At 35.2% G+C, this 72089-nt stretch overlaps 4 protein-coding genes across 4 annotated transcripts in view; 3 read left to right on the plus strand and 1 right to left on the minus strand.

The window, feature by feature from the left end:
- The first annotated feature begins 4433 nt into the window (after positions 1-4433).
- Positions 4434-7366, plus strand: LOC129003507 (uncharacterized protein K02A2.6-like). Its single transcript, XM_054431805.1, has 3 exons — positions 4434-5112; positions 5190-5431; positions 5936-7366. Exons 1-3 carry the CDS (start codon positions 4434-4436, stop codon positions 7364-7366), a joined length of 2352 nt encoding a protein of 783 aa, XP_054287780.1.
- A 25204-nt stretch (positions 7367-32570) lies between these two features.
- LOC128992526 (probable RNA-binding protein 19) lies at positions 32571-50350 on the plus strand. Its single transcript, XM_054416150.1, has 18 exons — positions 32571-32725; positions 34007-34211; positions 35430-35608; positions 36202-36387; positions 36677-36962; positions 37699-37786; positions 39083-39207; positions 39886-40065; positions 41354-41502; positions 42179-42292; positions 42781-42916; positions 43395-43520; positions 44957-45123; positions 46905-47107; positions 47835-47951; positions 48047-48152; positions 48924-49047; positions 49428-50350. The coding sequence occupies exons 1-18, from the start codon at positions 32690-32692 to the stop codon at positions 49493-49495; spliced, it is 2595 nt and encodes an 864-aa protein (XP_054272125.1). The 5' UTR covers positions 32571-32689; the 3' UTR covers positions 49496-50350.
- A 4186-nt stretch (positions 50351-54536) lies between these two features.
- Positions 54537-67161, plus strand: LOC128992536 (uncharacterized). Its single transcript, XM_054416161.1, has 7 exons — positions 54537-54715; positions 55435-56132; positions 58223-58383; positions 58619-58769; positions 59838-60073; positions 63834-63893; positions 64077-67161. Exons 2-7 carry the CDS (start codon positions 55440-55442, stop codon positions 64270-64272), a joined length of 1497 nt encoding a protein of 498 aa, XP_054272136.1. The 5' UTR covers positions 54537-54715; positions 55435-55439; the 3' UTR covers positions 64273-67161.
- A 1783-nt stretch (positions 67162-68944) lies between these two features.
- LOC128983375 (DNA repair protein RAD51 homolog 4) overlaps positions 68945-72089 on the minus strand; it is a 5412-nt gene continuing 2267 nt past the window's right edge. The window contains exons 3-5 of the mRNA XM_054402636.1: positions 71743-71953; positions 70326-70509; positions 68945-69737 (exon numbers count right to left, since the gene is read on the minus strand). Coding sequence (XP_054258611.1) covers positions 69409-69737; positions 70326-70509; positions 71743-71953 — 724 coding nt within the window. The 3' untranslated portion in view covers positions 68945-69408. The remainder of the gene's footprint in view (positions 69738-70325; positions 70510-71742; positions 71954-72089) is intronic.

Raw genomic sequence — 72089 nt, forward strand, 5'->3', positions numbered from 1 at the left:
AGGAGGCTGAAGAAGTGGAGACAAATCAGTTTAGATTCATTATGTTGATTAGTTTAATATTTATTTGGAATATCAGTATACTTTTATTTAATTCTTTTTCTCATTTAGATTATTAAACTAAGATCATTTTATTGTTTTTATGAAAATGTTTTCTTAAATTTTTAATATTTGTTTGTACTTCTGCCTGGTAAAAAAATACTGTTTTTTTAGTATGTTTGTTAAAATGATTACTTTCACTAACTGACCTTGTCTTGGGTGAAAAGAGATATCTTGATATTTAACTAGCAGGGTGCCTGTTCTATAGGCGGGGATCGTATAAGTCAGTTGAAACCTTCTTATATTTTGATAAGTTGTAAATTAATCATTTTCAACTTTATATAGTGTAGATCGCTTCTCCTGTATTGATGTACTGAAATGAATAAAATTATATGAAATGAAATGTTGTTAGCGAATTTCCCATTTACTGTAGTACTAATAGTAAGACCTGGACCCGGGACCGATTTAATTTTTCGTTTTGAGGGCCCTAGAGGTCAAAAACACCATCCGTTAAAATTCATATATATATATATTTATGAAAAAACAGTTCATATTTATTTATTTTGTTCATTTTTACATTTTTCATTAATTTCTCTTTGCTTGAAAACATTTGTATTAAAAGAAAATTTGCAATGTTGCATGTTTCATTTATCATAAACTCTATCAAGATCTCCTCAAGAATAATATATATTTGTATATATGTGTCTGTTAGGGTGATAACTCGAGCAAAAATGGTCCGATTTTGATGAAACTTGGTAGAAACGTGTAAACCTACATTTATTCAAACGAGTTCGCGAACAAGCATAATCGGACAATGGGAACAGGGGTTTATGGGGTAAAAATTGGTTTCACCTATTTTTTATTCTCAAAACAAAAAGTTTGCAATTTATTTTTTAACCGTTTTGTAGAGCTATGCCTAACGGTCACGGAAAAAATTCAAAAATATTTTAATTTAAAATTCCCTTGTTATTCTAATGGAGAAAATTAAAACTGTTGTAGTTTACTTGTTTTGTTTGTAGATATATGTTGATAAAATTTGGCTAATTTATTTATTTCATCTTATACTATTGACGCATGGTCAAAAAACACTTTTTACCTTCCCCGTAGCAGCAAATCTAGTAGGGTGAAAACCTAAAGGGTAGGTAAGGTGTAGGTGTTTACATATTTCCAGCATGAAGAGCCATTTTGAACAATATTTTTGAAGATTTTCAATGTTTTTTTTGTGTGTCTGATTAACATGGATATGGATATGTCACTGAAAGAGCCACCCTGGAAAATATACCACACAAACTGACCTTGTGAAAATAGGGTCAGGAAAATAAAAACCTGTCATTGTTAGTGTCAGCCCGGTTTTCTGGCTAGTCAAACTAGCCTATAACTGAATAAGTTACACTCACTTACCATGGTTGGAATATACAGGCAAATCTCAATCATTCTTAATACTTATTTTAATAGACATCTCTTGTGTTTGCATTGAACAGTGTGGCAGAACAAAAACAAATGCAAACATCTATAATGAGAATCATAATAATAATATTACTAGTGTACCTGTTGCTCGAATTCGAGCAATTGCGGAGCATTGCAGGCGACTCAAAGATTATGGAAATACTTACGATCTACACAACAGTTAGATATCAAAATCTTTTGTAAATATCTTGTCTTTTTTCAAAAAGCTGATCTTGTTTTTTTTAATGTTTTTAGTGTAAAAAAATATTTCTATTTCTTTTACCTGTATGTGTTCTATGACTTTTTCTATGTTTCCATTGTTTGCAAATCGGTTACCTATATCAATGATTGCTCAAGAAATGTAGCACAGTGTTAATTCAGTTTTATTTTTAGCCTATATCAAATTGTCCAGGATTTCTCGCTCTTTTCCGTTGTAATAATTACACCAATCCAAGTTTCGTCTACAGATGCAATAGCCAAAGAATATCACCTAGGTACGTACAATCTCCAAGAAGTGGTAAAAAAAACAGAAACCAACCCATACAATAGATATAAGTTAACTCCATAAGATTAGGATTTTCCACTGATTTGGTAATAGAACATTATATTGCAAAACATGACACGATGCAGAAGAAAATCAATTTTAAAATCAGAAAAATCCATTACAAATGCTGTACTTTATTTTGACAAATTCAATAAATCACAATTTAAATATTAACAGCTGTTGCATTAAAAATGCATATGGTCGTAATGTAAACAAATCTGAAGAGGGAACTTTAAAGGCCTCTGGGGCAGAGCCCCAAGGGAATTTACCTTGTTTCTCTTTTGATGGCTCATCTACAGACCAAGACCTTTCTTTAGAGACCCCTACCAAGTTTCTACGCCCAGCCGTTCTCTCAAATTAGCTGCGACAAAAACCCCGTTTTTCCTCCATAAGAATAACATGGGATGGGAAATTTAAGGCCACTGGGGCAGAGCCCCAAGGGAATTCACCACGTTTCTCTTTTGATGGCTCATCTACAGACCAAGACCTTTCTTTAGACACCCCTACCGATTTTCTACGCCCAGCCGTTCTCTCAAAATAGCTGTCACAAAGAAAAACAGTTTCAAATTAATATATAGATTACTAGCTGTTGTACCCGTGCTTTGCAACGGGAAGAGAACACGAAATAGAAACATTTTGATCTTTACATCGCTGTTGATAAAATAGTTACATATAAGCCTTTTAAAAACAAAATTTTACCTTTATGGCCTTAATAGGATAGCTGTTGTAATAAATGTAAAAAAATAATAGTACTGTACCCTGTTGGTAAACCTTGTAACTTTTTAATGCTATTCAATATCATAGAACCAACTTGTGAGTTGAAACAGCTGACAAAATTCTTTTATTCCTTTTAAATACGATTACTCATAAGGTTAACATGGGAAACTCCAGAGCCACTGGGGCGGAGCCCGAAAGGACTTTTAAGATGCGTCTGTATGTTAATCGGGAATGTGAGCTATCATCATACCAAATGTCAGCCCAATCCGACCAGTATTTTTCGCGTTTACTTGTCACAAACATACATCCATCCATCCATCCATACATCCAAACTTTCTCATTTATAATATTAGTAGGATTAATTCAGTAATAGAGTGTTGTATTAAGTCTGTTCTTTTTATCATGTGTTTAAATATGTTTGTTGTCAGATGTTTTTGTAAACATTAGTTTAGTTTGAAAATAGAGTTTGTTCAAGCAAGATGTGTGAATAATATTTCTTGTATAAGAAATAGAACATGGTGGCAGCTTAGTGGATTTTTATCGAACAAAGTCTAAAACCACGCATGATGTCAAGTAAGGGCAGAAAAAAACGAAATACTCGTAGGCAAAGGTATGAGGAGGATGCCCAAAGTGAATTCAACTACATGTCAGAAAGGGATTCTAGAAAGACTGAAGGTGAGTCACTAGGTTTTGCATTGGGACAGACAAACCGAGAAAATAATGCAGTAATGTGTACTCCTACTCCTATGATAAATCTGACGTTACCAACTCCAGATACCTTCTCTTTTACTCCGAATGAGTGGCATTCCTGGAGGAATCGCTTTCAAAGGTACAGACGGGGGTGCGGTCTAGATAGCACTTCCGACGCTCGGCAAATCGATGTACTTTTGTTTACAATGGGTAGTAGGAGTGAAGATATTTTCGATTCGTTTTCACCAAAACCGAATACTTATGACGAGGCTCTTCGGGCCTTTGATGCATACTTTGTGCCAAGACGAAATATCATTTTAAGAGAAAAAAATTTCTGAGACACAAGCAAGGGAGTGATCCATCTGAAAAATTCATAACAGATTTGCATGGTCTTGCAAAAACGTGTGCATGGGGTGAACTGAACGATGAGATGGTGCTTCTGGTCCTCATTATTGGTATGAAAGATGAGGCTCTAAGTGATAGACTCCAGCTGGACTCTCAATTGACTCTGGAGAAGGTGATTAATACCTTGCGCCAACACGAGGAGCTAGAACGCCAAAAACGTGAGCTCGCCAATACTAATGTTTTTATGGTGAATCAAACGTCAATACAAGTCGGTAAAACAAATCTGTCTGAAAGAGCTGGTGAACAGAAATTCACCGAGGATGCTATGAGAAAAAAGTGCAGGAAATGTGGTTATAATTGGCACGGATCACTGGCCGAATGCCCTGCTAGGAAAGCCAAATGTGACAAATGTTCCGAGATTGGACATTTTTTTCGATGTTGTCCCTCCCGCGAAAAGTGGATGAGAAAAAACAAAAACGTTGTTAAGGAAATCGAACAGCAAGATTCAGACAGTGGTTATCAACAGGTTCCTGAGATTTTCATAGGGAATATAGACAGCAGTGACAAAGCCTGGGTCTAGGAGGTAAAAGCAAGCTGTGGAAACCAAGATTTAGGTCTTATAAAATTTAAACTTGACACAGCAGCTGATGTAACCATGATTCCAGTAGGAGTTCTTGGTGATTTTATTAAGACTCTGCCTCTAGGAAAGTGCAAATCCCCTGTGTTTAGCGCAAAGAAGAAAGAACGAATCAATATTTTGGGAACTTTAAGGCTAAAGCTTGAACATAAGGGTGTATCAGTTTATGATCTTGCGTATATTTCTGAGGAGATCACTGTTCCACTTCTTAGCAGACGTTCCTGTGAAGAGCTGAACCTGGTGAGGAGAATTTTTTCTGTAGATTCACATGATATTGACTGGGCTACTAAGTATCCTAATTTATTTCAAGGGCTGGGAAATATGAAAGGAGAGTACAAGATTGAAATGAAGGAGAATGCAGTTCCTTACGCTATATCCACCCCCAGGGTTGTACCAATACCTTTAAAAACCAAGGTGAAAGAGCAGTTAGACGATATGCTTGAGAAAGGAGTGATTGTTCCAGTTGAACACGCGACTGATTGGTGCGCACCAATGGTAGTTTGCGCAAAAAAGGGAGGTGGGGTTAGGATCTGCGTAGACCTATCCAAACTCAACAACAGTGTGAAACGTCGGTTTTATCCTATCCCAAAGATCGAACTTTCATTGGCCGAGATCGCGGGAGCCAAGTACTTCAGCAAGATCGATGCGAATTCCGGGTTCTGGCAACTGAACCTTGCAGAGGAGTCACAAGATTACGGTACACAACATTTATCACCCCTTTTGGGAGGTATAAATTCCGTAAGTTACCTTTTGGAATTACGTCCGCTCCTGAAGAGTTTCAGCGCCGCATGTCAAAAGCTTTAGAAGGGGCAAAGAACTGTTTAGTGCTCATTGACGACTGTCTGATATGGGGAAGAACGAAAGAAGAACACGACGAGTGTCTTAGGGCCGTTCTAGAGAGAGTGCAAGCTAATGGAATCACCTTGAATAAGCAGAAGTCGGAGTTCTGCAAGAAGACTGTGACATTTCTGGGGTTTGTGCTGTCTAAGGACGGAATCAAGCCTGATCCAAGCAAGGTACAAGCGATTGTGGACTTACCAGCTCCAAGAAACGCTAATGAAGTACAAAGATTCATGGGCATGATCACTTTTCTGGCAAAATTTATTCCGAACCGCAGTGAGATTTTGGAGCCAATTACGAGCTTGTTAAAGACTAAAAACGATTTCTTTTGGGGACCAGCTCAAGAAAACGCTTTTGTCACAGTAAAACAGATTTTATCATCAGAGCCATGTTTGACTGTTTACGATCCGCAAAAACCCTCGATTCTTTCTTGCGATGCTTCAAAAAAAGGTCTTGGAGCGGTTTTACTTCAAGTTGAAGGAGAAAACAAGAAACCTGTGGCATATATATCTCGGACTCTAACGCCTGCTGAAGAAAACTACAGTAACATTGAGAGAGAAGCGCTTGCGTGCACATGGGCAAGTGACCGTTTGAAATGTTTCCTGATGGGTAAAATGTACACAATTGAGACCGACCACAAACCGCTTGTCTCAATTTTCAAAACACAAAATTTGGACGAGCTCTCACCGAGGCTACAGCGGTTCCGAATGCGTATGATGAGATACGATTATCGCATGACCTGGACCCCAGGAAAAGACCTTGCCATAGCAGATCTACTATCAAGAAGTCCTATTCCGGCTGACGAAGATGGCGAATTGACCGAAGAAGTGGAAGCCTTCGTCCACGAAATCAGTCTGATTAGTATAAACACTACAGATGAAAATGTGACAAAGGTACTTCACTCACAAATGAGAGATCCAATCTGTGCACAACTTAAGTTACAAATTTTAGACGAATGGCCTGTAAAATCAAGTTTACCTAATGAGATTCAAGAGTACTTTAATGTGAAATACGAGTTAAGTTGTATTGATGGGCTATTGCTTCGAGGAACTCGGATGATAATACCTCAAGAACTACGAGCGGAAATGCTCGAGAGGCTTCACAGTGGACACTTGGGAATCACAAAAACAAGGAAACGTGCTTTGGGAACCATGTGGTGGCCTGGAATTTCTCAAGAAATAGAAAGGAAAATCAAATCGTGTCCAGTGTGTATTCAGAACTCAACTAATCACAGTGAACCATTGATTCCGAGAACTGTCCCGGATTACCCGTGGCAAAATGTGTCTGTTGACTTGTTCAAACACGAAGACAAGTGGTATATGGTTATCGTGGATCACTACTCAAGATACTTTGAAGTCGAGGAAATGCATCGAATGAGGGCTTCAGATGTGATTCGGGTTTGCAAAACCACATTTTCACGTTTTGGAATTCCTCAACGTGTTTATTCAGATAGTGGGACACAATTTCACCATATTGACTCAAGTGAATTTAAATTGTTTGCAAAGGAGTGGGGGTTCTCCACATTCAGAAGTAGTCCCCACCACCATCAGGGAAATGGGGCAGCTGAAGCAGCTGTGAAAGTAGCAAAAGGGCTAATGAAGAAAAACAAGGATAAATTTGAACTTGCCCTACTTTCTTACCGGACCTCACCTCTTGAAACCGGCTTTTCCCCATCTGAACTTATGTTTGGAAGGAAATTAAGAGACAATCTTCCATCTACTTTGGTTGGAAATCCTGTGGAAAATAAGAATTTTCTTGAGAGGGAGAATAAGTACCAGAATAAGTACAAGATACAATTTGATAAACGACATGGAGCGAGTGGTTTAAGTGAATTAGAAGTTGGAAGCATGGTATGGATCACAGATCTACGTCGACACGGTAAGGTAGTCAGGAAATTGAACGAACCACGTTCCTACCTTGTGGAAACTGACAAGAGAACTATTCGCCGAAACAGGAAGTTCTTAGTTCATGCACCGTACTACGGAGGAGATGGAAATCTTTCAAACTGTTCATCCATGGTCCTTAATCGTCCATGCAACTCACGTGATCGTCCAGGAGCTGGCACAGTAACCCGTTACGGAAGGTCCATTAAGAAACCGAGGCGGTACTGAGGTTCATAAAGATGTGGACATCTTGAAGCGGGATGTTGTATTAAGTCTGTTCTTTTTATCATGTGTTTAAATATGTTTGTTGTCAGATGTTTTTGTAAACATTAGTTTAGTTTGAAAATAGAGTTTGTTCAAGCAAGATGTGTGAATAATATTTCTTGTATAAGAAATAGAACATAGAGTAAACAAACAAACAATAAATCTTCATAAATACAATTAGAGTTTTGTACATTGCTCAGAATTATATATTAAAACGTTTTTATTAGCTCGCTTTCTAGTCCTGTACAAATTTTGCAATCAATTTTATACTAAGTTCCCGAAGAGCTAGAGACTTGAAACTTGAAACATAGCTCACAAATGGATGACAATGCAATATTATATAATTTAATTTAATTTTCATATTTCCCTTGGGCTACGCCCTGCCAGATTCTTCAGTTAATACAGATTCCGAATTTATAACTTTAATTGCAGTCAACCTATTGTATGCACGGCCAGGAGGTTATTAACAACCGCGTGCACGGCTTGAGGAACTGACATATCTGCGTCGAGTCCCCCTTTGTGGTGGGGGAAGGTTGCTGAAACGGCGCGCTTTTTATCCCAAATCTCCTATCTACCCGGTGTTCCAGTTGTGTTATATAGTTCGACTAGCTGTACCCGCAGGCTTAGCCCCGTTTAACTTCTTAATTTTCAAGATGAGCTCGTTCGCATGGCTCAATCACGTCCTGGTTGAAGTTCGTTTGCTACGCTCACTCACTTTAAGGTTGGAGCTCGTTCACTGCGCTCACTTGCCTTCAGGTTAGCTCGTTCGCTACGGTAACTCGCCTCCAGGTTGAAGTTCGTTCGCTACGCTCACTCACCTTTTGGTTGCAAATTAGCTGTTGTCATTAATGTAAAAGAGATAATATAGTGCTGCACCCTGTTGGTAATCCTTGTAACTTTAATGCTATTGAACATCATAGAACAGAACCAACTTGTTTAATTGAAACAGCTGTTAAGATTCGTTAATTCCATTTAAATATGAGTACTCATAAGGTTAACATGGGAAACTCCAGAGCCACTGGGGCGGAGCCCGAGAGTCAGATCAGAATAAAAACAGCTTAGTTTTCCTATTTAATGCCTAAAGAATCAGTGTACCAAATTTCAGCCTCCTAGGTAAACGGGAAGTAAGAGAATTAGTGATGAGTGAGTGAGTGAGTCAGTCAGTCAGTGAGGGCTTTGCCTTTTATAAATATAGATGTATTTGACACATAAACAAAAACATATGATCAGCTGTTGACTTTTGAATGCAGTAGATAAAGAAATAGCTGATAGCAAATCCACAGATATTAGAACAGAAACGGTATGAATGGTAAATATAATCAAATGACGACACTAGCTTGAGGTCCGTGACGTAGGAAGTGGTGAAGGAAGTAGTAATGGTGAGCAGTCTGGAGTCTGGAAACTGTTTATGACGATTAGATTTAGGTATCTGCATTCCTAAAATTCTATGGGAAGGGAGGAAAACAGGTCCGCGATGTATAGGAAGTGGTGAAGGAAGTAGTCAAGGCGAGCTGTCCGGAGTGTGGGAACTGTTTATGACGATTATATTAAGGTATCTGCAATCCTAAAAATGCTATTGGAAGGGAAGGAAACTGGTCCGCGACGTATGAAGTGGTGAAGGAAGTAGTAAAAGCGAGCTGTTCGGGGTATGGGATCTGTTTATGACCTTTAGATTAAGGTATTTGCAATCCTAAAATGCTATGGGAAGGGAAGGAAACAGGTCCGTGACGTAGGAAGTGGTGAAGGAAGTAGTAAAGGCGAGCTGTTCGGGGTATGGGAACTGTTTATAACGATTAATTAGATTAAGGTATCTACAATCTTAAAATTCTATGGGAAGATAGGGAAACAAGTCCACAACGTAAGAAGAGGTGAAGGATTGAAGGAAGTAGTAAGGTGTGGAGTGTGGGAACTGGAAACCATTTGTAGCAGTTATATTAATGTATCTGCAATGCTGAAATGTTATGAGAAGGGATGGAAGCATGCCCACGACATAGAAAATGGCGAAAGAAGTAGTAAAGGCTAGCAGTGCAGAGTGTGGGCAATGTTTGTGGCAATTAGATTAACGTATCTAAAATCCTAAAATGCTATGGGATTGGGAAGAGAGGGAAACAGGTCCACGACGTAGGGGGTGGTGAAGGAAGTAGTAAAGAGGCGAGCAGTGTTGAATGTGGGAATGGATCAATGTATCTGCAATGCTAAAATGCTATGGGAAAGAGACTGTAGACTGTAGGTCAAAATGGTTATAAAGCACGAATCGATACATATTTCGATACATGCAATCGTTTGTAATAGAAATTTACAACTGAGTTGACAACAGCTGATTTTTACTCCATTTAGGCTAAAAACGATTTTTACTCCCTAAAGAGTAAAAATGCTACTTTAGACCAGCAAGGCATGCATTAAAAACAACTGTTTTTACTGCAGTATGACAAAAACAATATAATATGAGCCCTTGATGACTCTGCTCAATTTTGTGGATGCCTCTGCTAACGCCACCTAGTTATTATAACTAACAGTATAATTGAAGGATTGTTTGGAGAGATTTAGATTATTCCAGACAATTCACGACCGTACCGCTTGTCCCTGACCATTACGTTTATGATTTCTATAATATAAATTTCTAAAATTAAAATATCATCATATTTATTTCAATATTTTATACACAAAAGAAGCACACCTCTATAGAAACATAACGATTTTTCGGATCTCAGGTAAGTTTTTTCTAAGTTATACAAACTTAAAAAAATGTTATTGGCTTTTTTTTTATTTCTTTATTTTTTTTTAGAAAGACCAAATAAACCAAAACCTTAGTGAGCTGTTTATTGTATAATGGCCCTAAAAGTAAATGAATTTATAGCAAAAAATAGTTATAACAATAATATTGACCATTTTTAATATTCAGTTTTATGTCCAAGATGGTCATGATAAAATTTTGTGTTTTTCCATCAAAGATGCTCTATTAATGAAAAGTTACCAAAGATATTGCGCTGCCATGGCCATTTGAGTAAACTTCAAATTTTAATGAAATAAAAAAAATACCCCCGCTGCAGCAAACCTGCCGACTAAGCAAATTTCCATTTGCCTGGATTGATTTTCAATTAATCTATTAAATTAACAATCATGTTTAACGAGTACCTAGGTTAGCTGCTACAGGGAAACTAATAAAGTATGTTTTTTATATCAATAGCTTAGTTTGAAATAAATAAATTCACCAAGTTTGATCAAAATATATCCATAAACAAGCCAACTACAACATTTTACAATATTCTCCATAAAAATAACATGGGAATTTTAAATTAACAATTTTTTGAATTTTCTCCGTAACCAATCACTGTACAAAAAACACTTTGGTATACTAAATTATTTGTTTTTTTAAGCTCTTTATAAAGGTCTGGAGACAAATTGATAAATTTTGTGTTTAAAGAGTAACTTATTTTTACCCCATAAAACCCCGTTCCCATGGTCCGATCATGCTGGTACGCGAACTCATTCAAGTTTATCCGGCCTTACACCTTAAAACCGAATTTTATCAAAATCGGACAAAAATTACTCAAGTTAGTTTCCGGACGGACGCACATATATACAGGGTGTTCATTTGAAAACTTTCCATATCTGTTGTGTGCAAAGGTAAGGCTTTAAACACTTGTTTGTTCTCATTTCCCCCTAATTTGGACATCCCAAATCCAATAAAATTATTTTCAATTTCGAAAAATGCCCCAAAAGGGCCCAATTTAGGGGGTAGGGGTGCTTTTTGAGAAATTTTCAAATGTAAACATGGGTTGTGTGATACATCAATTTAAAGGTCTAATCACCCCGACTATTTCGGTGCAATAAAAATGTGATTATCTTTAACCGTATTTACAGGGTGGGTCAAAACGTTTTAAAAAAATACTTTGAGCTTAAGTACCGTATTACCCGAACTACTAATCTCAATTGCTGACTATCTCTCCAGCAGTATACAATGCCCGAGCGGAAATGCCGGAAATGCCATTGATATCAAAGGCTTGACGTGTGCCTCCCAACGGCTACAGTTGCGGTCATACCAGCAGACTGTACTTTTATGATTCAAATTGTCTAGGTCTAGGTCAATGCGGAACTTTCGCACGTTATTAAAATAATACTTGTACTGTAATAATAATTTCAAATACAAATAACAAATCAAAAATTATTTTACTTCACTTCAAACAGAGACATTGAGACATATATTAATAACGTAATTAATTATTGGTTTCCACTACAATATAAAATATTTAAAAGTCCAACTCCAACTGACAAGAAGAGTGCTATAATGTTGAAACCTGTTAATAATTGTGCATTTAAAATACAGAAATACCCCACAACATATAATTAAAGCTCCATATACAAAATTGTGTCAGAAAAAAGTTCAGGTTGGTTTTATTCGCCAAATCAATAAAACATGCAGTAACGTAATCTGTAAGCTACTACTTTCATTTAACAATTCAGGAAGTGTACTATTCCTCCTGTAGTTGCCCGATTGTACCTGGTCAGGAATTAGGTCCACCCTACGATTGCACCGACAGCCCTTTTTGGGGGTACCCGTGAATAATGTTTGTATACTTTTAATCTTTCAGTACCTATAGTATTAAAATGATCTAAAGCTGTAAAACTGATTTGTTTAATAAATAACAAACATTATCAGGTTGATTATACATTGCACGAAAAAATACATAAAACCTAAATTGCTTTTCGCCGAATACACACCAAGTCCATACCATAGATAAAACAAAAACATACTCCTAAAGGAGTATGTTGATGAGTATGTTTTATCTATGTCCATACACAAGTCTGGAAAATCTGCGTTAGTGAACTATAGGTAGCCATAGATGAAGTAATATTCAAATTAGTATATTATTCGTTCATACTATGGCTAGGTACCCGAGAATTTTCCTCATCACGATCACTAGTACGTTTGGTTGAATAAGGCCTTCAGGGAATTTTGGGTACACAGTCGTGTGAGAAATTCGTTTCCCAGATTGTAAAAACGGAATACTTGAGTATACCTTTGTGCCATTATTTGTTTTCGTCGAAATATTTCTTTATGGAAATGGATCCAGGCCAGGTTAAAATTACTTATATTCAAATATTTCATAAAATTGTGGCATAAGTATTAAGCTAACGAGATAAATAAAGTCACAGACTCCACATAGAGGCGTGTGTAAACAGTAACACAGAGAGCTTCTTTCTAATTTTTCTTCTGGTCCAAGAACTGTAAGTTGAATGGCCTTTGTGAAAAACGCGTAATACATGAATACTAGAGCACCTGTTGCTCGAATTCGAGCAATTGTAAAGTATTACAGGCGTTATTTCAAAACGAATAACAGTCATAATTTCCGATTATGACTCAAAAGAGTCAACTCAAAGATAATGTAATCAATCACTCCACTCTAGTTATCGAAACTGCAAACGAACTAAATCTGAAAACGATTGTGTGTATAATGTGTTTACTAATGAACAGCTGTAATTAATACGAAATAGTTATTTGTGTAACTAGTGGTGAAAGTGGCACTTTGCTGCACACGAGAGCAATGTTTACGCACGAGCCGCAGGCGAGTGCGGAATGATCTCGAGTGCAGCAAAGGCCTTTTTCACTCGTGTTACACATTATATTTTTCCTACAGTCACTATAGAGCATATGAATAATTAGTCTTTCAAACACTATACAACACGTTTTTAGGTTCAGCTGGCAACACAAATGGTGCCCTAGAGAAAGTAGTACCCGCGGTCCGTATCACTCCGCTATTTTTCCTCGGCAAGAAATGTGCTCCACGTTTTGAGAATATAGTTCCGTATGTTTTTGTAATTTGAAGTGGTTTCCGCACCTAAAAAAATGCTTTAAAGGTATTTTCTTGTTTATTAAGATCGTAGGAACGTTTTAAAAACGTTTAAAAGAAAAGTCCAGAAAGTTCAGAAATACCGAAACTATAAACACGAAATGACAGGTTAAATCGAAGTTATAATAGTCAATCAGCTGCTCATAGTATTATTATCTTTAAGTGTTGCCAACCTATTTCCAAGCTTACACGGATTACGTGCATAATAGAACCACGCTGTTTTGTGTTGTTTCGTTGGAATCCTGATGTGCGGCAAAGTATAAACCGTACGGCAAAGTATAAATATGCAGCAATTAGCAGCTTTCTGTACTATAAACAGTACAAGGAAGCCAACTTTGTCGGGTGACTGTAGGAAAAAAATATTATTTGTCTGTTTTTTTTTTATCATAAGAAATACATTGGGATTTTGATGGCCTGTGGGGCAAAGCCCGAGGACTTTTATTACAGGAATTTGTGAAAGGGAGCATCTACACAAAAAATACTTAATTTTGACACATCGTTTGTCAAACCGATATAATTGACGCTCAATTATATGGTAGATAGTTGTAAAGTTGAATTAACGTAACACTTCCGACTAGTTATACTCAAATTATCCTTATTGGGCGAAGCTCACTTTCCTTCACTTTGTAACTTCTTTGTAAGAGCATCAGAATGTAACGGCTTGAAGAATTGATATAAAATTTGGCCAAAAGCTAAAGAATACTGAGCACAATGTTTTGGTAAAAAATATTTGCAAATTTCCTTCTGGATTTTGTTTTACGGGTCACGCAATTTCGCTTGTCATTTTAATGTAAGTTGAAAGAAAAATTATATTGGGTTTATCTCGTTTCATTTAAATAAGATAAACATATGTTAATTGTTTGTAACTGTTTTGTTTACATTTCAATGTTTACTTTCATCCTAGGTTAAAGTTGGAATGTAACAGTTTATCAATGGAAGTAACGCGTTTTGCTATACAGTATTTGTTTTGAGCATGCCTCAATTAGGCCACGTCGTAATATTGGTCGTCGCACCAACACGATTACTAGAAAAATAGTATTTTTCTAGTAATCGTGCTCACCAATAATGCAAATATTGTAAGGTAGCGGCGTCGTGAACAAGAAGAACTAGACGAAGCAGTGGCGTAAGAAGCTGATAATGATAGGCAGTTAGCTTATCAATTCCAACATGAATTAGATGCACTAAAATTTTACACTTGCACTAACTGTCATCGCCAACAACTAACAGCTTCAAACCAATCACCGATTTGTCCGGGTTGTCGTTCAAATGCAACAAAATTCACGGCGTTAAATAATATGGATGTGTCAAGTGTCCCGAACGAATTAACTGACCTAACGATTGTAGAACAAATGTTGATTGCACGAGTACATCCCGCTATGAGCATTTACACAGTACAAGCAAATGGGTCAGGATGGCCAGTTTCACTACAAAGGTAACATCATTTATGTTGAGCAAGATATTAATGAAATTAAATAACTTCTTGATCAGCATTGTACGTGTTATTAAATTTACGAAAAGTAAATAAAAGAAACGTCTTATAACACTTAAAACATATATTTACGCTTATACTGTTACTCACAAGACGGTAAATATACAAAAACGATGGTAAGTGGTGATCGATTTCGATTGGACACTCCAATCATCATCAGACCCAATATAATCTAAAGGTACAGAGTTCTCTATTTCCACCCCGCACTGTAAATAATACATGTGATTGGAATTTCTTCCATTTGTTTTGATTTTCTGCTGTTTATATTTCGTTGTTATTTCGTCACCAGCATGACAACCCATATATGGCCCATATGCAAATTTGTTTAAATTTTTAATCCATTTTGTGATTATTTTGAGCCTATTTTAATTTTTAAATACCCTCACCGCAGCAAACCTGTAGACTAAGCGAATTTCAACTTGTCTGATTACATTATTACTAAAATATTTCCATGAATAAGACATATTTATTCCCAATTTAATTATCATTAGATTCAACGAGTGCTTAGGTTTGCTGCTACGGGGAAGGTAAAAAGTGTTTTCGACCATACGTCAGTAGTATAGGATGAAAGCAAAATTTTATCAACATACATCCATAAACAAGTAAACTACAACAGTTTTCATTTTCTCCATAAGAATAACATGGGTATAAATTACACTATTTTTGAACTTTCTCCGTGACCGTTAGGCATACAACAGCGCTTCAATATACTAAATTATTCCTTTTTTAAAGCTCTACAAAACGGTTTAAAAATAAATTGCAAATTTTTATTGTTTTGGGGGGGAAATGGAAAAATCCTATTTTTACCCAATAAACCCCGTTCCCATGGTCGGATTATGCTGGTTCGTGAATTCGTTCGAATAAACGTAGGTTAACACGTTTGTACCCTACCAAATTTCATCAAAATCGGATCATTTTTGCTCGAGTTATCGAGTTAAGGACACACATATTTAATACCTATATATCAATTTGAACGGATGGTGTTTTTACCTCTAGGGGCCTCAAAACGAAAAATTATATCGGTCCCGGGTCCAGGTCTTACCATGAGTAACGGTAATAGCTTATTCCCTATATGGGAAATTCGCTAAAAGATTCTACATATCTACATGAAAATATCTTTTCAGCAGTATGCGTAAAATTTCCCTGCAATGCACACGAGATGAAAAAAGTTGTAAACAAACATGCTTGCCTATGAATATTTAGATTGGGCTAAAGGAGACCGAAATGGATATTTTTATTCAAACCACAAACTCGACAGCTTTGGCAAACAATACCATAGATTCAAATAGTGCATCAATAACAAATAGGCCTACATCAATACTTACTCCATATACTGTGTATAGGGGAGACAGTAAAAAAGGCGGAATGGAGATACTGTAATATAACATTTATTTTTGTTCTAAATGTAAGTATTTGAAATATTTTTCCAGCGTGGCAGTTAATACAAAATTTGAAGTGGTGCCTTAATTTTCGAAATTGATGAATATTATTAAGGAAGTATGGCGCATCGACCAAAAAGCCTCTGAAAAAAAATGTACTTGATGTCTATCCCTCGCAAACATAGTTTTCATCAGTGGCGTAACAGAAGGGCCCAAAGGGCCCGCAATGCGGGGGGGGGGGCCCGGGAGCTGAGGGGGCCCGCGAACCGGTGAGCGGGAAACGGTGAGCAGAGAGGCGCGTGAGACGAGTGGGGCCGAAAAATTTGAGTTCATTCATAAGTATTTAAATGTAATATATCAATCATTTAATAATTGTATTGAACAAGTAATAACATTGATGTTATTAATAATATGTTGTTATCAGTTGTCGTTTAATTTCGTTAGACCTCTTCAGTGATAACGAACTAGGGTAACAAATTTAACGTGTTATAACGTGGGTCCTTGATTATTATGGCCTATGCAATCTTACTTTCGTCACAGAGAAATATTTTACTTCTCGGTGATTTCGTACACTGCTTATGTCGTCTGCAAACATTTTGTTACCTACATTGGAGCCTTGAGTCATGAACGTTGGCTGGGGCTTTTAATATTGTATTATTTTACATTTTAGTTTTGTCCTAATATTGATTGTATATTGTTATATACAATATAGGTACTGCTACTCTAATGACTTTGTTTGTTAGCCCATATCTTATTTTACCTCACAATTAACCAATACTAAGGACATTTGTTGTAAGATAAAAACGCATACAAAGACATACAAAGATAAAATAAAAAATGCAATAGGCTATTTTAGCCTGTGATAAAAAGTATGTCAATCTATTAAAATAACCAGCTTTATTTTAAGTTTAACCAGTATAACCAAAGATTAAACTAACCAAATAAATTAATACTTTCTCAACCTTCACTCATATTTGGGTTAAAATACACACATAGTGGCGTCCCCATCTTAAATAATTGATCGATTGACTTTAATACTTTACTTTGAACTTGCGACCATACCAATGTAGGTATTTTTAAGCCAAGAATTAATGGAGATGAGTGTAGGATGAGTGGCCCAACCTTTTAGTTTTGAAAGGGACCAAGGCCGACTTATTCCTTAGACACAGAGATAGCCACAAATTAGCCAATGCAGACATAGCCAAACAGCAAAAGCAACTGGGGCCTATGGGGGTTAATAGAGGAATTCGAACCACATTTTTGCCTTGTAATTAACGAATTAGTATAATTATCAGGCTAATAAATATGGATAACATCTGTGATAAATTAAATGCAAAATTTTTAACCTCCTTGATATAAACATTCTGATAGACCGATGGAAAATAAAGTTTTTTTTTTAATTTGATTTCAAAACTATTTACAAACACTAATATTGATATAATAATGTAGTGATGTAACACTTTCATCAAACCACGACTGAAATACTTAAAACACCCTTTTATGGAACATAACCCATAATTGAATAATTTATTTTTTTATTTAATATTTTTTCATAATTTATTTACCGCTCTTTTTATGATTAATCTGTTTGATCATTGTATCGGTGGTCCAAAAATAAGTCTGGGGGGAGGGGGGGGGGCGTTTGATTATGTTGTATCGGTGGTCTATAAAATAACTCATGAGAGGGGGGCCCAAAAAATAAGTTTGCAGGGGGCCCGTAAAAATTTGTTACGCCACTGGTTTTCATTATGATGACACATGCAAAACTCATATAGACGTTGTTACATTTTGTAATGACGTCCTATGGAAAAAGTACATTAAATTTAATGTTTTATCTATAAAGTGTTATATTTTTTACGGAGAATGCAGTTAAGTGACTGGAAGACTGACTGCTACAGAAATACAAGATCATGAAAAACCATTTTTTTTTTTAGGGAGAGGAGGGAAAATGCTTTTACGCACACAGGTAGCCAGCCTGTAGTGTGAGACTCCTGAAAATTATCAGACTACTCACTAAAAAACCCCCTCTACTCTGTTGGACACAGACCTGGAATTGTTTGTCACATTACTTCAAGTCAGGCCACATGTGACCTAAGCCCACAGGGCTCGCACCGTTTCTGGCATTTAGATTCTTAATGACCTACACCGCATCCCGGTCAAGGTCGATCTTCTTGGCGCGGAGAATACCCTGGATATAATGTGACACACAGGTCCAATTGTCCTCACCCTCCGTCATAATCGGTATGACCGTGTCCACCGACAGCAGTCCTACTAACTGTGAAAAATCATGAAAAACCATTAGCCAGTTAGCATATTACAGTATATTTTTAACTATCCAAATCTTTAGAAATGAATTAAGAATATGATTATGAATTTCTTTTACGATTTAATTTCCACTCAAATAACAACTTTTAAACAATTACGAACCTTTCGTTTTAATAAAATGGTACCAACGAACGTTAAATTTAACTTAAGTTAAATTTCTTTAGACAAATGATTATTTAACTAATACAATTTTTCATTTTAACACATACTACCTTAGAGATAAAATTTAAGAGGTTCAGTAAAAGTAGTAGAACAACAAATGTCACGTATAGTTTGGTGTTGGTCGTAGAGGGTCGGTAATAGATTGGCTAAGGCTAAAAATAATGATTTTTAATTCAATTCAGCTGGACTACGCCCCTGATTTCAACTTTCCTTCCGCAGCATGGCTACACTGCTAGGTAAATGCAGTGATGTATAGTCAGTATGTTGTAACGAAATTTCCCGTTCGAGCCCGTTTAAGTTTTAAACTGTTTGAGTTTTCTCCGTAACCATTAGGCGCATAACAATGCTTCAATATACTAAATAATTTGTTTTAAAGCTCTCCAAAATAGTTTGGAAAGAAATTGCAAAATGTTATGTTGTCACTGCTTTTTATGGATTGCCATATTGGTAATGGAAAGGTTAACAAAAGAATCAAAGCATCTGCAGTTTGTTTAGGAAAATTAACGCAGTTTTTCATTTCCTCATTTCCGATGTAAGTTCTGGAGAACGTAAAATTGTTATTTGGGTTGATCTGTTTTAACACTAAGCTAGCAAGTTAAATGAAAAAGCTATTTACTATATCGTTATATATTTCTATTTCATATAAATTTATGATTGAAAAAACTTTGGATGGATATCATAATCATCCTCAAGCAAAATTTGGCCTAGGTAGCAAGTCTTAACTACCTTCTTCCACGAAAAAAAAACAGTATAATAATACAAGTTTGACAAAATGTCAGATTATTTTAAAGCCTTCAAACAACAGAACACAATTTATATACACATGATAGTTGGGATAGCATTGCCAAATTTGAAGGAGACTGCAAGCGCGGTGAATAGAAGTCGTTCGGAGTTAAGAAAAAGAACGACTCTCCATTACATATGCATCCGGACTCAACCGAGCTGTTCAGCAAGAGCTGTTCACCTTCAATTTGAATCTCCCGCTCTTTGTCGATCTGTTTTGCTTGTCGACATTTTGCGTGTCGATAAAGTGGGAAAATTTACACAACCGTCCCACATAACAGACATCCCACATAACCGACATCCCACTTTACAGACATCCCATATTACCGACACTGTCGACATTTTGAGTTGTCGACAAAGTGGGACTATTTCAGTGTCGATCTTTTGGGATGTCGATAAACTGGGACCCCACGGATTTTCCCATCCTTGTTAGTCAGTCGTGACGTCATCGACCATCGTCGATGCGATGCAATTACCGTACTGGTATCGCATAGCTCCACAAGTCAAAATAGTCGATAATCGAATACCCCTAATTTACTTACTAGAGAAACGCATCCTTCTAAAATATATCTTTCTCGAATCTTGATTCTCGTTCTTTGGTTCTTTCTCTTTCTTTGTTTGGTTGGATTGAATGTATGTCGACAAGCGTAACGAAAGAAAATTTGTTAATCTTGTTTTCAGATATAACTTACCAGTTTGTTTAATTTTCACTTAACTTACGAGATGTTGTTTTCTGGATAGTTTAACTTAAATTATACATTTTTATATTTACATATGACTTAAGTCATATATGTTTTTGAGACTTTATCATAAAATTATATGTTTTTGGACTTGGATTAACTTAACTTAGGCCTAGGCCTATTACAGGAATGGAGGTGACAGAAGATAATAATGATGGTGATCACGTGGAATCGAAATTACACTTTGTTAATAATTAATTTTGTGACCTTGGTGAATTCTGAATTTCCATAGGCTGGCCATATTGGGAATAGGATATAGAATCTAACAAGTCTATGTTAATAGATTCGGAAGCTTTAGGCTAGCTGGGCTTCAGAAGTTGTTAACACTGCTTTAAGTTTATAGGCCAGGCCTAAACTGTGTAAATTATTTGCTAGGTTGGATCTTCATTGCTATTTTGATGCCATGCCTTTGAATTATAAAGGGGTTTATTACCACAATAATAGGACCTAGGACTTGCAAAGTAGGCTACATAGCCTATGACATCCTCTTGATGTTCAATTAGGCTATGCCTGTTATGTTATTTTAGCCTACGTCTAAAATTAAGCATTTGAAATGCCCAAAACTTAATAGTTACCGGTAATAGTTTTATAAGCACAACTTAAGTTTCATAAATCTTAAGCTACGACTAAACACAAAATACCCATATTAAATTAATATACTAGGGGTAACAAATGAGAACAAAATACATTTTAATAACTTAAATAGGCCTACATTGTTGAATGAAAATCAGTAAAACAAAGTCCAATCTTGTCATAAGATAAGATCCCGAAATTAAGCTCCATAGAAATAACCAAGGTAGCTAGTGGGCACGTGCGGATTTTGGCCAGGTTATGTATAGCTTTAAGTCTTTCTTGTTTATTATATCTTTTACTTTTGGTCACAAGCCACGTCCAACTTGGTTTAAGCTCCTTATTTCCGATCCGATACAATTAGATTTGCATATGAGCGGTAAATTTAAATTACAGACCGTCCTATAAGCTTAAAAGGCTTTTCTACTGTGACTATCAGATTCATATTCATAAAAATGTAGAGAAACAACCTGCTTAACAAACAACCATGATGATAACGAATTCGACGCGAACAACGATCAAATATCGATAGACGATATGTCGAAGTGACTATGTTGCAAAACAACATCGACTTCTCGAATCGAACGAATCAACGATGACGTCACGACTGACTAACAAGGATGTGAAAATCTGCCCACCCCAGTCTGTGTCTTCTTCTGTCTGCTCGAAAATTGAGATTATAATAGACAGGGAAGGGGAAATGGCAGTAATTTTTGCGCTTTACAGGTTCTACATAGAACAATAACGTAATCGTGACGTATGAGATTATGCATGTGACGACGACAGCTTAGCTACTAAGCCAAAGCTGCAATTAGCCTTAACACACTACGAATTTGTTTAAAATGTTACCGTATCATATGGTGGCAGGAAAAGAAAGTATCATATATAACACCAAAGACGTATTAAAAAATCAATGGTTAAATTTGTTTTCTTTTAAATGTATCTTTTAATAGACCATCTCTAAAGCAGGTTGTAGGTAAGCATTACGTTACGGTATTTTATTTTATTTCAACGGACATTCCATTTTGTTTGATGTGGTACTAAAGATAACATTGTACAGTTCAAGATGACTAATATTAAATAACAACTTTACAACTGTAAACTAGGAATCGCTAGGGGCTCAAAAGCGCATTCTAAAAATCCGCGACGATGACATCATAGTTTAGTTCAAAATCAAAATTCCTCCGTTTACAGCGTTGTAGTAGAGCTGTCAGATCTCCTCTTGAGGGAACACCATTACCGCAACGATACGAAATTCAGACATCGGCCTCGGTGGTGTAATGGATAGCGTACCGAGTTGATAAACCGAAGATACTGGGTTCAAATCCCGCTGGCAGCACAAACTTTTTGTCAACAATTTTTTTCACATCAGCAAGTTTGGTTGGTTTGGTTAGGTTATGACAGTTTAATTTTATAATTAAAAAATTATAAAATTGAATTTTAGGCATTTAAAATTTTATTTTATAAACAAAACTATTTTTTAGATTAGTAAACCTTCATTAGATTTTTTCATTATCAGCACTTTTGGTTAGTTTGGTTAGGTTATGACAGTTTAATTTAATCATTGAAACATTTTAAAATTAATTTTATAATTAACTAGGCCTAATAGTGAACAGTGAAGTAAAAATTACGCGCTGTGCTCTCTACTACAACGCTGTTCACGGAGGAATTTTGAACTAAGCCATGATGTCATCGTCGCGGATTTTTAGAATGCGCTTTTGAGCCCGTAGCGATTCCTCTGTAAACTTTTGACACTTAGACATATGCAACAAAAACAAATAACAATAATATAGTAATTAACAACAATAATATAGTAATCAACAACAATAACTTAAAGCAAAAACAATAACAAAGACGATCGTATTACATAACTAGCAGAGTACCCGTTCTTCGTACGGGGTTTGCATATAAGTTTAAAATGCGTAGTGCAGTTATACTCGAAGCTTTGCATTTGCAATGGGGGAGGACACAGTTTGATAAAATTTGCTTCTTTAAATTGACGGTATACTATACCGTATTACACATCTACCAACCATAATGTTCTACCACTTCATACTTAAACAATAAAGAAAAACGAATTATTAAAAATTCACAAAAAAATACAAATTATTCATTACATAAAAAAATAACTGTAAACAATCCTTCTTTGACGGTTCTCATTGCGTATCACAGTTTTTGTTGCTAGCTGTTTACATAAATGCAAATATAATTATAGTGCTGCACCCTGTTGGTAAATCTTATGTATGTCATAGAACCAACTTTTTTAAACTTTTTTAAAACAGCTGACTAAATGCTTTAATTCCCTTTAAATATAAATACTCATAAGGTTAACATGGGGAACTGGAAAGCCACTGGGGCGGAGCCCGAAAGTATTTTTGAGATAATAATATACCTATATGTTAATCGGGAATGTAAGCTATCATTATGCCAAATTTCAGCCCAATCCGTCCAGTGGTTTATGCGTGATTGAACTTCAAACAAACAAACAAACACACACACAAACTTTGACATTTATAATATTAGTAAGATAACCATAAATAACAAGGAAAACAGGCATGTTCAAGAGAATAAATATTAGCTTAAATAAGTATAACAGATTATGACTAGAATATACTCAATCTTTGTCGGCTACGGAAGCTACGGATTACTCGTTATGGAAAGTAACAAAAAGGCTGAAGCAACCCCAAATTTCAATCCCGCCAATTCGTAAACCGGATGGAAGCTGGGCTAAGAGTGACATAGAAAAATCTGAAGCTGAAGCTTTCGGGGATTACTTTTCCAATGTATTCAAGCCAAATGTAGTTGTGGTCAATAATGAAGAAGAAATAATAGAATTTTTGGACTCTCCACTTCAACTTGACTTTCCTCTGGAAAAATTCAGACCTACAGAAATTAAGGCAACCATTGACAAATTGCTAAATCCGAAAAAATCTCCTGGTTACGATTCTATCACTGGGAAAATGTTAAAAGAACTGCCAAGGAAAGGAATGATTTTTATTGCATTTCTCTTTAATTCTATATTGAGACTAGACCACATACCAACTCAATTTAAGAAAGCCCAATTAATTGTTATACCAAAACCAGGAAAACCTCCTCATGAAATCACTTCCTACAGACCTATAAGTCTCTTGCCTATAGTGTCCAAATTGTTTGAGAAATTGTTCCTCAAAAGACTACAAGCTCTTTTTGAAGAAGACGACGTCATTCCAGGACACCAATTCGGGTTTAGACGGAGACATGGCACCGTGGAGCAGGTCCATAGGGTTGTTCATACAATTCGAAACTGTTTGGAAAACAAACAATTTTGTTCTGCTGCTTTCCTTGATGTCAGTCAGGCATTTGACAAAGTATGGCACTCTGGTTTACTATTCAAAATTAAGAAGTTACTACCCCATTCAGTTTTTCCTATTTTAAAATCATATCTTACCAACAGAACTTTCCAAATTAAACATCAAAAATTACTTAACTGACCTTTACCCTATAGAATCAGGAATCCCCCAAGGAAGCGTGCTTGGACCATACTTGTATATTCTCTATACATCGGACCTACCAGAAAGTGTAAACACTATGGTTGCTACATTTGCGGATGACACGGCGATTTTATCTGTCCACGACAATCCAGCTCAAGCTACAGCAAATTTACAGCTAAACTTGGATGAAATTTCTCACTGGTTTAAAACATGGAGGTTCAAAATTAATGAAAATAAATCAGCACATATTACTTTTACCTTAAATCAGGCTACATGTCCTCCAGTATCCATGAACAATATTCACCTCCCTCAAGTAACGGAAATAAAATACTTGGGCATGCACTTAGATGCAAAGCTTAATTGGAAGGCACATATCTGGACTAAAAGGCAACATCTAAATTTAAAAACAACTAAACTTAATTGGCTTCTTGGATCTAAATCAAAACTCAGTACACAAAATAAATTGTTACTGTACAAAACAGTTTTAAAACCAATTTGGACTTATGGTATTCAGCTTTGGGGATCAGCAAGTACCTCAAACATTGAAATTATTCAACGTTACCAATCAAAATTATTACGTAAAATTGTCAACGCTCCTTGGTTTGTTACCAACAGAACACTTCACAATGATCTTCAAATTCGAACAGTAAAAGAAGAAATTACAAAATATAGTGAAAAATACATTATAAAATTGGAAAATCATTCAAATCATCTTGCACTTAATTTATTGGACAATCACAACACCATCTACAGACTGAAGCGACATACGATATTGGACCTACCAATCAGATTCGGCTAAGTGTTATCAAAATTCTCTTTGTTTGCTAGTGTTGACGGTGGTCAATCACTAGCTCATGTTCTTCAAGTTATTTTTGTATTACTATTTATATCATTTGCTTATTGTTCAACTTGAACAGATTGTAAATTAAATAAAGTTAAAACAAAAAAAAAAAAAAAAAGATTATGACTAGAGCAATTATGAAAGACTTTGTTTAATATTTACAAGGAACATGCAGTGTAATGAATGTGATTTTGAAAAGAAACGAGGAAAAAACAAGTGTAAATAATGATTTTTACCAACAAGGATATTGAAGAAACAAAAATAAATAAATAAGCAAAACACTCACGCACTATCTGCCTGTTCAGGCGTGTGGCCCTTTAAAGGCGCCACCTAACACAAACACACCATTCACCCACAAATTCCGAATGCGATCCTTTAAAGGCATCGCCAAACACAACCGCACAAACTCACTTTGCCAACACGTATCATCTGGGCTGTCGTTATTGGATGAGGCGTTGCTTTACCGTTCTTCTAAAACTCGCCAGGTTGCTGTTGAAGAAGTCAACACTGGAGGAAACGGTGTTGCCGTGGCGCTGTATTCTGGGCAAGGGACTGTTCTTCTCGTAATTGGTGGACTGGTGGGCTCTACCAAAGAGTTCAGTTGACCTTGTGCCTCTAGGAACGCGAAAATGAATTCCCTCCAGTATCTCAGGACAGTCTATTATTCCGTTGACAAGTTTAAAAGAGAAAGATGATATCCTGGAGTTTCCTTCGGGTTTCCAGTGTATCCAACTTCAGCAGACAAGATACCTCATCCATTGGTACAGATCTGTAAGTGAACCCAAGTCTCAGTCCGACCAGGCATAATAGTCTGTTCTATACTGACTGCAATGTGGACACTGCCATTACCTGGTGTGGGGACCATACAACAGATGCATATTCAAGTATGGGTCGCACATAAGCACAGTAAAGCAGCTTTAGCGTGGATGGGTTTGTAAGGTAGTGTGAGGATCTACATATTAGACCTAAAGTTCCTGCTTGCTCTGGATGAGATGTGTTATTTATGTGATTGGTAAAACTTAAAGAAGAGTGCATCAAAATTCCAAGGTCCTTGGCTTCATCCTTTCTCTGAAGACTACAACCACTGAGAGTATAACACTTGTGTTAAGTCTAGAACGTGTTCTATGGTAGGACATGTAAAAACATTTTTCTTTGTTAAGCAACATGCAATTTTTGTTACACCACTCTTCAACGGCATCTAGGCATAGGGCGTCCTTAAGGGAGCTCTCATTGGCTTTGTTCCCAACCTTTGTAAATATTTTCATATCATCAGCAAACAATAGCTGGTTGACTCCTAGGCCCCTGACGATGGCATTAATGAAGGCAATAAAAAGTATTGGACCCAAGTGTGGTCCCTGCGAGACCCCCGAAGTAGCATCGATCACTGAAGATTGTGAGGAGGTAAATCTTACAATAAGCTTTCTATTCCGCAGATAGAAGGTCAAGTGATATTATTATGTATTTTTGTTGTATTTTATCAGATTAAAAACCATTGAATGTAAGTAAAGAGTGAAATATTTATCTACGTTATATTAGACAGCAGGTACAGCAAGGGGCCACCCCATATTACGTAACACTTACCTTGGATCGTTGGAAGCAAAATAAAAATAAAATACCCCCGCCGCAGCAAACCTGCAGACTAAGCGAATTTCCATTTGCCTGATTTGATTTTCAATTAAATCTATTCAAATAACATTAGTTTTAACAAGTACCTAGGTTTGCTGCCTACAGGGTAATAAAGTGTGTTTTTTTATAAAATAATAATAGCTTGGTATAAAATAAATACATTGGCCAAGTTTGATCCAAATATATGCATAAACAAGCAAACTACAACAGTTTACTTATTCTCCATAAGAATAACATGGGAATTTTTAATTGACAATTTTCTCCATAACCAATAACCATACAAAAACACTACACTATACTGAATTATTTGTTTTTTCAAGCTCTTCAAAATGGTCTAGAGGAAATTTGGTAAATTTTATGTTTTGAGGGTCAAAAATGAGAAAAACCAATTTTTACCCCATAAATCCCCCCATAAAACCGGGACTAAGTCTAACCATGAGACATACGGTAATAGCTTATTCCCTATAGGGAAATTCGCTAAAAATAAACCGAAATTGCTGTTACACTTTGTTTGGACGTTTGTTATTTCTGGCACTACCATGACAATAAAAGGCATTTAATGTTTTGTCAAACATTCTAATTTTTTATGTTTTGTCAAACAAAGCTCTCTAGGGGAGCGAGCTGGTCTAGTGGTTAGAGCGCGGAACTGCGGTTCTGGGGTCCCGGATTCAAATCCCGCCAAATCACCAATGGATTTTATCTAAGTGATAATTCCGCAACCCCTAGATCTAGCCTAAAGTAATGTGAAAAACAATTCCGGGCTCGTGCCTAGCGTCCAAAAGGACTAAAAAATGACAATAGGCATACCCTTTCCTTTCAACGTTGCCACACACCAACGCCACGGACTTGTAAAGGTTCAGTTTAGCATTACAAGGAAGGGGGAGGGAGGTTTCAAGTTCGTTACGAAAGCCCATTAAAAATAAGTACCAAAATGATAAAAACATGAAGAAATAGTCTTTTTGGTAAATAATACGCTTTTTTAATTGCATTTTTAAATTGTTATCGCTTATATTTGATCTCGATCTGATATTCTATTTGAAAAACTTCCACACCAACTCCCAGTCCTAGCTCTGATCTTCTAGTCATGGAAGACATGAAAGAATGGATTCGGTCACCCTCTGGGTTGAATCACGGCCACCTTCAACTTATAAACGGAGTTGAATATGGCCGTGGTTGAATACGATGGCACAAAAGATAACTCTGAATTGTGTACAGTTAAAGTACCAAAATAAAAGTTTTGTTTAGAAGTGCTACGGTAAAAATACACTTTTAACACGTGATAAAAGGTGTTTGGATAAATCGTGTTAAAATAAACTTTAAATTTTGTTATTCAAAATGTTTGTTTTATTAATTAACATTACTTCCACACCAATATTAAACCCATTTTTTTCAATTAAAATTCCACCTATATAATATGTTTTACTCAACAAATTTTTTAATGGAAATAAAATATGACAACGCTACGTTACGTTGGGGTGGGGGTTTAGACTTGCACAATCGCGTTATGCAGCGTCAAAGGGGGCTTTCAAAATGACAAAAAACGTGTACGCAATATGTGAACGGTCCCTAATAATTAATAAGATTCTATATTGTTGGTATTATTGTTAATACTTTTATTTTTACAAGGTCTTCACTATTCTTAGCCGTGTGTTATTTTACTTCCCTATGCAGCCTGTTTAACATTTTGTGAGCGAATGAGTGGAAAGTAGATACTAGGGTCTAAGCACGGCCGCCTTTGGTCTAAGTGTCTATAGGGTCTAGGAGGACTAGAGTAGAGGGAGCTGGGAGACGAGACCTTGCCGTCAGACCGTCACCGCCCACCTTCGTCTGTCTAGAAACGGGACAGCGGAATTGAAATCCGAACTGAACATCTGATCGCGGGTTTCTGTCATCACCGAGCCTGTTTTAAATTACGCGGGAACAAAGTACAGTAGCCGTTTAATGTTAAATATAAGTCTAAATACAGGGTGATTTGTACTCAGTGTGACAAAATCTTTTTGATGTAAGTACAAAGTAAATGAAGTGTGATGATGCATATGAAATGTTCCAAGTCTCAAAATTAGCGTCCAAAAAAATTATTTTATGTTTTTCAAAAATAACCATGCTTTGAAACTTAATACAGCAATTTCTCAATTACCTGTATATGGATTTGAGTAGATAATGTAATTTTCGTGTTCTACATTAAATTTTGAACAAGAATAATGGAAAATGACGGAGGATCCGTTGTAAAAACTCCATTGTAAATAGAGATTCAAAGATAAAAATTAAGATATTTGATAAACATTTTAAAAACAATGGTCTATTACTTTTTTCACACCCTGTATACAAGAAAGTGTCGGGATATGTTAAAAACTGCGCCATTTTATAAGCTTTCCAACCATATGCTACACTATTGAGGTTTAGATATTTTTTTGTTTGTTTTAGTGGTTTGAATACCAGAAAACAGGGAACTTTTTTTTACCGTTTTTACTGTTCAAGTTGAAACAAAAATACAACTTTGGCTTAATACCTGCCGACTTTCTGTGTTTTAAATGTTAAAGACACCATGCTTTGTAGTATTCAAACCATTAAAGCGTACATAAGCAGACATAAACCTCAATAGTGTAGCATATCGTTGGAAAGCTTATAAAATGGCGCAGTTTTTAACATATTCCGACACTTTCTTGTATACAGGGTGTGAAAAATGCAATAGACCATTGTTTTTAAAAGTTTTTTCAAACATCTTAATTTTTATCTTTGAATCTATTTTCAATGGAGTTTTTACAAACTGATCCTCCGTCATTTTCTATTATTCTTGTTCAAAATTTAATGTAGAACACGAAAATTACATTATCTACTCAAATCCATATACAGTTAATTGAGAAATCGCTGTATTAAGTTTAAAAACATGGTTATTTTTGAAAAACATAAAATAATTTTTTGGGAAGCTAATTTTTAGACTTGGAGCATTTGATATGCATCATCACACTTCATTTACTTTGTACTTACACCAAAAAAATTTTGTCACACTGAGTACAAATCACCCTGTATGTTAATTGAGAATTATTTCTAGAATAATTATAAAAAATTACAAAAAACTATATAAGTCCAAATAAAGATGAATTACATAAAAATCCTAACTATTATTAATTGTTGTTTACACTGTTTAAATAACAAAAGTATTGAAAGAAAAAGTTTAATTCCATGTCGTTCTAAATTATAGCTAACAGGTAGGCCTATTTTCAGCTGTGAACATTTTAAAACTAGTAACATACCTCGTGTTAAAATTCCTGGTCTTCAAAATAAATTTTTCTTAAAATGTAACAATTTAACACATATATTGTGATACACACTCACACACACAAATAATATTTACATTTATTTACAACATATTTTCTTCATCTTGGAAACTGTAACAACAAAATGAACACAAAAATTTGACTATTTTAAATGAGAAATATCTTATTGTGAATTTTCTATAGGCCTACTTGTTTATTTTGTTTGTTTGTCAGTGTCACAAGTTACTCAGCATGGGTCTACGTTTATGTTTGTAGGTACCAGTATCTCTGTGAAAATATCTGGGAAGTCAGTGTGTGTGTTCAAGTTCAAAAACTTTTATTTCAGTAAAAGATTTCACTAGCATACACTGGGCCGAGTGAATACAAGTACAGCAAGTATTTACTTGTGAGTAAATACTTGCGAGTATTCGTCGTTCAAGTAATCTCTTGTGAATAAAAGCGACTCTTTACTTGCAAAGTAAATACTTCCTAAATGAGATGGTATACTCACTGATCTATCGGAGATGAGGGTATACTTGCAAGTATGTACTCCATTTTAAAGTAAACATTATACAGTACAAGTATATATATATATATATTAAATAAATAAATATAGATAAATATATATATTGTTGAAGGTCTAAGGCCTTCATTTAAACATGTAAAATGTGAAGGTTTTGCATTATTGAGACTTGTGGATGGATTTTCATTAACAAAATAGCTTGAACATAACGAAGGAATGCCACAAAGGTTCCATCTTCAATTACCCAAGCATTATTTTGCGGAAATTACTAGAGTCACACATAATTTAAATAAGTGTATTACACTATACTGAATGTGTTACATGCATTTATCAACAAATAAATTTAAACAAGCATGGGTTATTGATAACTAGTTGAAAAACAAGTATTTACTCTTTAGGCAAGTATTTGCTGGTGGTTATTCACACCAAATTTATAGGTTTATGAGGGTATATACTTCCTTGGAAAGGCTTTTTTAGAAGTACAAGTAAATACTCATGCTTATTCACTTCTGTTCAAGTAAATACTCAAATTATGAAAATTCAAGGCAAGTAAAAAAATGTGAAGAACAAGAACTTAGAAAATAAGAATGTGTCAGCTGTTACAATTTCATTTAATTTATAATTGATGGTTGATTATTACTTAATGATTACAAATTATTAAATATATTTTTTTTGCAAAGTTTTATTTACAATCTGTTTTAAATTAAACGATAAGTAAATATGATGACATTTATATAAATTAAATTAAAATTGGGGGAAAAATTATTAAAATGTATTATCTATACTAATATATAAAAATGAGATGGTGTGTGTTTGTGTGTCTGTCTGCTACTCAATAACGCAAAAACTACTGAACCGACTGGGCTCAAATTGCACACATGAAGCTACATTTCCGAGGATACATATAGAACTATTCCCGCTTCGATATTGTCGGAGGGCTCTGCCCAGTGGGCTTTCAAAAATTTGAGGTGAGAGATTAAAAGTAAATATTGATTGATGGTATATCCATGGTAACAAAGAACAAACCTACAAAGTTTAAAAATATAAACAAGCAGAACTAACTGTCAAATGAGTTTTGATTTCACAATTCCACTCCACACAGCTGGTTCAAACATATTAAATACTGCACGAATATTAAAACAGAGAGGGTAAGGATTATAAATTTAAAATAATAATGTCACTAGCTAGAATGTAAACATTATTTAACATTACTTAAATGGAGCTGTCAAACAATATTATGTTAATATAATTTCATCAGTTACACCATTTGTTTATGTTTATGATCTATTATACTGAGTCTGTTCTAATATTTGTGAAATGCTGTAATAATATTTTACAGGCAATAATTCGTTGTAAAAGAAATCATTCATGGATATAGGAAATAATTAAGATTCTATAATCATTGCCAAGCCATTATCCTGAGTTTTATGAGGTTTATTTTTATTTTTGTGTAAACAGCAATATAATCCCCCTTCCGCAGCAAATTTATAGACTTAGTGAATTTCCATTTACCTGATTATAATTTCGATAAAATATGTTAAAAAAATTACCCTATTCTTCATATTTATTTCAATTTTCCTATTTGTTTCTATTTTTCGGTTTGTAACTGTTGTGATAGTTTTTTTGTTTACAGTGCAAACAATTTAACACGTTCTTTTATTGTACCTTAAAATCTATCATTGGTTTTGTATCGTAGGTAGCCTAAATAAGTACTCACAGTATGAGTACTTATTTTTTACTTATAGGCTACTTATACTTTTCCCCCTCAATGAATTCGTGTATTTCACGAAGGTGTCGAGACAAAACCCACCGATTAACAAAACTCTTATCACAAAACTGAGCACTGGCATACATGCATTGTTGACAAGACAAGCCAAAACGATTAAGTACACCCTAGGAGGATTAAGTACACCACGCGACCACGCGACAGACAGCATTGAATTTGACGTTTAAGTTCGGCACTGCTCGGTAAGATTCGGAAGCGTTCGGCACAGCGCAGTAGTGGGGGAAGCGTTGTTCCGATTTCAAATTCCTCTGTCCCAGTGTCCCGTTTCTAGACAGACGAAAAAAGGGCGGTGACGGTCTGACGGCAAGGTCTCCTGCTGGGAGCTGGGATAGTATTTTGACTTTTTCGTCTGCTTCTGCTTGTTTCAGTTTGAGGTTATGTTGATAAACGTGTGTTTCAGTAGAAAACAATTTGTCCAAAAACATGTTAAACTTATCTTAACTTGCCATTCCTTTATTTGAATTGCGATATATTACGTGAAACAATGTCGCGATTAATTATAAAGAACCTTCCAAATTCAGTAAGTAGGCCTACCTTGTCATTAATTAGTCGTTCAGTTCTTAGTAAACAATATCATTGACACCTAGGCCTAGACTATTATTTGAGAAAAGTTAATTAAGCCCTACCATCATAGTTTTTTTATTTTTAATAGATTTGATCTTACATCCTGTTAAAACTGTGTTTTATAGACACCTTTTAAAGCAAAAGAGTAGGATAAATAGAAATGCTGTAGTTGCATAGTCTCATCAATTTCTTTCATTAAGTTAGGCCTTTTACTTTATAGGCCTAAGGTGTCTGTTGTTAAAAAAAAACCAATCGATATATCGAACGATCGATATTTTCATTCGGTTGTTTTTGACAACTAATACAGAAGTCTAAAAAAAAAAAAAAAAAAAAAAAAAAACATTGGTAGAGAGTTTCTCGCGACAGTAACTTAAGGCCTACCATTCAAAATAATGTTATAACAATATTACAAGATGTGTTATAGGTAGGCCTAAGTCTTAAGTCAATGGGAAATTGCAGGAAAAATATGTTATTTTATATGCATTGTTGTGATTTTTCGCCATTGATATTATTCATTTTCTAAATCCATTCAGTAGTGCTAAGTTATGTGACGATATATCATTGTGCGTCTTTTTCACGATAAATCCTACGGAACGTTATAAGTTACAGTTGTGCATGTTTCATCCGAAAGGTGCAAAGCCACGATATATCGTGCCGACCCGACTTTCGATCGTGTGAGTTTAAAAGTCTTATATCGGATGACTCCTCGGTTAGGTATTCTTTTGAAACAGCCATGATTCCTTCCGATTCCTCATACGATCGAGGCCCAATATATTGAGATTCAAAATTTTATTTTTACAAATGTTATCTAGCGCACTAGACTTTGCCCCCGCAGTAAGCCTAGCTTTTTTTCGGATGACATAAGTAGCCTAAATAACTCTATCACTTTTTGGAAGATAACAAAACTATTTCCTATCACGAAAAGGAAACCCTGGTCTTGTTATTACCTTGTATATTAACCTATCATCATATTTTTATAGCCAGATCGAAGTGACCTTCTGATATGAAAGTGAGCATTGTAACCATTTGCCACCCAAGACAAGATTTTTATTTAATAGGCCTAGCTGTATGTTTTCTTGAGGTTTGACGGTTTTTGGAAATAAAGTCATGTTTGCATGAGGACATTGGTTACTTGCCTCTCGTAACTTAAAATACTGCTCTTCTGGCCTTGTGTAAACACAGCTTGACAAATTAAAAATCAAGTCAGTTTTAACCCACTATTTTATCTATATTTTAGATTACAGCTGAAAAGCTGAAGGAGCGTTTTGCTACCAAAGGTGTGGTCACGGATATACAACTTAAATATACTTCTGATGGGAAATTTCGACATTTTGGATTTATTGGTTTCCAAACGAAAGAAGAGGCGGATAGAGCTGTAGACTATTTTAATAGCACTTATATAAACCAATCAAAAATAACAGTTGAACACTGTGCGGATCTTGGTAAGTGTTATGTATATTTAGTACATTTAGATTTTATTGTAATTTTATTAACCCTTGTTTAACTGAAATTGTCGTGTAATGTCATATTTGAAATCGCCTATAAGCAGAGTGTAGTCCTGATGGCTGATAAATATCAAATGATTTCTGATGTCAGCCTATATCAAACTTGACATATTAAATTAGTGAGATAACTTATGAAGTGTTGCTATAAATTTTAAATGAAAATGATTTAAATTTTTTTAGATGTACCGTATCCCAAAATAAAAACGGGACTGGTTTTGATTTTTTATGTTAGGTACCGTACATAATTATCTCTGTTATATCTCTGTTCTGTTGTATCATACAAAAATTAGATAGTAGGCTACCATTAAATTTAGAAATAAATAAAACTGTTTTTACCCAGCAAAAAAAACGCTGTGTTAATTTAACATTTGTCACACTGTATATAATGGATACTGGAATGTGTATGGTCTGAAAAATTTTTTTCTACTAACTGAGAAATGCTTAGAGGGTGTGAAATATGTACGGTATGAAATCCATAGGTGTATGAACAAAATAGGGGAAAAATATGTCTGAAGTAGGCCTACTCAAAAAATATTTTTAACACGTTCACTACGGCACATTAAACGGCAGGCGTTTCCCCAGTGAGCTGCAGCCCGCAGCGTTGAACAAACTTGATTGCCATGTGTAATTGGCTATCAAATTTTGGTCTGATGAATAGCAAATAACGTGCTGGGATGTCCTGATTTACGACGAGAGTCGACATAGTTTGCTAAAACACCCATAGATAGCAGCACTGTTTGGAACGTAGACGATCCCAATTTGATTGTAATGCCAATTACAGGGAGCAAGTTACAGGGACAACAAGTTGATTTTTAAGCTTGCCATACGGGGATTTTACGGGGAAATTTACTACCTACCTCCGCCACAACAAAAGTCACACACTACACGCTAACTTGGTATAGGTCCGCCTTCGACCGACGTTAGGGCAAAAACAAAGATATACGAAAGGCATTGCCAAGCGTTCCCGATCGGGTACAGATGGAGCACCGTACCCGATCGCCCGGGAACGGCCACACTGAACGTGTTAAGGAAAATGTATCTCAGAGATATAGTGCAACCGGTCAAGTTAAAAAATAGGTGCGACCGATGGAGAGTTAATGTCCCAAAACCACCGTGAAACAGCTTCGCTAAATCATAATTCTGTTTATATTTCAGGAGACGCAGCCAAACCAAAGGCTTGGAGCAAGTATGCCCCTGATAGTTCTGCGTATAAAAAACTTCATTCTACCGAAGAAAAACCAAAAGCCAAAGAGGAAGCACAGCCTGGTTCTAAGAAAAAAGAAAAAAAAGACAAGTTAAACTTAAATCCTGAAGTCATTGAAAAGTTAAAAAAGGTAAAGGGGTGAGCTTCTTTACGTGAAAATTAATAGTGTTTTTATCCCTAAATTGTATTTGTTAAAGTCTTTTTACATGTAGGTTCAAATTGCAAATAAATAATAAAACAAATTATTATAAAATTGCAAATTATTTGAAGTATACCAATGGCTTTATTCAATTTTAATTCATTTATAATAAATGTTATATGGAAAATAAAATCTGAAAACTGATTGAACATTTAGGCCTAACATTTTTGTTGCCAATAAAATTTGTCAATTATTACTTTTAAAGTGGTTAGTTTGATGTTTTTTATGGTCGATTTAAATTTAAATATAATTTTAAGAAAACCAGTTTCTAATACTCTTTTTTAATTGGCAAAGGGTCCCAACCGCTTTCCCTTGGAGCTGCTGTAGGATTCTGAAGCATGGCAGACTCTTTTAAGAACTGGTTCATTTCAAACACATGATAAAAATATTCTCAAATAATTCCCCTTTTTAGATAAAACGCTCCATGGCTTTATGGTTGCTATTTGTATTTAATGAGACCATAGGCCTATATCAGATCTCTCAACTCTATTTTTCATTTTTTTTTATCATTGTTTTAATTCCAGCACAAAGATGATCCAATGTTTTTGGAGTTTTTGGAAACTCACGCGAAAGAAGACGCTTTGAAAGTCATCGCTGAGGATAGGGATTCTGGTGTTGAAGAAGAAGATAACAATGAAGAATGTGATAAAGCTACTGAAGAAGTAGAGGAGAAGAAATCTTCTGCTTTTGCCAATATTTCTGATCTTGAGGTGGGCTAGATATTTTACTAAATAAAAAATGTGATAGGTAATTTTATCTGTTGACAATTAATTATAGTTAAATTTTTGATTAATTTGATATATTCTGTAGTAACAAATAAATACCCATTCTGCAGCTAACATGCAGACTAAGCGAACTTCCATTTGCCTGATTGGATTTTCACTAAAATATATCTTTTAAAATGTCAGATATTTATTCAGAATTTATTCCCTATTTGAATAAGATTACCTATTTTAACGAGTGCTTTCTAAGCCTACTTATTTGTTACACATTTTTCAGTACCTGAAATTAAAGAAAAAATCAAGTGGGAAACCAATAGATGCGGTAGAAACAGAAAATGAAACAAAGTCAGAAATCAAAGCCATTGAAGAGGATAAGACCCTATTTACAGTTAAAATAATCAATTTGGCTTTCACAACAAAGAAAAAAGAGGTGAAGGATTTTTTTCGACCCTTGAAACCAGTTGGGATAAGAATCCCAAGGAACGCCTCTGGATTCGCCTACGTTTCTTTTAAAACCTCTAAGGAGATGAAAAAGGCTCTCAATAAGAACAAAAGCTTCTTAAGTTAGTATTATACTTTTATTTCAAACGCTTACCGTATTTTGTTGTCATATGGTTATTGATTTTTATGATAACCCATCGTTTCTGTATAAATCTTTTTCTAGCCCCAGTTATGCCTTTGAAGTAATGTAAACCTGGACAATACAAGTGTCAATTTACACAGTTATGTTTTCGGAAATAAATGTCACAACTACTTATTATTATATAGTTGCATAACTTAATGTACACTCATTGTACAAAACAGATTTGTTGCTATTGATAACAATACATAACCATTGCAGGTTCAAACAAAACCTTTGACTGTAAAACATACTTGTGGGTCTAAAGATTTACAGAAAATTGTTTTTTCCGACAGTTTGGAAAACATTAATCATCCTTGTGCTAAAATACCAAACAAAGAGGTAGGCTAATCAGTGTATTCTTAGAGAGCAAACATTTAAACAATGATTGTACCCACAACAGACAACACAATTAATTCAAAGGGTACAAATTCACCCAATCACAATACCACAGAAGACAAAAATTTATTAAAAACTGTTCCAGAATCTGTTGATAATCTTTAAAATCACCCAATAATTGAAATTATTGACAAACTTACAATCACTTAATTTGTATCTGTTCATGCAGTTAATTTCAAATTATTTATTGAACAAATGAACAAAATAAACTTTTAAGGTTTTAACTGCATAACCTCAATTGGTAATTATGAATTTATTTTTAACAAGATTTTTGTTTTTAGAGGGAAAACAAGTTGGTGTGAAGATTTACACAAGCCAAGGAGAGAAGGAGGCAAATCAGTCTCAAGTAGGAAATGAAAAACAAAAAAGGTAATATTTCAACTATGTATTGAACTATGTCTTCTGACGTTTTGTTGAATTTATTGATGCACGCTTGCTTAGGTCTTATCAATCAGATCACCACCTCTTATTTTGCCGTTAAATCTATTTTCTACTGCCACGGTATGTTTACCCTATTGACCTCCATGGATAATTCAGTACTCTAATTCTCTCGCCACTTGAAGAAAATTCAAATCATTATTAAAAACAAGTTGTTAGTATGCCGTAGGATTAGCAAAAATAGCAAAATCCCTAATTAATGGTCGAATCACACACATCACATTTCCGTCACAGTTCAGTCTCAGTTCAGTCTCAGTTGCATCCACAATTCCTCTGTCAATTGTCTGTCAGTTGGTTTCAGTTAGTCTTCCATCACGTTATTTACAGTCAAGAATTTTTTGTATTCAAATACAATATTCTATCATTTTTTCTTCGTCCATCTTGATGATTGTTACAAACAGTTCTTGAAATATAAACACGATTATTCAAATAACAAAAACACTTTCTTTAATGTCACATATGTCCGTCAAGCGTCCGAACAATCCCAAAATATTGGTGGGAAGAAATTGTTAGGGTTATTAATCAAAACGCAATGGTTGGATGATATGGAAAATTTTATTATCTTTAACAGTAATAACACGTGAAGCGAGAACATTACATAACCAACAACCGAGGAACAGACTTCGGAAGTAAGAAGAAGTAGAATAGAATAGATCTTTTACTTGAAGAAGAAGAAGTCATATAAGTTACATAGACACTTGATTACGGTATAGCCTATAGATTGAGGCTATGTAACAAAAATATAAGTTTATACTCTCTAACAAAATTCTGAAATTGACTGACGGATGCCGGCAGAGCAACTGACGAACCTGCTTTGGAACTGCACTGTATGAGGGTAGATAGCGCAAAAGAAAATCCATTGAAGAGTAAATTTGTTTTCTAACTGTGACGTGACTGATGTGACTGAACTGGTGACTCGCAAAAATCAACCCATCTCGTCATGTTGCTCCCAAGTCGTCCACTCTTAATGTTGGTGGGCCTCTTCCACCAAACCGGTTCAGACATACAGACAGATGAACCCCTCAAGAGTTGAGCATTTGTAGGCCTAGACGAGTAAGATAAGTATTAAGTTTTACGATCCAAATTAGATTGCTGTTCAATCTAATAATCAACAACCTAATTCATAATTCAGCAAAGAATGTTTTAACTTTTTTACTTACCTTGAAAAATGTTGATGGATTCATTTGAGCTCAATGTCACTAGCATAAGTGAATGATCATTCCACAGATGGAGAGAGCAAGAAGAAGCTTTGATGCAAGAAGAGAGCATTGCAGAATCAGGCAGCATCTTTGTGAGGAATCTAGCCTACACGATCACGGAGGAAAATCTTACTGAGCTCTTCTCTCCCTACGGTGAGATTTATTTTTAAACCGCAAAAAATTTCTAAACCGCTTAAACAATCTTTACATTTTTGCGCTAAACAAATTTTTGTCTAAAACATTATACTTGTCGATTCTTAGCCTGATAGGGAGCAGGGACAACCTGATAAGGGAGGTGGTAAGGCGGATTACCTAAAGTAGAACTAGAACCAATAAGCATAAGCTAAAAATAGTCAGCTTATAATGCCTTCTTGTGTACTCTTAGGCTATTAGAAAAATATTAGAGAATCGGAATTGCATATTTAAAAAAATCATTGTTTATTTTTAACTACGTCACATACTAGGTAAATATCCTAGTTCGAATTTTTTAAAGTGACTAGCGCAAACAAGAAGACATCTCACAAGAATTGAATTTCAATATGCCTACAGATTGGATGACTCACAAGAGTTAGTAATATATCTTTATTCGACACATTCTGAGAAATCTTTAGGTAGAGAAGCGAGCTTAAGGGCTGGCCTAGTAGTAGAGCACAGCGCATCGGCCCATGAGATCCTGGGTTCAAATCCCACCAATCACCAATGGATGTTATCTGCCTGGTGATGTCACACCCTCAAAGACAGAAGTATTGTTAAAACGTTTCATGCACCCTAGGATGCGAAGGGGAGACCGAAAAATTAGTATCTCTAAGTGATTTATTTCATCCTCTCCAGGACCCCTGGCTGATGTCACGTTACCTGTGGACAAAACAAGTCGTCAAGTGAAGGGATTTGCGACAGTGACGTATGTTATGCCCGAACATGCCGTTGCAGCCTACTCGGCTCTCGACGGAACTGTTTTCCTTGGGAGGATGCTTCATCTTCTTCCGGCCAAGACCAAGAAAACGGAGGAAGGTTGGTTTTTGACAAATGTTGACAGTGCATGATATAAATTATTACAAGTTATTAAAGTAAACTAAATACATTTGACTATTGGTGGAACTACACATTCCCATGTTAAGATTGTTGCCAGTAATAGAATAAAATAGGACGTAGTTGAGTTTAGTCGACAGAGTGGGTGGGTTAATTACTGATTTATGTTGAACATGGTATATCTTCAATCAAGTTAAACTGATACGACAAAATTATTGAAAGCTTAGGAATTTTTTTATCACACCAAGATTTTATCTCAGTAACAAAAACTAATGTAGAAAATAGAATTTTAGACAGTGCACTCCTTGAATGGCTCATTCAGGTTCTTGGAATCTGATCCCGTCCTCACGTGAAAAAGTTCCTAAAACATGACAAAATTTGTAAACAAACCCAGCTAAAGCTGTAAAATCTCATAGAATGTTAGAATCAGAACAGCATGCATAAAAAACTATATTAAACCTGAAACAATACAAGAGGTTTAGAACTAATAATAATAATAGGTTAAATACCTTGTATTTGTCCTCAATCCAATAGTTTCGGGGCCAACGACCCCATTGTCAAATTTGACCGGTACACTGACTGACTCACTCATGTCAGTCAGTTTACCGGTCCGTACAACGATGTAATCACTTTTGTTTAGGCCGGCCAAAAAGTATAATTTTTCAATGTTACGTGTAAATATAAATGTTTTGTGTGTCAGTGTATGTGTATATGTGAACTTCAACGGTGACCAATGCTATAAACAGTAATTAACAAGACAGAAAATTTGACAATGGGAATGTTGGCCCCGAAACTATAGTCATTATAAAAGACGACTTGGATTGAGGACGTATACAAGGTATTTAACCTATTATTATTATTATTATTCAATCCAGGAGGCAAACATGGATAAATTTAGAACTAAGGTGGGTACAAACAAAATGAGCAAGTCTTTACAAAATGTGCTTAAGCCAGACTGAGCTCTTGTGGACGACCGGTAATGGCGGGGACGATGGTGACGGGAAACGGAAATGATGTCCACTGGAAACCTGAACCAAACCATATGGCGGAGTGAAGAACTATGTCGCAATAATGAATCTTAACATGACTTTTGAGATTCCTGTTAAGTGCTTTGCTGAAAGTTAACATGGTGTATGCATTTTATAAGGGATTCTACTTGTCCAATCTTTTGTAAAGTTTAGTCCTTAAGCTCATTATTTAGTATATTGATATAGTATTTTTTCATCCAAATAACTTCTCAAAGTACAATTTTTGTGTAACTATTCTTCAGATGATGGTGAGAACAAGAGCTTCAAAGAAAAGAAAAGAGACAAAGAGAAAGCCACCGCAGGCCAGTCTCACAATTGGAATAGTTTGTTCTTGGGTCAAAACGCCATTTTGAACGTGATGGCGGAGAAATACAATACTTCCAAACAAAGTGTGAGTTGATTCGATTTAGGTTTTTAGTTTGATAACAGCACATAATAATCATAATATCATTAACACATAAATTTTGAGTATTTGAAAAATGAAATAAGACTGATAGTGTTCCACGAATACTTGTTTATGCAGTTTATTAATTTAGTGAACTGTGAAGATTTCATGCATTTGGCAAAATGTAGATCAGTAAATATCAAGAACAAAAAAAAACAAAACAAAAATACATAAGGTAACTATGACAAGCCTAATCTAGGCAAGTTGATTTGTGTCGGAGAAAATATTTTTATTGAGAAACAACACTTAGACTTATGGCTTCTGTAATTTAAAGTAAAACTACCAGGTTAGTTGATACTAAAATACGACTTGTTTTTGGGAAATTTTCCCAAAAATATTCCCAACGATAAAGGGGTGTAAATTAGAAACGGTTTGTAAAAACTAAGGAGATGCTTAATAAAAACAATTAATTTTCATATCAATACAAACTGGTGAATAAATACATTTTCAGAACTGTACATTCTCAGGTATCAAAGATTAAAAAACACCAACTACATTAAATGAAATGTTGACACTTTAAAATTTTTGAAAATAAAATTTTTCTAGCTGGTAATTAACACACAGATTAACGGGAGGATTTAGATTTTGTTAGATTGGTTCATATGTTGTTTTGTGTCGACAGGTCCTAACAGGAGCAGACGTGGCTGTGAGAGTTGCCCTGGGAGAAACTCAAATAGTCTCGGAAACGCGACAGTTCCTGTTGGACAACGGGGTGTCACTGGACGCATTCAACCAGGTATGTAATCCATGGTGGGTTTTTTCTGTGTATCACAAGTATTTTAGACATATCTAAATCTTTGGCATTTTTCAAGGGTTTTTTTTTTTGGAACAGTCCAAACCATGGTCTTGTTACTATCTAACGTTGACCTTCAGGGCCGGATAGAGGGTGGGGCAGGGGGGGCCAGAGCCCCAGGGTCTAGGCCTTCAAGGGCCTGATCAAATGTCAAATCTTATCTGCTTATAGTAAAAAGTTGTAGCATGGTTTTCAAGTTCACTTAGTAATTTTTGAATGAAATAAAGTTGCAACTGTAACCACACAAATTAATCAAACTACCATGCATTTTTTATATGTATCACTGTGAACCTAAAAGAGGCTTCTTCCTCTAGAGATAGCTTAACACAACTGTTTTCCTAACCAAACCATTAATTTGATTTATATTTTTTAACCTACCTATCAATTCACTGAATCAAACGTTTTTTTAAAGTAGTTCATAATTTTTTCAGGCCCCAAAGCTGCGATCGAAAACGGTTATCCTCGTTAAAAATCTACCTGCCAAAACTACAGCTGCGGAAATCAACGAGTTGTTCTGCAAATTCGGGGAGTTAGGAAGGGTGGTTTTACCCCCCATTGGTGTAACAGGTGAGTGGATATTTTTTTAGTTAAACAACAATCCCAATTTTTCATTACTGTTGATCATTGCTTAGGTCCGTGAAAAAATGCCATCTTCAGATAAACTTTTGAAAAGTCTTTAGGATTTTGTTTTATTCTTAACTATTATGTTTTGATTTTTTTGGTATGACTTTTATAATTAGTTTCTCAGACACATTAAGGACATAGCAAGTCCTCCTTCGCTAAGAGACTAATGCTTTTTTCCCAAATAGTTGAATCTCAATTCAATTTTATCCCAGCTTAAAGTACATTAACAGATGGCATTATGAAACAGTCAAAAGTAGTTGGTGTTTTGTAGGATTTGAACCAAGGTCCTCAGAGTAGACATCTTGCAATAACCCACTAAACAATTCGCACATCTAATTTGTTTAGTTATCAGTCGATTACTTAAAATAATACACTTGTCTTTAGTTGTATACAATATTTACCATCGTTTTCATCATTCTAGCAATCGTCGAGTTCCTTGAAGCGTCGGAAGCCAAGAAGGCATTCCTCGCCCTAGCCTACACCAGGTTCAAAAACCTTCCTCTGTACCTGGAATGGGCTCCTGACGACACCTTCTCTCAAGTTACTGGTAAATATTTGCTCAATTTAACATTCTGTTAGGATTCATGGTGAGAAATTAAAAAAGAACGTGTTTTCTTCTCTGAGTCACAGAGGAGGAAGGTATAGAGGATACAATGAAGTAAGGTACATTTAAGTGGTGTATAGCCCGAGTGTTGGTGTCTAGGGCATAGTCCAACGCTAACCCCTCACCCTCATGTACTACACCGCTCACAGCGGAGGAAGACCCTGTGGGATAGAAATTGTATTACTTTTTCTGTTTCGTTCTCACACTTTTTATTGTGACGTTATGTATAATCTTGACTAATTTCTTTGCAATACAATTTAATATTTTTTTATATTTCATTTAGAATGAGCCTAGGCCTATGTAGGCTCGCTTGATTGTCTGCTCTTAGGGATGTTTTGGCTCATGTGAAGCTGAATAGGTAATAAAATGAACCTGTTTATATAAATATTTACATTTAATTCACTAATTTCAATAAAAAAATAAGCTATTTGACATTAGATAAAGTTACTTAAGTGACATTGTTACATAATTAAATTAACTGCTGATTCAACGGACTTCTGACAATATTAACAACAACTTCTGACAGGATGTTTTGATAGCCTATTTGAAAAGGAAAGATACAACCATGGACTTAAATTTACTAAGTTACATTTACTTAAATAGTACTCATCTTAGTATCAGCAGTGAGTGCGAGTAAAGATCCATCCACCACTAGCCACAGACATGGCGTCGGGAGTCGAGTCCTCCTGGGAAGTGAGGGGCAGCAACTTCCTTTCGATGTAGATATCGCCTAAACTCGCACCGCAACTAGATTGACAATACTTGATGCATGCTCACGGGGATGAAATATAAGCACGTTTAGGAGACATTCTTATTGACGATTCATCTGACGGCCCTCGTTGAACAACGCACTTACCTCACCAAAAAATGGCGATGTCCCCTACCTGGTGGCTAGCTGACAAACGAATAACCTCCCTCGCTTTCCTCTCTACTCGATTTTAGTTCTACTCTCCCCGTTAGGAGCGCTGCCCGACCGAAACGGAAACTAACCCGAAAGCTCTCGAAGCTTCTACATCTTTCTAGATCTTTATGGAACCAGACACGGAAGTTACCCAGAGTGCTCTGAAACCTTCTAGAATGTTCTCGGATAATCTGGAAGGTCATTCAACCCCCCCTCTTTGTATTTGAACTTGTTGGCGGTTTCTTCCGAATTTGAATTTGAATTAACATTATTCTTTTCCCACTATAATTAATTAATTAATTTTTTTAAATATGCATCAACCCATTACATGTTGGTATATAAAATGTTGCTGGAATTTACACTCACATTTTATAAGAAAAATATTAGTGACAATTCATTGTTCGTTTGAGAAATTCCCTGGTTATGTATAAGTTTAAATAAACTTACTTGTTATTTAATCCAAGTTGTTTTCCTCTAGCGAAAAAAGAGAAAGCCGAAGACGAAAGTGAAATCAAGGATGAAGTGGAAGATGGAACAAAGCAGGAAAGTGAAAGTGATGAAGATGAAAATGTGGAACCTGAACCAGACACTACATTATATGTTAAAAACCTTAACTTTGACACACAAGAAGAGAGCATTAAACAGGTAAGCTTAGTAAATTAACATTTATTTCGAGGCTCAGAATTTCCGTTACATAACCTGGAACAAATTTATATGTTTCGGCTGACAGTTAAAGCTACATTTGATTTTGTATGAAAACTATTTACTGAAGGCAACCCAGTTTTCCCAAGATGGCTTAAGGAAATTTCTTTTGGATTCTATAACTGATGGAAATTTGATATTTTTACTTTTAGCGAATTTCCCTATAGGGAAGTAGCTATTACCGTAGGTCTCATGGTAAGACTTAGGCCCGGGACCGATTTACTTTTTCATTTTGATGTCCCCAGAGGCCAAAAACACCACTCGTTCAAATTTTTATATATGTATATATATATATATATATACTAGCTGTAACCCGCGGGCTTTGCCCCGTTTAACTTCTTAATTTTCAAGATTATCTCGTTCGCATGGCTCAATCACGTCCTGGTTGAAGTTTGTTCGCTACGTTCACTCACCTTTAGGTTGGAGCTCGTTCGCTACGCTCACTCACCTTTAGGTTGGAGCTCGTTCGCTACGCTCACTCACCTTTGGGTTGGAGCTCGTTCGCTACGCTCACTCACCTTTAGGTTGGAGCTCGTTCGCTGCGCTCACTTGCCTTCAGGTTAGCTCGTTCGCTACGCTAACTCGCCTCCAGGTTGAAGTTCGTTCGCTACGCTCACTCACCTTTTGGTTGCAAATTAGCTGTTGTCATAAATGTAAAAGAAATAATATTGCTGCACCCTGTTGGTAATTTTTGTAACTTTAATGCTATTGCATTAAACAGTTCAATTAAACATCACAGAACAGAACCAACTTGTTTAATTGAAACAGCTGTTAAGATTAAATAATTTCATTTCTCATAAGGTTAACATGGGAAACTCCAGAGCCACTGGGGCGGAGCCCGAAAGGATTTTTGAAATAAGAATATGCCTATATGTTAATCGGGAATGTGAGCTATCATCATGCCAAATTTCAGCCCAATCCGACCAGTATTTTTCGCGTTCACTTGTCACAAACATACATCCATCCATACATCCATACATCCAAACTTTCTCATTTATAATATTAGTAGGATATATGTGTCCGTGAACACGATAACTTGAGTAATTTTTATCCGATTTTGATGAAATTTGGTTTGAATAATATTATAGTTTCCTTGTAGCAGCAAACCTAGGTACTCGTTGGACCTAATTTTATTTAAATCGATAAATTGAAAATCAATTCAGCCAAATGGAAATTCGCTTAGGCGTCAGGTTTGCTGCGGCGGGGGTATTTTATATGAGTATTGCCTAGGTATTGAATATTTTTCATCACACAATGCTAGTTATATTAATCATATTTTTCAAACATTTCTAAACCTATTGGCACTTTTATTTTTATTTTCTACATGTTAGATTAGTCTTCAAAGATATATTTAGTTTTAAACTCAATTTAGTGGACTACACAAGAGATCTTAACTAGGCCTATGTAATTTTTCAGTGATCTTCTAAACCAAAACTGGATACTATCCTAGTTTCTCAATTATTTTACTAACGGCTTAAATAAACTGGTAGTTCCATGTTATTGTAACTATTTTATTTAGTCTATCTCCTTTAAACTTGAACACTGTGTAGGAAACATTTTAAGCAAAGCAAATGGTGATTGGTACAGTTCAAGAAAAATCAATACCCGCACCTTTTTACATCTTGCAACGGGACATGAGTCCACGACAATACTGTCTTGCATTTGCAGTCGCACAACTATATAAGCCACCAAACTGACATTTCCCAATTTCCCTATTGTTGCAGCATTTCCGCAAGTGTGGCAAGGTAGCCAGTGTGACGATCGCACGCAAGAAAGACCCTGCAAGGCCGGGGGAGGTGCTCAGCATGGGATACGGCTTTGTGCAGTTCTACAAACAAGCAGAACTGAACCAAGCACTCAAACAACTACAACACTCGACACTCGATGGACATCAGCTGGAACTTAAGCGCTCGAACAGGACTCTACAGTAAGTATGTTCGGAACTACGGTATTTAAGACTTGAAGGCAGATAGCTCAGCCATCAATAATAACAATAAAAATCTTACCTTTTCATTTATTATTTTCTCAAAATTAGAAACGAACATACTTTTAGTCCAGGGCATTAGATACCACAGTTCATTAAATACTATGTAGGGTTTCAAGGCAGCCCTGACAGATATGGTTATAAGTATGAAAACAGTAGGCTCGTTATCTTTAGCAATCATAAATTTTGTAATGTAATTTTTTAAGGGAAAAATGCAACTTGGCTGTAGAATTTGTTAAGGAAAGAAAATACTCAAATAACTCACGTGATGAAAGAGTCCCAGGAGGTTAAAGGAACCCAATTTAACTGATATTTTGCTCCTTTCAGTGCTTCTTCAGCGGAGGAATTATTGATTATTTAATCATCAAAGGGTTATCAATTAACAGTCCTGTAAGGAACATGTTGGACTTAGTCAGTAACAAGACTACAAGATTGCGCCACTCATCCTACACTCATCTCTATTCATACTTGGCTTAAAACACTACCTTAAATACTAATAGTAGTTTTAAGGGGAACTATGTATGGTCACCATTTCAGTTAAAAGTATTAAGGTACATAAACTCTGTGTGATTTTATTTTCCATGCATTGTTTTGAACACATTACTCCACATATGTGACTGTCATTCACATCACATACAAATATATCTGAAACTTGGTATTTTTGTTACAGAGACAATAAAAATCAACCGAGAAAGAAGAACAATGTTGAGAAACAAACCGGTACCAAAATCTTGGTACGAAACATCCCGTTCCAAGCAACCCAAAAAGAAGTCCAACAGCTTTTTGTGTAAGTTTGATTTGTTTATTGATAAATGTAATAATGTTGATGAATGTTATAACCATTACTTAAAATGAATTTCTAACAAATGATTACTTGTTTAGGACTTTTGGAGAGATCAAATCGTTGAGGCTGCCGAAAAAGATGGTGGGAACTGGGTCTCATAGAGGATTCGCCTTTGTGGAGTTCCACACCAAACATGACGCAAAAGTAAGTTGGCTATTTTCTTGGTAAACTAATTTTATAAGTTTACTTGCTGTTTCTTTGTTCAGACTTTGTTTTTAAAAGGATCTATTAGGCCTAAGTCTTTTATTATGAAGTATGTTTTTTTTTAACTTCCATCTTAGTTATCTATATATATAAAATCCAATGTATGTTTGTTTGTTTGTCCTTTATAGACTCCGAAACCGCTCGACAGATTGTAATGAAACTTTCAGGCATTATTCAAGGATGGTTTGTGTGAAGTTTGTTGCAGATCCGTCAAAAGGGCTCCGCCCCAGTGGTTCTGGAGTTTTTCCATGTTAACCTTATGAGTACTCATATTTAAATGGAATTGAAGAATCTTAACAGCTGCTTCAACTAAACAATTTGATTCTGTGTTGTTCAATAGCATTAAAAAGTTAATAGGTTTACCAACAGAGTGCAGCACTATTATTATTTTTTTTTGTTTATTCATGACAACAGCTAATTTGCAACCAACAGGTGAGTGAGCGTAGCGAACGAACTTCAACCTGGAGGCGAGTTAGCGTAGCAAACGAGCTAACCTAAAGGCAAGTGAGCGCAGCGAACGAGCTCCAACCTAAAGGTGAGTGAGCGAAAGAACTTCAACCAGGACGTGAGCCATCTGAACAAGCTTACCTTGAAAATGAACGAGCATTTCAGCATTTGACATAAAACCACATTAGGACAGGACGACGTCTGTCGGGCCAGCTAGTATTCTATGTTTATGAAAAAAACTATTATTATTATTGTGTGTTCCAGAGGGCCATGCAAGCGTTGTGTCAGAGCACTCATTTCTTCGGCCGCAGACTCGTCCTGGAGTGGGCGCAGGAGGACGAGGATGTTGAGCAGCTTAGGAAGCGGACTGCTGCGTCGTTCAAACAAGGTTAGCACCAATCACAAGCAGTGTCGAAGCAGTATCCTGTAATTGTTTTACATCTGTTTATTTACTGATTTGTATCAATTTATTTGTTTTTATTTGCAGTGGTTAGGGTCATACAGGGATTTTAATTACAAGACAAATCTTGAAAAATCGAATCTCAATCTCGAATCTAATACTTTTTACCGACCCTAACTGTACTCAGAAAATATGCACATGACTTTAGGCATCTGCTTCTAACGTTCTCATTTTTTTCAGGCCTGCGGTATGCGCTATTGGCTTGAGATATAATTAGCGAAAATTTTTATTTAGCTATCGTGACAAAATATTGTGAGTCAATAAAGTTTGAGTATTATTTTCTATCAAGACAAATTTGTATGTTGCAGCTTCAGAGCCAACGAGTAAAAAAGCTCGAGCCGACCTGGAAATAGAAGATGAAGAAGAAGATGAATAAACAATTTGTGGCTTACAATATTCATGAGTCAGATACGTCCAGAATAATATGACAAAATGGTTCGTTTTCCCAGCAAAATGTTGAACGATTAGTTCAAAAAGTCATTATGGTTTTATGCTTTCAACAAGCATCCTATCAAATGTAACATTTTCATCCAAAAACATAATTTTTAAGTCAGCATTTATTTATGTAAACATAGTTTTTTTGCTTAGAAATTGTATTGTGCTAAGGTATTTTTATGCAGAAATAGAGCTCAACTTATTAGAGAAAAAAATATATATTAGAGTCCTGAGGATAATAGCTACACAATAAATAGTCACAAAATGAAAATATAACACTGATATTTCGTCATATTATTTCGTTCACAAAATTTTGGCAGTTTTTAAAAGTTTCATGGGTTCCTCCACCAGTTTTTTGGGTTAATGTATTAACGGCTATTATTTCAAAGTTAGGGTGAGGTGAAGGTGATGAAATAGCTTCTCCTCAAACCTGCTAAATTTTGTGAACAGAGTATATTATAGGACTTCTTCTTAGAGTTGGTCAAAGTAAAATTATATTGTGTTGAATTGCTTTGAAATTAAATGAAAACCTACTCAAATAAATTTAATGTAACTTAAAACATTTTTTCAAAAATCTAAAAACACCGCATGTGTCTAGAAACCATAACTTAAAATGTTTATTTTGCAAATATTTCCTAAAGATTTTATAACTGTACAAGACATTTTTTTATCTTTCATGATGTTTGTCGGGCCATTTACTATGATTGTCAATTGTTAAGGTACCCGTCATTTGTACATTGTCTTACTTGTAAATACTGTATAATTATATACAACTATTACAAAATTTCTATAGGTAGTGTTTGTTTATTATTTCATTAAAAAATGCCCACGAATTGAACTATGATTACTGACAAAAGATAGAATTGAAAAAAACGTTTACTTATAGTATAGTTGTGTTTTACAAAAACCACATTTTGTCAGGCCCCCACTGCTCAAAAACAGGGGAAAGTCAATTGATTTCAAATAAGATGCATTTTATTTGTGGCTAACACTAATCAAAATGACAACACTATTGCTGACTACAATTAATATCCACATAACTACTGCTAAGCCACAATTTTAGATACCAGTGCTAGTAAATAATGAGGTGAAAAGAATAGAATAGAGTATTTATGTGTGACCCATCTAGTAGTTGCAAAATAAACTAACAACAGAGCATTCGTGTTGCAAGCGAAGTCAGTCATCAATGTACAGTGTATTAAAGAAGGAGACTAAGAGGCATCAAATTAACACAACGAACCACTCCTGTGGTTTTGTTCTGTTTTGTGGTAGGTTACTATACCAAATTCTGCAACCCTAATATTCTTACACAAAACGAGGCCACGGGAGTAGGAGTCATCATGAGTGGGGCCGTTGCGTTGTCCATGGCCAACAAAAAAATCTGTTTTATCTATCTCTCTTTCCTTGTTACGATTTTATTGCTGTTTTTCTTTATTTTTAATAGCCAGGGTTGTGGATTATCTCTATAGTCCAAAACTATGGAAAATAGGTTTCTGAGTTTGCAAGCTTTGAAGTTAGTGAGTAAATGGGGTGGTATAATCCTAGACTTAGTCTTTTGGGTTTTGGGGGCAGTATTAAGTCAAGAATCATCCCTCTTAAAAGGTTGAGGTGATGATTAATAAAACCGTTACAATCTTAATTATGTATTATCATAATATTTACTGCAACAGTGGGCCGTGATGATGATAATGACGATGACACAGCTTCCCCAAAAAGTGTTTGACTGACACTCATCTCTCTTCTTTGTCAAACGGCACCAGCGTAGAAAAGAAAAAAAATATTTAAAAATATACACCCGCGCCTGCCGTAACACTGAGGGGTGTGAAAACGAGATAATATCATTAAACTAAAGTTGTTGAACAAACGGTGAAAAAGTTATCTCTGTTGGCGACATATAAGGCAAAGCTCAAGAGAGGGGTTCGGTTTAGTGAAGAGGGTTTTCAAAATCATTTAAAGGCCAAGGAAATCTTTGTTTTTTCCAAAGTACCTAAATGATAAAATTATTAAAGTAAATTTATTTGTAGTCCATCATTCTTTTTAAATCTGTTATTGTTTATTTTTGGTCTGGAACTAATACTCTAGTTCCAAAACTTCAAACGTCCTTTCAACTTCTAGTTCTGATCGTCCAGTCATTTATAACATGAAAGATAGATTAGTCACCCAGGGTTGAATCAAGGCAACTAGTAATAGGTCTAGTAAGGTATTGTCTTGGTTGTATGATGAAAACTAAAGATGAATCTGAATTTTGTAGTGTTAAATAACCGTTTGTAAATTTTATTCAGAAATGCTACAGTAAAAAGACGCTTAACACATACAAAGTCATTAGTATACAATTGCAGTTTTTTTTTAAATGATGTTTCATTGTTAAAGTTAATCCATTTAGGTTATTTTTTTGTCCAAATAAACTGTAAGTTTGTTCTTATAATGGTTTGTTGTACATCAAACACAATTAATTTTTTTTTCTGAAGAAAATTCCACCTAGATTCCATACCCCACAACCTTGGGGTACAGTTTCTTAACTGGGCTATGCTAATATCGATTGAAACTATTGATTCAATAAGTAAACCTTCGAGCGATTTTTTCACTATCAGCAAGTTTGGTTGGTTAGGTTAGGTTATGATAGTTTATTTTAATAATAGATATATATAAAAATATCGATTACTAATCAATATTTTCAATTCGATAGTTTCAATCGATATTAGCATAGCCCAGTTAAGAAACTGTGCCCCAACCTTGTTTAAGAAAATATCTTGACAGCGGCAGCGTTACGTTCCAGGGGGGTTTAGGTTTGCGTTATGCAATGCAGCGTTACAAGGGGGGGGATGACGAAAAACGTGTTACATAATATTTGGACGTCCCCTTATACTCAGATCATATGATTATTAAATAAAAATATTATTATTGTTCAGACTTATGGTTTTGTTCACGAAAACATTTTTATTCATAGTTAATCTTATCCTCTATTTTATGTACCTACTAACGACAGTAGGTCTACAATTTAATAATTCATTTCATTAATAGTTTCAGTAAAAAATAGTATTGTCATATATTCTGAGCCTCATTTAAGCCGCCAGTGGCTTGAAATCCCCTTGAGGTAAGAAATGCATTAAATATAATCAATTATGCTACCTATAGATATTTATTACATTCAATGAAGACTGAAGAGTTAAATATTGTGCAAGCAGAGACAGCCTTTTTCTATTTTGTTGTTGAGCTGAACAACTGCTATAGCTCGGCCGCTTAGAAAACGACCTGCGCACTAATGCTAAACCAATGCTGGAGGAGGTCGTTTTCTAAGCGGCCGAACTATAAAAGGTGCTAAAAACCACTGAGCTTAAATTATAATTATAGAATTATAATTATAGCTAGAATTATAGCTCAGTGGCTAAAAACTTATAATCTATATCTCAATGCTAAAAACGCACCGGAACCAGCTGACTAAAGTAAGTAATCATATCTGGATCTCTGGATCTGGACTCTGACTCTGGCTGGATTGGATTCAACCCAACACCAACCGTAGTGATGGGATAACCGAATGGTTTCCATGACCGAATAATCAATCAGTTATTTTTTGCGTCAATCGGTTATTTTTAGTTGAATGAATCACCGAATCAATTTTAGTCATTATTCAGTATCACAAACCACAACTAATTTTTATCCTATGGGAAACTGAATGGTATTTAGTCTTTCAGCGTCAATCGGTGATTTTTAGTCGAACGAATCGCCAAATAAATTTTAGTTACCTGATTATGTGACAAACTAAATCAACTAAATAACTAAATCACCGAATCGCACGGTAAGACTAATTTAACCGAACCACGATAAAATAACCGAACTAGTCTATTCAGCATCAATAACCGATTGATTCGGTTATTTTCATTCGGTGATTCCCACCACTCACTAACCAACAGGAACAGTGTGTCCACAGCTTGTACAATTGTACAAGATCTAGTACATTTTGATATTTTCTTGTACCCTAGTACATTGTTCACTGAATCTTGTACATTTTCCTTCAAAATCTGTTTTTATAAAAATTGAAAAATACACGCAGTTTGGGGGATTTTTAAGTTAATAAATAACAGTTGGCAACTCCGGATTTTCATATCTTGGTTGAATTGTAAAGACCACATGCCATAACTTACTCTATGTAATTTTATAACAATAAATTACCGGCTATAATAAAATACATAGATAAGCAAATGTACTGCCTTAGTGGATTTCTCATTCTTATGGAACAGCTGAAGCCAATTTTATTGTTATTTCTGCCGCGGTGAACTGTAGAGGTGATGTTTTGTTTATAATTTGTTTCTTGTTATTTCAGTTAGTTTCTTTTAAAACTTCGTTCAGCCATTAGCCAAATAAAACGATCTTATCATAAACAATAGCTTGTCCCGTAGTTATGTCAAACAGTATAGCGCAAATAATGAAATCAATCCTAAAATAATAGAAAAAAAATTTCGTCGATACTAGCGGTCAGTGTCACCGGACATGAACTAGATACGAAAAACGAGCCTCAAAATTTACAATGGGATGAGAAGTCTACTTGTGTTATGAAAAAAGTCAGAATTCTGCATTAAAGTTTAGTAGGCATTCACTTTTAAAGTCAAATTTAACAAGAGGGCGTTCCTCTTTATCAAATAATTAGAACAATGAGTTTTATGTTATTAAGTGTGAAGGTGAGAGGAGACCTGATTAATTTAATGGTTTTATTTCTATGGGCGAGCGTCAAGGTGCCACCACAAGGATAAAAACGTCAAAGAACTTTGGTTAGTCTCTATGGTATAACACAGAGAGCCATATAAAGTAGTATTACTCTATCTTTTGTAAGATCTTGTACCTACATTAGGAAATCTTGTACATTTTTCAGGGAAATTTAGTACAAAAAAGTGGTACCCCTGTGGACACACTGAACAGGAACAGCAACAGACAACACAACGGAAAATAGTCTGCTGATTGCTGAAGTATTATTTATTTGTGTGTGTGTATTTTATTCATCATCTTCAACTTTTATTTTGTAGCTATAACATGACTTACAAGGATCAATTCAGTTGTGTTGTTTATTTTGATTGATATTTTCATCCTCTCGTAAATTTATAGCTTAGTGTCATTTTTATTTTTAATAGCCTAGTCCTAGGCTAGGCTAACTGCTAATTACTGCAAGGTAAATTTGTGTAGCAATAACTTAAATACTTTTGTATGCAATGATACTTGAATAACAGTGAAAACTGAGTCCAACTTTAAGAAGTCTAGGCCTAAGTACTTAGGTACCAATCAATAAGGTTTTTAAATCAAATTCTAGTTAACTTATGCATTTCTAGGCCTAGATAACTTAGGCCTAAGGCCTACTTAAAATATATAGCTTAGGCCTAGGCTATGCCTAACTGAAAACACCACTAAGCGTTTAAAAACACCAATTTTATTGATGACTCTAATTCCAACTGAAAAACACTAGGCAAGTTGCCTCTAAAATGTTAACAATCAATAATGAATGTACGAAAATACGAGTGATAGCTTAAGTTTCACCAAACAATAAGTTATTATAACAATTGAGCTCACTTAGCAAAAAGCAATACGTTACTAACATCAATTTTAAAGTTTTATTTTTTCAGGATAAGACTTCTGTTACGGTAACTTATTTAAGTAGGCCTATGACTTTACTTAATGACAATTATTTAAGTTCAACATGCTTGACAAAGCCTATTGTAGGCCTATGTCTATCAATAAGCTAGCCTATAACAACTGTGCACTGCATTATGTTGCTGATCTAAGTTAATAATAGTTGATTAAGTAGGGGATAGTTGTAATTTACCGTCCAGCCGGTTACCCTATGTTTCTTCATCCCATTCTTGCAATTGCTAAATCTTAATCTCTTATTTTCAGACTAAATGGCGACATCGGAGGTGGTGTCATGTCCTCATAGGCTAATTTTGAGTGACCTTTTACCTGATGAAAAAGTGACCTTCTCTTTAGTCTTGATCAAAGGATTTGTAAGAATCAGCAATATTAACAGCAAATGTTACAATACTGAGAGTAGTTCACTCATTTTGAATAACATCACAACAAATAAAACATCAGAATGGCCAGTTGTAAAAAACAGATTCAAATGTTTGGCCGATTTATGCAACGGAGATAACACCATCGTGTTAAAGTATTGTAAGACTAGCCTGGAGATCAAACTACACTACTCGCCTCGTGACACAAAATACTGTGTGACCCCAGTCTACATTATCTGTAAGGACCACAACGGAAGGTTCCAAGCTCCTAATAACTGTGATAACTCCATCGAAGTAGCATGTCGCAAGATCGGTGTTGGTGCTCGTCTTATTCAGTGTCTTACTGCTCAAAAACTGTTTGAGAGCGGGTATGAAAGAAAAACCTTTCAGTTGGAAAGAGACTTGAACGATCCCGAAGATGAGTGTGTTCGGTTTCAAAGCAGTTTGTCTGTCGCTCAAGCGAGAACCATGGGTCAGGAGGAACTATGGACTTATTTTGGCAGGGAAATTATGTCGTCACGGTTGAGCTCAAGCAACCGTAAGTTCCTCGCTTTTCTGTCTTGCACGCAATGGGATGGAAGCAAGGTAAGTTAAACCGCATGTAGGGTAGGCCAACCTAACTTAATTTTATGTAGGCCCTAGGCCTATTCTTAATCCATAAAGAATGTTCCAATACACTTAAACTTAAGTCTACATAAAAGTTAGTTACTGTAAGCAGAAGTATTTGTTGTAACTGAACACAAAACATAGAGTCATTTAAGTTTTTAATAGGCTATTGATTTTTTGACAAACAGTTAATTAGCCTAATGCTGTGGTGTGACGATTTTTGTAATTGGTGCTGAATGTTCATGGCTGCAGTAGACCTAAGCAACAACTCTGTCTATAAAATTCAAATTGAAAAGTTATGAACAGAAACATCTAAAGGGCCTAAGTTTTTGGATGTTTTTGATAATAGCAGGCTTACCTGAAATGGAAAGACTCCAATCTGGCTCAAGAAACACAAATGGGCCATTCTTCAGAAAAGGACAGATTTCAATTTTATATTTTTATTTTTTAAATTTGTTTAGATAGCCTATTTTAATGTATGACCCTTTTTAATATTTACCCATTGCAATGGTCACACTAAATACAAATCACTTTCCCAGATTTTTAGTATTTAAAAACTAGCATGTCCACAGAAGTGACTATCGCAACTGCAAATTTTACAAATAAAGTTAAAAAGCAAATATAGATTCTAGCAAATAGGTTAGGAACATGTTTGCTCTAATTTTTGTAGAGGAACACATAAACTACTGTAAATTAGTGTATTAGGTTTAATTGCCATTTAAAATAATAGTTGTTAAGCGCAGCAACGCGCTTCGGGTAACTGCTAGGTGTCCACAGAAGTGATGATTTAGCATTTTATGCCTACATATAGAGTCTAGCAAATAGGTTAGGAACAATGTTTGCTCTAGAGAATCACATAAACTACTGTAAATTAGTGTATTAGGTTTAATTGTCATTTAAAATAATAGTTGTTAAAGCGCAGCAACGCGCGCCGGGTAACTGCTAGTGTCCACAGAAGTGATGATTTAGCATTTTATGCCTAACATAGAGTCTAGCAAATAGGTCAGGAACAATGTTTGCTCTTATTTTTGTAGAGAAACACATAAACTACTGTAAATTAGTGTATTAGGTTTAATTGACATGCATAATTAGGCCTACCTTTAAAATGTGGTAACGGAAGTGACTATGTTAGCTAGACGATCAATTAAAACTCTAGTTTCACATGATATAAACAACTAACAACTGAACAGAACACAACCAAACTGATTCTACGTTCAAGATGGTTACTTCTTCTCTGTAAAAAAATAGTGAAAGTTGGCCAGTGCTGCCTGGTGGATTTTTTGGAACTACATATATGCCTGTCCACAGTAGTGATGCAGGCTTTGGTGACCGAGTTTCTTTGTTTTTTTTTACCTTTAATAGAATGGAAAAAGTAAAATAAACAAAAAATTATTAATATTCAATGTCTAGATAGCCAAGAGCAATTGGGTTTAATAATTTGTATTTCAAATTTGTTAGTAAAATCAGCTAATCTTAAGCTAAACCTAGAGGGGGTGACTGTCCACAGAAGTGATATGTCACCTTCTGTGGACATAAAATGTTCATTAAATTTCATTTAGATTTTTTTCTTCTTTACATTAAGTATAAAAAAAACATTTACCTACATATTTAACAACAAATTATGTATTTATTATCTTAATTTTTATTTATTATTCCTTGGTGACCGTAATCTGTCCTTTTCTGAAGAATGGCCCAAATAGCCTATATATAGGCCTAATATTCACTGTCACTGACAACATTTTCAATCGACGAAGGTGTGAATTTTGAAGAGCGTCTTGTCTTTAGGAATCTTTAAAACTCGTCTTCATAATAAACAACGGTGTCAGTGACATTATATTAGGCCTATATAGTTTTCCATATAGGTAGTTTGTTAAATTGTTTTTGTTTTTGTTCTAGATTCAACTCTTCCATTCAAGAAAGCCTGCTATCCTCACAAAATATGTTTAATCTCCTATGTAATTTGGCTTAAAAATTTACATTTTAGTTTTCAATAAATCCAAGAGTAATAATTGTTTTTTGTATTTTGTTTATTATTCATTGATTGAAAATATAACCGGTTTTATTCACAGGGTGTGGTCCGAGCCCACGCAGCACTAGGAGGTGGTGGTCTCGCTCTGTTTGGAACTGGTTGTCTCCATACGTGGCCTTCTGTTGTAGAAGATGTGATCACTTGTTTCCTAGACCCAACTCCTGTTGATACTCAACAGTTGATGGACGATAGTTGCTACAGGCAAGTTGACTCTCTTCTCGTTTCAAACTAAGGGCCTGGTAATGGGTACCTATTTTAGAACTTGACACAATTAGTTCCCCATAGTTTGTCATATGTAGGCTACAGATAATTTCCGAGTAAAAAATAAACATTTGTAATTATGAACTTCCAGTACTGTGACCCAACTGACTATCCAGGGTTGCAGCAGAACTAAATTTATATATTAAAATTTATATATTCATTGTTTTTTGTTTAGAGGTACGTACGGCTCATGCTTCAGTACGACCCTCGGATCTGTGTGCCATGAGCTTGGTCATACGTTTGACCTGGGTCACCCACGACACGGCATCATGGGACGAGGGTTCGACAACGTTCACCTTGTGTTTGTACCTGTTGTCAGTGGGGCGGTGAGTAGTACTACAAAGATTACAATAAGGTTAGGTTAGGTTACTTACTTACTCCTGTGGCCACTCAAATCCAAAAAGATTTTTGGCCTCGCCAACAATGCCAGGTTAGGTCAAGCCTATATAACTAAAAGCCCATATATTTAGCCATTATGAGTAACAAGTAAAGGTACTATTACAACCATTTAATCAATGATAGCTAAATAAACGGCCTTAAAATGTCTCCAAGTGTTATCGCTAATTGCGTACAGTTGGTCTGAATTTTGTTGGAAAACGCAAAACTTAGTATTTTCAACAGCAACTCATATTAGGGTTTTCTTCAGTGTAATATCATTATCAATGAAGTATTTATTTTTAAAATAATTTATAGTTGCCTGTAGGCTTTAACTGGCCTTTATGTTATTTGACAAGGCTCAATCTTGTGGGAGCTGGTTAAGTTAGGGTATACTGTATGTACAGTTCGGCCAAAACTTCTGTGCGCGGGACGGGTCGCTACTAGCCGAACTAAAACATACGGGTACCGGTTATTGGCAGTGCTGGGGGTAGGGGTGAGTGAATAGCAAGACACAAATGTTTTCACAAAAGTACATCCGCCAACCCCCTCGCCTAGACCCAACCAGATCTGGTCGCGCGCACAGAAACTTTGGCCAAACTGTACTATACTGCAGAGTTTCTTTGTCAAAAAAATGTATCTCACGTTCCTTCTGAAAATTTACTTTGCACAGATGTTGAGATGTTAGCACAAATGGATTGAGAAAGACCAGGCGAAGAATTCTGGCATTGCTTTCTCCATTGTTAAATTCTTCATTTTGTTCTGTTGTATTACCTTTGCCATTTAATTTCTGTTTTCTTTGGTGCCCCTTTCTTGCCATTAAAAGCAACTTTATTCTCAAGTATCATAAAATAATTTTGTCTTCACACACAAGTTTTCTTATACTATTTGTAGGTATATTAAAATTGGGTCACCAATGATCTTGTGAATTTTACTTTATCATGTTAGGAAATTAGGAATATTTTTGTACAAGATATAACTTCATATTTTTTAAACAGTTTAATACCATGCTGTTCTAGGTAAGAACCTGTTCCCCGCGTAAAACCAACCCTCATAGTGCAACCATCACTTTAGTCCACAACCTGAATGTTGAATGTGTCATTGGATCACCGTTGAGACAACGAAGTCGTACGCCGGCACGCGACACTGTGAACAAATCTGTCGACAGGGTGACCAACCTTACAAACAAACAAGAAGAAGAAGACGACCTCACTCACTGGTCACCAGGTTGTGCTGTGTTTCTAGCGTTCCACAGGTTGGTACCACTGAATGTCAGCAATATTATAACGTAAATATTCTTGCAATAAATGATCATTTAAATGTCTTCTGTAAGATGTAGAAACAAAAACCGCATCCTTCTCTGTACAGGCCGATCTTGATAATCACGAGACCTGTGGTTTGAGTGTGAATATCGATAGACTTAAGAAACATTCCTGCCAATGATCAAATCTATATTTATAAAAGAGGAAGTTTGTATATATATATATATATATATATATTTGAACGTTATGGACACCGAAACCGCTTGACAGATTGTAATGAAACTTTCAGGCATTATTAAGCATTATTCAAGGATGGTTTATGTGAAGTTTGGTGCAGATCCGTCGAAAGGGCTCCGCCCCAGTGGCTCTGGAGTTTTCCATGTTAACCTTATGAGTACTTATATTTAAATGGAATTAAAGAATCATAACAGCTGGTTCAACTAAACAATTTGATTCTGTGATGTTCAATAGCATTAAAAAGTTAATAGTCTAGGCATATTAGGAAAGTTAGCAGAAAGTTTAGGTACAGTCCTAATCATCACTTTTCTTTATGTTTTTTGGGTCGCTGAACACGAATATGAGGTTTGCTGACAGATATTTTGCCCGGAACATTGGTTATTTTGTGAAAAACCGTAAAATTTGGGCACTTTTTTTGGTTTTTCGGGCAAATCTCGGTAAGTATGGGTTTTTGAGAAAATCCTGCTTTGTAAAGTTAAAGATGACAAAATTTACTACAAGTTTCCTATATAATGTTTGTTTCTACGACGAACCGTTTCGCCACTAGAGCACACTAAAAAAGGCCAGAAGTGCAAAAAATTAAAAACATTGCTAAATGCTGCCGTTTTACATTACGTTTCCATGGAAACAACCCATGTTACGATAATTTTAACTATTTATCAGGGTGTCCACATTCTGGAAAGTCAGGGATAGTCATGGAAAGTCATGGAAAAAAATTCTGGTCATTGAAAGTCATGGAAATAGGCAAAAAGTCATGGAAAGTCATGGAAATCCCCAACAATGGATGGATTTCAGGGGTCCTTTCAATGATCTAGTCGGCCGTAACCCCGACTATTGTAGCATTTTTCTGAATTTTTCATAAATGTACGTCAATTCAATTTATACAGTTGTCTTAGTTTATGGGTTTTGAGTTTGTATTTAGTTCATTGTTGTACCTGTTGTACGCCATTGTTATCTGTCAATACATATTTCAGTATTTTCTGTTTAGGCAGTATTATTCAAGTGTTTACGGTATATTATAATTTTCGAGTAAAGTTCGTGAGTCATGGAAATCAATGGTTAATGGTCATGGATAGTCATGGAAAGTCAGGGAAATTAATGACAAAATTTCTGTGGACACCCTGTTTATTCTTGATAACAAACTGAAACACACTTAAAAATACCCCCGAAGCAGCAAACCTGCAGACTAAGCGAATTTCCATTTCCCTGATTGGATTTACACTAAAATGTCTCCTTAGAAATATCACATTTATTCCCTATTTAAATAAATGTTTAACGAGATTTGCTGAAACAGGGAGGGTAAAAAGGTGTTTTTTTTTAAAAAAGGAAATAATTTAGTATGAAATGAATGCATTTTTCAAATTTGATCAAAATATGTTCATAAACAAGCAAACTACAACAGTTTACTTAGTATCCATAAGAATAACATGGGCATTTTAAATTTACAGATTTTTGGAATTTTGTCCGTAACCATTAGGCGCATAACAACGCTTAAATATACTAAACTATTTGTTTGTTTAAGCTCTACAAAATGGTATGGAAAGAAATCGCTAAATTTTAAGTTTATATAGTCAAAAATAGGAAAAACCAATTTTTACCCCATAAAACCCCCCATAAATCCCTGTTCCCATAGTCCGATCATGCTGGGCAAAACCAAAAATGAAAATAAACCCTAATCGTTTTACAAAGGTTTTACATTGGGTTTCCATGGAAACAACCCATGTTACGAAAATTTGAACTATTTATTCATGATAATGAACTGAAACACACTTGATAAATCTATGCCAAGATGTATGACTGACTGCTGGAACATTTCCCGTTCCCACAAAACACCCATTTATTTTCTCAGCACAGAGATGTGTCTGGCCACAGGGTTGACTGCTATAGTGGTTGAGAAAAAGGATGAAATACATTAAAAGAGTTGTAGATAACTTTTAACTTTGGTAAGGTCAAACTCAGACGAGCAGACCGTGTCCAGCCACTTGCCATAGTAAATAACGCGATGAAAGTAGAGAATTCTTACCCGTAAACCCCAACACATTGTTTCAACGTATCAGCAACGCTAAGAATTCTGATGAAGAACTAAAACACTTCTTGTCCTTCTGACAGAGAAAATTCCAAACTGTAAATTTAAAATGCCCATGTTATTCTTATGGAGACTAATAAACTGTTGTAGTTTGCTTGTTTATGAACATATTTTGATCAAATTTGGAAAATGCATTCATTTCATACTAAATTATTACATTTTACTAAAAACACCTTTTTACCCTCCCTGTTGCAGCAAACCTAAGTACTCGTTAAACTTTTATTTAAATAGGGAATAAATGTGATATTTCTAAGGAGACATTTTAGTGTAAATCCAATCAGGGAAATGGAAATTCGCTTAGTCTGCAGGTTTGCTGCTTCGGGGATATTTTTAAGTGTGTTTCAGTTTGTTATCAAGAATAAATAGTTAAAATTATCGTAACATGCGTTGTTTCCATGGAAACGTAATGTAAAACGGCAGCATTTAGCAATGTTTTTAATTTTTTGCACTTCTGGCCTTTTTTAGTGTGCTCTAGTGGCGAAACGGTTCGTCATAGAAACAAACATTATATAGGAAACTTGTAGTAAATTTTGTCATCTTTAACTTTACAAAGCAGGATTTTCTCAAAAACCCACACTTACCGAGATTTGCCCGAAAAACCAAAAAAAGTGCCCAAATTTTAAGGTTTTTCACAAAATAACCAATGTTCCGGGCAAAATATCTGTCAGCAAACCTCATATTCGTGTTCAGCGACCCAAAAAACATAAAGAAAAGTGATGATTAGGACTGTACCTAAACTTTCCGCTAACTGCCACTTATATTCCTAATATGCCTAGCCTATAATAGGTTTAGCAACAAGGTGCAGAACTATTTTTTTTTTTTTTTTTTATTTAAGACAATAGCTAATTTGCAATCAAAAGGTGAGTGAGCATAGCGAACGAACTTCCAACTGAAGGGGAGTTAGCTTAGCAAACGAGCTCCAACCTAAAGGTGAGTAAGCGTAGCAAACGAACTTTAACCAGGACGTGATTGAACGATCTCATCTAGAAAATGAACGAGCATTTGACATAAAACCACAGGAGGACAGGAGGACGTCTGTCGGGCCAGCTAGTTGAATATAAATGATGTACTATGGATTGGCAAGGCTGTAGTTTTGAGTTCAGGGTGGGATTTTCATTTCCTTTTCCCAATTTTTGGAACAAGGTTGAGATAGCCTTGAATTTTTCTTCCAAGATAAATTTTGGTTTGTTATAGAAATACTTTTTTATATTCTTGTAAATGGTAATAATGATGAACAAAAGAAATGTCAGGCTTTATTGCTCTGTTTTAGTGTCTTCATGGCTGTAATCTGTGATCAGGATACTATCAATATTATTTCTCGGGATCGCTGGAACTTCATCATCATTATCCGCTATAGAAGCTAAATCGAACATTTGATAGTACGATTTCACTTTTTCCAATGTAGGGTTTTCATTTTGATCTGTCTTTAGGTGGTTCAATACGGAGAAAGAAGACACGGACAAGAGCGATCTCCACTTTGATAGATCTAGGTATGTACTGATATGCAAAATTATTGTTAAAGGTATATATTTGACCAAAGTAACATTCAAGAATAACAAGTAAAGTATAGGTGCAGGCAAGACTAGTAGGGTTTTTTTGCTCATGTAAAATTATAAATCCAAATTTTCTTTCTGTATGTACAACAAATAAATATTTTCTTCTATACTTCATAGGATGGTGGTGACGGGTAGCGCCGGCATACGTGTGGTGGAAGTGAGAGGAGAAGGCGGCGCAGTGTTGGGTTCCTGGCAGTTTCCAGCTAGCGCCAGACTGCGTCATCAGTTCTTGGTGCCGGCGCAAACGCTGACTAACGCTCGCACCCTGGTGGCACAGGATAGTAACGGCAACATAATTAAGACCGGAGTATAGCAAAGAGGAAGTAACACAAACACAGAATTGTGTATAGTAGGGATGAACATCGATAACCAATGTGTTTGAAACATCGATGTTTTTACATTGAGGTGGAGGTGACAGAAATGTTCGTTACATCAATGTTTTGAACAATCATAAGTAATAGTTTCTGTAAGCTGCTAAAAATAAATTATTCTGTTATAAATTGTGGCGGCAACACAATTATTATATAATTAATCTTTATTTGATTACTGTATTGCTTATGTGAAACTGACCGTCTAGAACGTCTAGAATAGCTGAAGCATACACAAAACCCATCAAACAAAACAGTGTCGATGTTTGTCCTTAATTTACAGAAGAGATTTCTTCAATTTGTAAACAACTGTCTGATGCAACTGTCTGTTGGTGAGTCGGTGGCTCAGTTGGTAGCTTCACGGACTTTGGGCCCAAGGCAGAAGGGTCGTGGGTTCGGATCCTGGTCACTGCCACAAACTTTTATCAGTACAGTTCACCTTTGTACTGTACCGGCTCACCCCTTGCTTTGCTGGATACGTTCCACGCCCAGATCTGTAGTCTATGTGGACGGGCAAATGCAAGGTTAAAAGAGGCCGCCAACCTCTTTAAATAAACAACAACAAAAAATGCTCTAGAAGTTCGATGTATGGTTTTTTTATTCTCTACGTTTTGCACAAAATTTACTTTCCACATTACTTCAGGCTAGGCCGAGAGGGGGTCACAGCATCATCACTTAGTCTAAATAAAATCCTTTTGCTTGAAAAAAGGATGGTTTTTCATAGTTAACAAGGCATTGAGAATTAAAAATCACACAACAAAATGATTTACTGGTTCTTGGAGAAAAAAAAATTATCGGGTGTTTGGGATATTGTAATGCTTCCCTTCTAACTAACTAGAGGTCAACAGTTTGATCCTTAGAAGAGTCAATAGTTTTTTTTATTATTTAAAAAAAGACTCCAGGTGTAACTGATCATCAGACTATTAGTTTTTACAGTTATGAATGAATTATTGGGTCGTCTTAGTCATACAGTTTTATGTTTTGTGGTTCCTTAATCAAACCAAAAAATATGACTTTAATTTTGATACAACCATAAACCAAAGATAATCTAGTGAGTGAATTTAAAACGTTAGACTATATAAAAACAGCATTCTTACCTAATAAATATTAGTTATTCGTTGTTGTTTGATTGGAAATGGAATAAGCGAATCTCATACAGTCCTATGTAACTATTTTATGTTGGTTATATATTTATGAATGTTTTACCATATCCATATTGAATTGCAATCCAATACCAATGTTTATTTTAATTCCAAACTGACTATACTTTTATTTCATAATGCCATCAGCACAAGATTCCCGAAAGTAGCCAACAATAGCACAACAATCGTAGAATCTCGGCAAACTCGTTGTAAATATTAACACTAATTGCATTTTACCAGCATTGCCGCTGCACTGTGAGCGTATGTCAGAAGGATTATTTGAATCAACAACAATGATGTAAATTAACTGTTTGATTACTGGTATGTTAGAATTATAAGTTAGTGTATAAGGTATTAGTAATGCATTTATCATATTACACTTGCATATATTCTCAGAACACCTTAAAATTCAGTTCATGAGTGAAAACATCACTCTTTTTGTTAACACTTTAAAAGTGCTTTAATTAATCAAGAATGTTAATAAGTCTACAGTCAAAACTTTAAGAAATAAAAGTTCAGAAATAGTCCATGATTCAATAAAACTCAAGTAAGTATTAAATTCTCTGAGATAAAATTAAGGTCTTGTCCAAAAGTAAACAGCAGTCTGCAGTAGAAAATGGTAAATAACTAAAAACTAGTAAGATAAGGATATTAGTGATATTTTGAAACCAAATCTTTAATTCACCAAATCTGAATAAAATACTTGTATTTGAGATTAAATTGGATTCAAGAATCAAAGCTCAACTCGCAAATTTTATAATTAGTATTATTTTTTTGCAATATTTTTAAATATTTCCTGTAATTTGTTGGCCAGGAATCACACTTTTGTTGTGATAAAATATTACAGATTTCAAAATATTTCAAATAGGTTAAATATTTAAATTTCCCCATTTGACCATCACTATATTTTAGAGCTCTATGAAATTATAATCTTCAAGCTCCTCGCTTGCCCATGTACAGGTTATAGTTTATTTATGATATTATGATTATGTTTACTGTTCTTGTCAATTTTGCACTTTATATTATTATCTTGTGTTGTGTGTTTAAGTACTAAGACTCCTAAGGGTCGTCACAGTTTGTTTTATTAAGCCTTAACATGCTGACATTTAATCAGTATTTAATTTCTATGTTTTATATTCAATATGTTATTTTTACGTTATGTTCTATGGATGTGAGACTTTATTGTGTGTTATTGCGAGGTTAGAGTGTGACGTTTGTTAAAGTTTATCAGTATTTAATCTTTTTATTTATATATTGACGTATATTTTTATACATACTATTATTTTTTTTTACATTAATTGCCTTTATTTGTGAAGCTTTAAATATCATAAAACAATTTTTAACAAATGAGAAATAATTTGAGTTGGTAACTCTGAATAAGTGATTGCGCAATCTTGAATAAAATTAAGGTTTGATATAGGCCGGTTCCTATTAATCATTGGATTACAAAAAAATCATGCTTTTCAGAAACAGGTAAATAAAAAATTTCAGATTAGTAAACTATTAGAGTTTGAGTATAAAATATCTTGTAAATTATCATATTTTTCTTTCTATAAATACTATGGAAAATTTGTTAAACTAAATTATTGGTTGTTAAAATTTGTTGTTAACTTGTAGATTACTAGTTTAGCTACTAATTAGTCAATTTTTCTAGAGATACTAGTTATAAACAGAGGGTAATATAGTGTTTTGGAAAACGTTATTAAAACTCAAATTTGTTAACTGTTGTCTTATTTATACATACTTGTTCTTTCTTCCTATTTTGTGGTTATGGTGGTTTTGATTTTATTGTAAAAAAATAAAGTTTCATCGATAATACTTCAGTTACATGATTGTTTATCAAATTGGTTAAAATGCTTGCTTTCAAATTTAAAATTGCCACTTTGTTTTTTAAGAAGGGTTATTTTCCGATTCTTATTGGGATGCATCAGCGTCTCGCTAATCCAAACCACCTGTTGGGGAAGAAAGTTGCTGTATTTGATCTAACAACAAAACTATTGTGTTAAAACATGGTTATCCAGTTGATCGTGAAACCAAGAAAACCGAGGGAAAGTCTGAATTGTGTGTAAATTTTGTACAGAACCTGGCAATTTGGAATAATCGAAAATAGCCTTTGGTTGAGCCTCTACTCTAATGGCATTCTGTCGATTCCATTTTAAGGATCTCGTGTAGTATAAAGGATGTGATTACGGGTTTACTACAATCCCAGTTGTTAAAAAAAGATATTTATTTCCGCTATTGCAGAAGATGATCATGGTGTTGCCGTAATGGTGTGAGCAATATATTGTCTTTTAGTCATAAAAATACTTTGTTTACATTATTTTGATGCAGTTTTACTGTACATTTCCAGCTGATCTGAACGATTTCGCTGTCTAATAAGGGTTCTATTAGTTCCGAATAGCTTGATCCTGGAGCATTCTTCGGATGGCTCTTAAAAGACAGAGTGTAGACAAAGATAAGCCTTAAATTCTCAGGTGATTTGTCGGATTCAGTCGAACATTATCAGAAATCTGCTTTTGTTGGCATAAGAAAGAGTTGAAAAAAAACACCTTTTTTTACATCGACTTGTCATTTTTTAATTTTAACGTTAAATGGGCTCAAGTACGGGGCTCGATCTTGCAAACTGAACTATAACTCTCATTTGGGTACCTCAATATGACCTGGATAAGTTAAACGACAGATACAACTATTCTATGATCCTACAACAGTATTAGAAGTCATGTAGTCATATGTATGTAATCCTGGAGTTGGCTTTGTGTTTATTCTACACCTCTACGGTTGGTTGCGATTCTTATATATCAATGTCAGGACAGGTTTCATATCAGTCATATGCCTTAGACGAGTAATACTGTATTGTTAACTATTGTCCTTCATGAGTATTACTAATGGCTTGGTTTTGCTCAATGACCAAGATGAAGCAACACTTTCTTTTGGTTAGAGAGCTCAATTTGATTTTGTAATAACAAGACAGATGAACATTTTAAAATGATGTATTGTTCTCATCTTCAATAACATTAACCCTTAGAGTGCCAGGCGAGAAATAAAAGTAACTCTCAAAAAATGCCGATGATTTTTCCCGAAGGTCGCGCTAAAAATGCCGAGCGCGATCTGGCGATTTTTAGGTTAAAATTTCGTAAAAATCGAATTTTCAATATTTCGACCAACGAAAATCGATGTATCGCATCTAGTAACTTTCGACTCAATGTTAATATATGGGTTAAAAGAATCCGAGTATCCATTCGGTTGTTATGACAACTGTTCGATCATTACGAAATGTCCGGTCAGCCGGACGTTGGCACTTTTGGCTCGTTCTAAAAACGTCCGGTTCCCCGGACGTTGGCACTCAAAGGGTTAAAACAACACAGTTTATTCCTTGGAAACTAGTTTATTGGAAAATATCAAATACAGTAACAATGAAAGCCAAATGGCTTGTAAGTAATTTTTTTTTAAATAATTAAATAATGTATTTCAGAAAGCTTAGTTTTTTAAAGTAGGGCACTTTTGTTCTCTTAAACCTCCCCCCTATGAAGAAGTCATAGAATAATATCAGTGTGTTATGTTTTGTGTAGCTGTCAGCCCAGGACCCTAACTTTCTCAGGAAAGCTAACTGAACTCTTATCACTTTTCAAAAAAAAATCCTGAACATCATGTGATTTTAAGGGATTTAAGTCATAAAAAGCTACTGAACAACTTAAACTCAATCGTTTCTGTAACAGATAAATTTAGTCCATAAACAATGCAATAGTCCCATCAAATACATACAGTAAATAATACTAGTTACTTATAAAACTACTCTCTGACATATTATTTGTCTCTTTACTTGGAACACAATTCACTTCTGCAGTAAGATTAAACCAATAAAAATATTGTCTAGGCCCAACAGATTTTTAGATTACATGATGAAACTCATAATGAACTCAGTCCTTATCCTTCACTTTATCAAACCACGCCTGCTGTTGAAATATTAACCACACAAGATTTTCCCAAGGGTAGAGAAGTGCTTTTCAGAACTCGGACGAGTCTATGGGAATCTTCAGTGTTAAGTTTGCTGACTAGTAGTCGAGTGTGAGGAGCGTGAAGCCAATATCTGCCGAGCATCGGACGAACATCCGCAACAACTTGGTCCTTTTCTTCCTCCTCTTCCTTGTCAGCTGGCGCAGACTCTGAATTCACATAACTTGAGGCAAGGTTGACGACGAGGAATAACATATGGTACTCGGTAGCGATTGACTTGATTGTCGTCATTACATGATTTAGAAGGCCGAAACCTACAAAGAGATAAGAAAATTAAAATTGTGAACATGTAGGCCTATTACCTATCAAAAGATACTATAGTAGATTAAACATACTCCCTTAGTAGATTAATTTTGCTATCCACGCCCAGCTAAAGAGAAATATTAGTTTTGTGTTTTGTCCAATGCCGCTAGGGTTGTGTTTTTGTTTACAATTGGTTTCTTGTTATTTCAATACTAGTTTAGCAAAGTAAAACATTCTAACTACAAACAATAGCTATTCCTTTTGGTTTATACCCAAAAATTGAACAAATCAAAAAATTCACCCGAGAATAAGATAACAAAATTGCATTGACACCAACATTAACTCGACATAAAAGTAGCTTCAGATTTTACAATGAAATCAGTAGAGTTTTAATAACAAGTCTCTCATGGGGATTATCAAACAAGACTTCTTATTAAGGTTGACTTCTCGAGGTTTGCAATAACATGTAGTCAAGGGTATTTTTAAATTACGCTTATCAAGGACCACTTCTTATCAAGGTTCCACTGTAAATACTTAACAATCAACATTCTTCAAGATTCTTTATTTCCAAAAATTTTACAATTAAATTAAATTCCTACCTTGGTTTGTGTCACTGCTCATTAACGGAAAGTATAACGGAGGAACAGCATCTATGATGACCGCTCTTGGAAAAAGAATTTCTTCATCAGACAAAGATTTTCTCAGCGAGTGGAGATAGCTCATCAGCTCATAAATACTGTTGATCTTGATCACTTGAATTTTCTCCAAAGCTGACTTGCAGTCCTAGAAGGGTAGTTGCAGTTGTATCAATGATTTTTGGAAAAATTCCATTCAGGCCGGCTCTACACGAGCGTGAAACCCGCAGCGAGGCCACACGCTCAACAGGGACCATTATGTTAAATTGGCGTGTCTACACGAGCAGGATTCACGACGGGAATGGTGCGATAGTAGGCGGAAGCACTCAGTCGATGCTGCGTCAATCCCGCCCAGCCACTCTACACGTAACAGTATCACGCAGTACGGTAGCTGACGCCTAAATCTATTGTCCAGTAGCTTTTGGATTCTATATGGTGCGGTGTGATGTTTGATCATGATGTAGCATTAAATTTGTTTTCATATTATATTATACTTATTCACATTTTATATTCCTTTAGTCACAAAGTATTTTTAATTTACACCTTAAAAATAATCGGTCGACTAGTAAGTTTGTAATGTGGCATTTAGTACATTTAATCTATTCACATAAATTACAATAGATATTCATTTGTAATAAGTAAATACAATGTACAAACCATAATCACCGTACGACAACCAGAATTTGTTCCATAAAATCAATACTGTATTGCAATTTATTTGTCGGAGATAAGCGACTTTGTATCAAAGTTTTAGTAACATCATGATGTGAGTAAAAAAAAATTAAGAATAACTATGTCCAAATTAATAGCTGGAGTTGTGTGTATCCCGCATCTGAACCGCCTTGTGTAGAATGGTCCGACGGGTTTCAACCGGACTCCATGCGACAGGGATTCCGCCACGGTTAGTTTGCAGAAAATTTTGGCACAGTCACGCTCGTGTAGAATGGGCCTTATATGGACCATTGGTAGCTAGATGATTACTCAAACAAAACATATTTTAATATAGTATTCCCTATATTAGTTCTCTTCTATAGTGCTCCACTAAGTCCCAATCTTTCCATTAGGTTTTCATACAATAAAGGTTGATGAAGACATAACAGATGTTGTAGCTTACAAGAGGTTTTTAAGGGTGTGTTATTTTCATGTATTTTTATCTTGTTTCTATTACCCCTAAACTTTAATTTTGCTAAATAACTATCTTAACTCTGTACCGTTCCAAAATAATTCCGAACTTTTGGCTTTCATTTAAAATACATGGTTTAGGCCTACAATATTTTGTGAAACTGTTCCGTGCTAGAACCTACGTCCTAGGATCTGTTGAGATATAAAAAATAAACTATTCGTCAGCAATGTTGTGTTGCATCGCTATTTACTGATTTACCACTTCAGACAAGTTTCTACTCCTCAGTATCTGTAAGACCCTGTGAGCGGAGAAGTCGTTCTTGGTGTCGACGTAGTGCACAGCCTGCTTGAGTGTGGCAGTAATGTTGGCAGCAATGGCAACACACAGCTGAGTTTTGCCATCACCTGATACTCCACAGAGCTCCGTCACGGTTCCCGTCAGGAACCCTCCTCCTAGGAGTTCATCCAACCTGCAAAACTGCTTTGAATAAATTGTTGATAAATATATGGAGAATATAAATACTTGTAAGATTTAAAACGAAAAACGTTGGGTGCATGCAATTGATAATAATACATTAGTTCAATAGGTGAAGGTAATTGTAAATT

The sequence above is a fragment of the Macrosteles quadrilineatus genome, unplaced genomic scaffold, assembly GCF_028750875.1.
Source record: "Macrosteles quadrilineatus isolate MER2022 unplaced genomic scaffold, UCM_ALF_1.0 Scaffold_1__1_contigs__length_201487025, whole genome shotgun sequence".
NCBI classification, from domain to species: domain Eukaryota; kingdom Metazoa; phylum Arthropoda; class Insecta; order Hemiptera; family Cicadellidae; genus Macrosteles; species Macrosteles quadrilineatus.

Bases quoted from the DNA above. Each gene is read 5' to 3' on its own strand.
- LOC129003507 (XM_054431805.1), top strand. From the start codon at position 4,434: ATGATTCCAGTAGGAGTTCTTGGTGATTTTATTAAGACTCTGCCTCTA. The intron at 5,113-5,189 runs GTACACAACATT...CCGCTCCTGAAG, and splicing joins AGAGGAGTCACAAGATTACG to AGTTTCAGCGCCGCATGTCA. The intron at 5,432-5,935 runs GTACAAGCGATT...AATTTGGACGAG, and splicing joins TCAAGCCTGATCCAAGCAAG to CTCTCACCGAGGCTACAGCG.
- LOC128992526 (XM_054416150.1), top strand. From the start codon at position 32,690: ATGTCGCGATTAATTATAAAGAACCTTCCAAATTCA. The intron at 34,212-35,429 runs GTAAGTGTTATG...TTTATATTTCAG, and splicing joins TGAACACTGTGCGGATCTTG to GAGACGCAGCCAAACCAAAG. The intron at 49,048-49,427 runs GTTAGCACCAAT...TGTATGTTGCAG, and splicing joins TGCTGCGTCGTTCAAACAAG to CTTCAGAGCCAACGAGTAAA.
- LOC128992536 (XM_054416161.1), top strand. From the start codon at position 55,440: ATGGCGACATCGGAGGTGGTGTCATGTCCTCATAGGCTAATTTTGAGT. The intron at 60,074-63,833 runs GTTGGTACCACT...ATCTGTCTTTAG, and splicing joins GTGTTTCTAGCGTTCCACAG to GTGGTTCAATACGGAGAAAG. The intron at 63,894-64,076 runs GTATGTACTGAT...TATACTTCATAG, and splicing joins CTCCACTTTGATAGATCTAG to GATGGTGGTGACGGGTAGCG.